Source organism: Pseudophryne corroboree, chromosome 10 (assembly GCF_028390025.1).
Source record: "Pseudophryne corroboree isolate aPseCor3 chromosome 10, aPseCor3.hap2, whole genome shotgun sequence".
NCBI classification, from domain to species: Eukaryota; Metazoa; Chordata; class Amphibia; order Anura; family Myobatrachidae; genus Pseudophryne; species Pseudophryne corroboree.
The window spans coordinates 205,529,672-205,601,760 of record NC_086453.1 but is presented as its reverse complement, the minus strand read 5'-3'; positions in this window follow the sequence as shown (position 1 = coordinate 205,601,760).

Below are 72,089 nucleotides of genomic sequence, written 5' to 3'. Positions count from 1 at the left end.
TTGTTGGGCAGACCAAAAATAAATAAATCTGCCAGTGTGTACCTAGCTTAAGTAGAATCTTGCAAAGCTACAGATTCTTTTAGTATATATACTGGTAGACTTATAGCACACCAAGTCTCAAACTGGGAACTCAACCTGTTGAGTAAGGCTCAGGCTCGCTAGCTTTAGAGTCTATTTCTAGAATCAGGTTGAACCCGATGGGCATTTTGCCTCTTTTCATCCTCACTAACTATGTAACTATGGCACTCATTCCAAGTTGATCACTCGCTAGCTACTTTTTGCAGCCGTGCAAACATATAGTTGCCTCCCTCGGGGGAGTGTATTTTCGCTTTGCAAGTGTGTGATCCCATGTGCCGCCGAGCGGGCCGATTTTTTTTTTTACAGTTTCTGAGTAGGTCTGAAATTACTCAGCCCTTGCGATCACTTCAGCCTGTCCGGTCCCGGAATTGACGTCAGACACCCGCCCTGCAAACACCTGGACACGCCTGCATTTTCCCTACCACTCCCAGAAAATGGTAAGTTGACACCCATAAACGCCCTCTTTCTGTCAATCTCCTTGCGAACAGCTGTGCAAATGGAATTGTCGCTAGAAGCATTGCACAGCAACAATGCTGTTTGTACCCGTACGAAGCACCTGCGCATTGCGGTGCATACGCATGTACAGTAGTAACCTGATTGATGCGCTGCGAAAATCGGCAGCGTGCAATCAACTTGGAATGAGGCCCTATGTAACTATGTAACCCATACAGTATATGTGCCCAGCCCAAAGAGGCTTTAAAAGAGGCAAGGATTCAGTACATAATGTATGCTACACGTAAACAGTCATTACTCACACCCATCTACACATAGTATATAATAAATTGCTTATGCTGGGCATACATTAAACAATTATTTGTCAGATAATCTGCCAGATCTGGCTGGTTGGAAAGAAAATCTGGTAATGGATGAGAGCAAATTTGCTCCCAAACACCATTTGCTTCAATTTGCTCCCAAACACTGGAAAATAGACAAAACCTGTTGTTCAGACAATCTGTTAAATCAAGTTTCTGTTTTCTAATGTTTGGGAGCAAATGGCCGATTGTCATTTGCTCTCATCCATTACCAGATTTTCATTCCAACCAGCGAGACATGGCAGTTGATCTGCCAGGTAACTGTATAGTGTATGCCCAGCATTAGATGCTTACAAAGCATATAGTTGTATTCTTGACCATGTTTAATAAGGAATTTTAAATTCATTTCGGTGCTAGGCTAACTGACAGTACAAGTTAGGCCCATTTGGCATCCCTTCCCAAGGGTATAACTATATTAATGATATTGTAAATGTTAAAGGATCTCCAGATTTAACTATCGTAACCTCCTTTTATCTGGCCTCCCTGACTCCTAACTCTCTCTACTCCAATCTCTCCTCAATGCTGCTGGCCGGCTCATCTTCCTCTCCAAACATATTACAACTGCCCCCCTCCTACAACCATGCACTGGCTCCACTTCCCCTTCAGAACCCAGTTCAAGCTTCTTACACTCCCCTTACAAAGCCATCACCCAATCCTCTCCCAATTACATCTCTGACCTTATCTCCTTTCATACTCGTGTCCGCCTCTTTGCTCCACAAATGAATGTCTTCTTTGCTATAACTGATTACTTCCTCCTGTTTCTCCGTCCATCCAGCTGAAAACTACTCTGAATTGTATAGTGATCAAACACATGCTCTCTGTATTTTACGGCATTCCATAAAATGATCTTCATATTACATGGCAGTCCCAAAAATGGTCTCTGTAGTATATGGTGGTCACAAAAATGCTCTATGTAGTGTATGGAGCTCATAAAATCACTTTCAAAATTGTATAGTGGTCACATAAATGTCCTACCCCTCCACACAATACTGTACCCTTATCCCCCTAACCCTGCACACAATACTGTACCCTTACCCCCCCAACCCTCGACACACTACTGTACCCTTATCCCCCTAACCCTGCACACATTACTGTACCCTTACCCCCCAACCCTCCACACACTACTGTACCCTTACCCCCCCAACCCTCCACACACTACTGTACCCTTATCCCCCTAACCCTCCACACACTACTGTACCCTTATCCCTCTAGCCCTGCACACAATACTGTGTACTTATCCCCCTAACTCAGCACACACTACTGTGCCCTTATCCCCCTAACTCAGCACACACTACTGTACCCTTATCCCTCTAACCCTGCACACAATACTATGCCCTTATCCCCCTAACTCAGCACACACTACTGTACCCATACCTCCCAACTATCTTGATTTTTAAGGGGGAAGTCATGTTTTTTTTAAACTGTCCTGCTGTCCCACCCGTGATGGAAAAATACTGAGACAATGCTCTTTTTCCCGGGCAGGCACTGCTACCCTGCTTCCTCCAGAAAATTGTGAGGTATGCTGTACCCTTACCTTCCACTATCCTCCACACACTACTGTACCCTTATCCCCCTAACCCTGCAAACACTACTATACCCTTACTCCCCACTAACCCACCACACACTTCTGTACCCTTACCCCCTAACCCTGCACACACTACTGTACCCTTATCCTTCTAACACTGCACACACTACTGTACACTAACCCCCCTAACCCTGCACACACTACTGTACCCTTATCCTTCTAACACTGCACACACTACTGTACACTAACCCTCCCAACCCTGCACACACTACTGTACCCTTATCCTTCTAACACTGCACACAGTTCTGTACCCTTACCCCCCCAACCCTGCACACACTACTGTACCCTTATCGTTCTAACACTGCACACAGTACCGTACCCTTAACCCCCCAACCCTGCACACACTACTGTACCCTTAGCCCCCTAACCCTGCATACCCTACTGTATTCTTACCCCCCCCCAACACTGCACACACTATTGTACCCCTTGTCTCTTATTTTACAATATTGCCTGTAACATTTCAAAGCATTACACATTGTAAAGAGACATGTCCAAATCATAGTTGCCTACCCTCCCTCATTCTGCAGGAGACTCACTGAAATAGCAGCAATCTCCCTGACTCCTTGAATAGACCAGCAATCTCCCTGATTGCATCTTACCCCTATTATAAATCAGAGATACATACATGTAAATGGTATCATCAGTGCCATTTCCCTGCACTGGTTATAAGGCACAATGGTCCGTATGGCTACAGGCATTTTAAATAAGGATTCTTGTGGCTACTTACACTATATGGGTCCTCTTGTAAAACACAATACACAAACAAATCCTGCAAAATATCAGTGTCTTTTCTTCAACAAATAGATCTTACTATCTTTGGTCTCATTTACATTTGGATGTAAGTCATTTTCATGACACGCCTCTCTGATGTAGCAGTCCGCGCTGATAGGTGTTACCTTCACAATCTCCCTGAAATTACTTTTTCAAAAGTAGGCAAGTATGGTCCAAATTATAGTAGTACATACCTGTAGCAGAGCACACATTTATAACATGAGGAGGAGGGGGGGTGGGGGGTGCACAGAATATCCCTAGCACCGGCACTGATGAGCACACATAGATTTGGACAGCATGTACATTTCCAGTTGTTGCCAGCATGTAAAGTTTCCCTTTACTGCAATATGTCAATGTTTCAGTAGCAGCTGCAACAGTAGTAATCATGATTGTATGCATGAATGACTATACAAGTTAGCTTCAAGCCGTCGCATTTACTGCTACAAATTAGAACATATATAGGATAGGATCATGGCCCTCAAATCACTGCAGTCTTTGGAATTGATGTCAATCCATACTGTACATGGGCCCTCATTCCGAGTTGTTCGCTCGTTCTTTTTCATCGCATCGCAGTGAAAATCCGCTTAGTACGCATGCGCAAAGTTCGCACTGCGACTGCGCCAAGTAACTTTACTATGAAGAAAGTATTTTTACTCACGGCTTTTTCTTCGCTCCGGCGATCGTAATGTGATTGACAGGAAATGGGTGTTACTGGGCGGAAACACGGCGTTTCAGGGGCGTGTGGCTGAAAACGCTACCGTTTCCGGAAAAAACGCAGGAGTGGCCGGAGAAACGGTGGGAGTGCCTGGGCGAACGCTGGGTGTGTTTGTGACGTCAAACAGGAACGACAAGCACTGAACTGATCGCACAGGCAGAGTAAGTCTGGAGCTACTCTGAAACTGCTAAGTAGTTAGTAATCGCAATATTGCGAATACATCGGTCGCAATTTTAAGAAGCTAAGATTCACTCCCAGTAGGCGGCGGCTTAGCGTGTGTAACTCTGCTAAATTCGCCTTGCGACCGATCAACTCGGAATGAGGGCCATTATTCTGTATCCCTACTGAAAAATTGCAAATGGGATTTAATAACTAAAAACATACATTTTTGAAAACGCTCCTATCTTTTGATGGGCTGGGTGTTTTTGATCTGATCATTTCCAAACTATTCACCATTTCAGCCTCAATCAACAATGATGGACAGAGCAGTAATTTTATTGCCACAGGACACTTGCAGGGCTGCCTTGGATAGGTGGTCCAGGACCAATTCAAATTATTTATGATTAATATAATAGGCAAAACCAGTGCTGGTGGCTGTCAATCATAAAATTTGTGACAAACAGAAGCAAATCTTGTCCGTCACCACACAATTGAACCTAAGGAGGACATATAAATACAATTTCCATAATTTAATATTTCTAAATTTCTCATTAAGAAACTTTTTTGGCCTAGGGGTGCCGTGAAACAAATTTGTATGCTCTAGAGAACCAGTCTAGAGTTATTAAACTGTGAAACATGTATTTGTAAGGACCTATGACTCAAACCTTGTGTTGTTGTTTTTTAAAAATAAAAATAAAGAATAAATTGAAATGGACAAAATATGAATGAAATAAACCAGCTGACCTGCCTCGGTACTATGACCTGTTATGTAACGGCCCCTACACACTAGATGATTTTTGTTGAACGATATGGGCGATTCTGATGCACGCACACCCCACCGACCGTCAGCAACGTCTTCTTGTCGGCCCTACATGCAGTTCAGTCTGAGGATATCGTCAATAACAGCATACTCCTGGATGTGGCCAATGACTATATCTTTTGATTGCACAGTGTGTATTAACCATGGGTCTAATTCAGCATGAGTTGCAGTTTTGTGAAAATTCTCAAAGCTACAACTCCTTCAACTAGCATGTGTGGTGGTGGGGGGCTTAGCACAGGGCAAGGATGCCCCACGTGCTGGGTCCCCCACCCCCCCTCCCCGCTAAAATGCGTGGTCAGTTGTCATTTGCTCCAATCCATTACCAGATTTTCATTCCAACCAGCCAGATCTGGCAGGTAATCTGCCAGATAATTGTATAGTGTATTCCCAGCTTTACTGATCAGCCGGTTGATGCGTCTAGAATATTATCCCCTCACAATATTATCAGCCGATCAATGCGTCTACATTGACATTAATGGGCGGGCAGTTGAGAAATCAGTCACAGGCGGTCCCTGCAGCAAGTGTATGGGTGGTTGGTGGGTCGCCCGTACACACAGCCAGCTGTGCCGATATACAGATGTAATCAGGGATCACGAATAGTCATGGGTCATTTGCCGTAACTAGTGTAACCGTGACTGTGCGCAGGACATGCATAGGCACCTGCTTCTACAGAGAATGCATTGGTGCATACACACTTGTGACTAGTCGCGAGCGGGTGCGTATAGTTGCTGCTGCCCATAATGCATTCGCATGTGTGAATGCATCGCAGGCAAGCTGACTGCGATCACATCTGCATCTGCAGATATAATTTGGGCATCGACCATGTTGCATGGCTGATGCGATGTGTCTATAAACAACGTCATTCCCAGACGTATCATGTGTACATACCCACTGATCCACAAACAATATATTGTCTATTCAGTATAACGGACGACACCCAGTGTGTACCCAGCTTTATATGTCTGGACATCATTTATATATCTTAAAAAAATAAAAAGTAACATTTCTGGCAGTACTTTATTAAGTATTTAATTCTAAGAACTTCATCTATCTGTATATATTATCTATAGTCAATGTAAATTACTAAATAACATTCTACTTTCACTCAGTGGTATTATACAACTAAACAACAGTTACATACACAAATAAATAAATAAATACATACATACATACATACATACATACATACATACGTACATACTGTACATAAATAAATAATTGTCTATAGTGCTGTATGCCAATTATTTGTGCATAACTTTCCATACTGTGTGGTATATAACGATGGCACTGTGCCATTAATTTTTCTTTTTTATGATTATTCTTTGAATTCATACAGGAACACTGTTATGCTCAGCTAAACACTGTGTGAGTGTGATATATGAGTTAAAACTATCAAGGTAGTCACTGACATCATAAGCCAAAAATGTAATTATGTTATTTTAATTAGAGTTCATTAAATAGGGAAAAACCAGCACGTTAATTACTTTAATAAAGTGCCTTATGAACAAAACAGGTTCTTGTCTCTGTCTGGATCCTGAGACAGGAATAAGGTAACATACGATGTTATGAGGTTTGGAGACTTTATACAGTCTGTCCCTTCCCAACCTGATTCTGTCCCCTGGGCTCAGTGCTGCCTTTCTCTCCTAGGGTAGAGGAGCAAAGTGCGTCATGTCTGCCCTCATGGCATCATTGTAACTAATGCAAACCAGTGTCCAGTGTCATGGGTTAACCCCTTCATTCTTGTACATATATATATATATATATATATATGAATTGCCGTTTTAAGAGTTATTAGGTGAGTGCTGAATTTGTATGGTTTTTATTTAAAATAGTGTTGTCACATACCACTGGCACAGCGGATGTATGAGTGCTGTGGATAAAAGCCTATTATTTATATAAAATGTTTGTGGTCACAGTTTTTCTTGCACCCCTATTTTCCATATGTAAGTCTAATTTTGAGATATTCCACAGGTGTTCATTAACTGATATGCTTGGGTGTAGTCTCTTCAAAAGAGTGGGACAGGACCTAAACCCATGATAGATGCAAACTGTGTATTTAAAATAGAGATGAGCGGGTTCGGTTCTCTGAGAACCGATATCGCCACTCCCCCCCCCCCCCTCCCCCTCCCCCTGAACATCAAGTCCCGAGCCCGGATCCGAGTCCGGCTCAGGACTTCCCGCCAGACTCGGAAACCAGAACGAGGCAAAACGTCAATATCCCGCCATCGTATTGTCGCTGGTTTTGGATTCCATATAAGGAGCCGTGCGTCACCGCCATTTTCAGATAGTGTAGCGAGAGGACTTGTCTCTCTCCTCAGTGTCTATCTGTGCAGGAAAGTGGTGTGGCGACTAAACCTGCTCTTTTGTGTCATTCCAGTGCTGTCTTGTGCTGCATCAGTCCAGTGGTGGGGTCTTGTGTTGCACCAGTCCAGTCACAGTGGTGTGTCCTGTGCTGCCTGCCATAAATCCAGTGCTGCTGTATAAGTCCAGTCCAGTGGTGCTGTGTTGTGCTGCATTTGTCCAGTGGTGGTGTCCTGTGCTGCCATAAGTCCAGTGGTAGTTTCCGTGCTGCCATAATTCCAGTGCTGCTGCTGTATAAGTCCAATGCAGTGGTGCTGTGTTGTGCTGCATCAGTCCAATGGTGGTGTCCGGTGCTGCCATAAGTCCAGTGGTGGTGTCCTGTGCTGCCATAAGTCCAGTGCTGCTGCTGTATAAGTCCAGTGCAGTGGTGGTGTCCTGTGCTGCCATAAGTCCAGTGGTGGTGCCCTGTGCTGCCATAAGTCCAGTGCTGCTGCCGTATAAGTCCAGTGGTACTGCCGTATAAGTCCAGTCCAGTGGTATTGCCGTATAAGTCCAGTGACACTGCCGTATAAGTTCAGTGGTAAGTCCAGTGGTACTGCCGTATAAGTCCAGTGGTACTGCAGTATAAGTCCAGTGATACTGCCGTTTAAGTCCAGTGATACTGCCGTACAAGTCCAGGTGATAATGCCGTACAAGTCCATTGATAGTGCCGTATAAGTCCAGTGATACTGCCATATAAGTCCAGTGGTACTGCCATATAAGTCCAGTCCAGTGGTACTGCCATATTAGTCCAGTGGTACTGCCGTATAAGTCCAGTCCAGTGGAACTGCCATATAAGTCCAGTGGTACTGCCATATAAGTCCAGTGGTATTGCTGTATAATTCGAGTGGTACTTCCGTATAAGTCCAGTGGTACTGCCATATAAGTCCAGTGGTACTGCCGTATAAATCCAGTGGTACTGCCGTATAAGTCCAGTGATACTGCCATATAAGTCCAGTGGTACTGCCATATAAGTCCAGTCCAGTGGTACTGCCATATTAGTCCAGTGGTACTGCCGTATAAGTCCAGTCCAGTGGAACTGCCATATAAGTCCAGTGGTACTGCCATATAAGTCCAGTGGTATTGCTGTATAATTCCAGTGGTACTTCCGTATAAGTCCAGTGGTACTGCCATATAAGTCCAGTGGTACTGCCGTATAAATCCAGTGGTACTGCCGTATAAGTCCAGTGATACTGCCGTATAAATCATAGTAACATAGTAACATAGTATCTGAGGTTGAAAAAAGACAATTGTCCATCGAGTTCAACCTATTTGTGGTGTCCTATGCATGATGATTTGACTAAAATTTCTGACTGATGCTGCTGTCAGCCATTGCATTTTATCCCTATTTATAGTAACTATAATGCATGACTATGCACCATACCCCTGGATATCCTTACCCAATAGGAATTTATCTAACCCATTCTTAAAGGTGTTGACAGATTCCGCCATTAGAACTCCCTCGGGCAGGGAATTCCAAACACGTATTGTCCTTACCGTGAAAAAGCCTTTACGCCGTATTGTGCGGAATCTCCTTTCCTCTAACCTGAGCGAGTGTCCACGAGTCCTCTGTGTTGATCTAACCAAAAACAGGTCCCGCGCAGGCTCTGTGTATTGTCCCCTTATATATTTGTAGATGTTGATCATATCCCCTCTTAGTCTCCGCTTTTCCAATGTAAACATGCCTAGTCTTTCAAGCCTTTCCTTGTATTCCATCGTCTCCATGCCCTTAATTAGTTTGGTCGCCCTCCTCTGTACCTTTTCAAGCTCCAGGATATCCTTTTTGTAGTACGGTGCCCAGAACTGTACACAGTATTCAAGGTGTGGCCTCACTAGTGATTTATATAACGGGAGTATAATACTCTCGTCACTAGCATCAATACCCCGTTTTATGCATGCTAATATCTTATTAGCCTTCTTTGCTGCAGTCCAGTGTTACTGCTGTATAATTCTAGTAATTCTGCCGTGTAAGTCCAGTCCAGTGGTACTGCCGTATAAATCCAGTGATACTGCCATATAAGTCCAATCCAGTGGTACTGCCGTATAAGTCCAGTGGTACTGCCGTATAAGTCCAGTCTAGTGGTACTACCATATAAGTCCAGTGGTACTGCCATATAAGTCCAGTCCAGTGGTATTGCCATATAAGTCCAGTGGTACTGCTGTATAAGTCCAGTGGTACTGATGTATAAGTCCAGTGGTACCGTCGTATAAGTTCAGTGGTACTGCTGTATAATTCCAGTGGTACTGCCATATAAGTCCAGTGGTACTGCCATATAAGTCCAGTGGTACTGCCATATAAGTCCAGTGGTACTGCCGTATAAGTCCAGTGGTACTGCCGTATAAGTCCAGTGGTACTGCCATATAAGTCCAGTGATACTGCCGTATAAGTCCAATCCGGGGGAACTGCTGTATAATTCTAGTGATTCTGCCATATAAGACCAGTCCATTGGTACTGCCGTATAAGTCCAGTGATACTGCCGTATAAGTCCAGTCCAGAGGTGCTGCCGTATAAGACCAGTGGTACTGCCGTATAAGTCAAGTCCAGTGGTACTGCCCTATAAGTACAGTGATACTGCCGTATAAGTCGCCCAGTGATACTGCCATATAAGTCGTCCAGTGGTACTGCCGTATAAGTCCAGTCCAGTGGTACTGCCGTATAAGTCCAGTGATACTGCTGTATAATTCTAGTGATACTTCCGTATAAGTCCAGTCCAGTAGTACTGCCGTATAAGTACAGTGATACTGCCGTATAAGTCCAGTCCAGTGGTACTGCTGTATAAGTCCAGTCTGTCCACTCTAGTGGTACTGCCATATAAGTCCAGTGATACTGCTGTATAAGTCGTCCAGTGGTACTGCCGTATAAGTCCAGTCCAGTGGCACTGCCGTATAAGTCCAGTGATACTCCCATATAAGTCCAGTGGTACTGCAGTATAAATCCAGTGGTACTGCCATATAAGTCCAGTGATACTGCCGTATAAGTCCAGTGGTACTGCCGTATAAGTCCAGTGATACTGCCGTATAAGTCCAGTCCAGTGGTACTGCTGTATAATTCTAGTGATTCTGCCATATAAGTCCAGTCCAGTGGTACTGCCGTATAAGTCCAGTGATACTGCTGTATAAGTCCAGTCCAGTGGTACTGCTGTATAAGACCAGTGGTACTGCCGTGTAAGTCCAGTCTAGTGGTACTGCTGTATAAGTCGAGTGATACTGCCGTACAAGTCATCCAGTGGTACTGCCGTATAAGTCCAGTCCAGTGGTACTGCCGTATAAGTCCAGTGATACTGCCGTATAAGTCCAGTGGTACTGCCGTATAAGTCCAGTACAGTAGTACTGCCGTATAAGTCCAGTGATACTGCCGTATAAGTCCAGTCCAGTGGTACTGACATATAAGTCCAGTGGTACTGCCGTATAAGTCCAGTCTGTCCAGTCCAGTGGTACTGCCGTATAAGTCCAGTCCAGTGGAACTGCCATATAAGTCCAGTGGTACTGCCATATAAGTCCAGTGGTATTGCTGTATAATTCCAGTGGTACTTCCATATAAGTCCAGAGGTACTGCCATATAAGTCCAGTGGTACTGCCGTATAAATCCAGTGGTACTGCCGTATAAGTCCAGTGATACTGCCGTATAAATCCAGTCCAGTGTTACTGCTGTATAATTCTAGTAATTCTACCGTGTAAGTCCAGTCCAGTGGTACTGCCGTATAAATCCAGTGATACTGCCATATAAGTCCAATCCAGTGGTACTGCCGTATAAGTCCAGTGGTACTGCCGTATAAGTCCAGTCCAGTGGTACTGCCATATAAGTCCAGTGGTACTGCTGTATAAGTCCAGTGGTACTGATGTACAAGTCCAGTGGTACCGTCGTATAAGTTCAGTGGTACTGCTGTATAATTCCAGTGGTACTGCCATATAAGTCCAGTGGTACTGCCATATAAGTCCAGTCGTACTGCAGTATAAATCCAGTGGTACTGCCGTATAAGTCCAGTGATACTGCCGTATAAGTCCAGTGGTACTGCTGTATAAGTCCAGTGATACCGCCGTATAAATCCAATCCGGTGGAACTGCTGTATAATTCTAGTGATTCTGCCATATAAGACCAGTCCATTGGTACTGCCGTATAAGTCCAGTGATACTGCCGTATAAGTCCAGTCCAGAGGTACTGCCGTATAAGTCCAGTGGTACTGCCGTATAAGTCAAGTCCAGTGGTACTGCCGTATAAGTCCAGTGATACTGCCGTATAAGTCGTCCAGTAATACTGCCATATAAGTCATCCAGTGGTACTGCCGTATAAGTCCAGTCCAGTGGCACTGCCGTATAAGTCCAGTGATACTGCCATATAAGTCCAGTGGTACTGCAGTATAAATCCAGTGGTACTGCCGTATAAGTCCAGTGATACTGCGGTATAAGTCCAGTGGTACTGCCGTATAAGTCCAGTGATACTGCCGTATAAGTCCAGTCCAGTGGTACTGCTGTATAATTCTAGTGATTCTGCCATATAAGTCCAGTCCAGTGGTACTGCCGTATAAGTCCAGTGATACTGCTGTATAAGTCCAGTCCAGTGGTACTGCTGTATAAGACCAGTGGTACTGCCGTGTAAGTCCAGTCCAGTGGTACTGCTGTATAAGTCGAGTGATACTGCCGTACAAGTCATCCAGTGGTACTGCCGTATGTCCAGTCCAGTGGTACTGCCGTATAAGTCCTGTGATACTGCTGTATAAGTCCAGTGGTACTGCCGTATAAGTCCTGTCCAGTAGTACTGCCGTATAAGTCCAGTGATACTACCGTATAAGTCCAGTCCAGTGGTACTGCCATTTAAGTCCAGTGGTACTGCCGTATAAGTCCAGTCTGTCCAGTCTAGTGGTACTGCCATATAAGTCCAGTGATACTGCCGTATAAGTCGTCTAGTGGTACTGCCGTATAAGTCCAGTCCAGTGGTACTGCCGTATAAGTCCAGTCCAGTGGTACTGCCATATAAATCCAGTGGTACTGCCGTATAAGTCCAGTCCAGTGGTACTGCCGTATAAGTCCAGTGATACTGCCGTATAAGCCCAGTGGTACTGCCGTATAAGTCCAGTCCAGTGGTACTGCCATATAAGTCCAGTGATACTGCCGTATAAGTCCAGTGGTACTGCCGTATAGGTCCAGTGGTGCTGCCATATAAGTCCAGTGGTACTGCCGTTTAAGTCCAGTCCAGTGGTGCTGCCATATAAGTTCAGTGGTGCTGTCCTGTATATTATTTACTCCAAATAAAGGGGTAATTAATATTTAATCCAAATAATATTTACAGGGTTTGCCCTGTGTAGTGTAGAGGTACGCTCTCCTGTGCCGCATATTGGGGGTCATTCTGACCCAATTGCACGCTACAGTTTATAGCAGTGGTGCAACCAGGTCAGTACTGCGCATGCGCCGGTGCCGCAGTGTGCTGGCGCATGCCAGGCGGCCGAAGGCCTAGCGATCGCTTCTGCCTGATTGACAGGCAGAGGCGGTCGCTGGGCGAGAGGGGGCTGGACGGCGGCGTGGTCCGGCCAACGCATGTGTGGCCGGACCATTGTGGGGGCGGGCCGTGGTGGCTGCGTGATGTCACGCGCAGCCATTGCGACCCCTGCAGCGAAGAGGATCTCCCCGCCGGGCGGTACTCCTGATACTTCGCTGTGCGATGCTTTTGTACTTCTGCGGGGAGGAGGGAGGGGTTTGGGTGCCGGCATTGACACGACCCCCTATGTTATATAACTCCAGAAAAATAATGGAGAACAAAAATTTGGAGGATAAAATAGGGAAAGATCGAGAACCACTTCCTCCTACTGCTGCTGCTGCCGCTGCTGTTGTTGCTGCTGGGAGTCGATCGTCATCCCAGAGGGGAAGTCGGAAGACCACCTGTACTACTTCAAGTAAGCAACTGACTGTCCAACAGTCCTTTGCGAGGAAGATGAAATACTGTATGACAGCAGTCACCCTGTTGCAAAGCGGATAACTGAGGCCTTGACAGCTAGCTATGTTTGTGTTAGACGTGCATTCAGTATCCGCCATTAGTGCAGTGGGATTTAGACAATTGATGGAGGTAGTGTGTCCCCGGTACCAAATCCCATCTAGATTCCACTTCACTTGGAAAGCGATTCCCGGACTGCACAGGGACATTAAGAAAGGTGTACTCAGTGTCCTAAAAAATGTGGTTGTACCCACTGTCCACTTAACCACGGACATGTGGACAAGTGGAGCATGGAAAACTAAGGACTACATGACTGTGACAGCCCACTGGGTAGATGTATTGCCTCCCACAGCAACAACAGCAGCGGCACCAGTAGCAGCATCTCACAAATGCCAGCTCGTTCCTAGGCAAGCTACGCTGTGTATCACCGGTTTCCGTAAGAGGCACACCGCTGACAACCTCTTATGGAAACTGAGGGACATCATCGCACAATGGCTTACCCCACTTAGACTCTCCTGGGGATTTGTGATATTGGACAACGCCACCAATATTGTGCATGCATTACATCTGGGCAAATTCCACAACGTCCCATGTTTTGCACATACAATTAATTTAATGGTGCAGAATTTTTTGAAAAATTGTGGGCCACTTTCGACATTCAGCCACTGCGTGCCACTCCTAGATGGGCCAGGTGTTTGTGCCACACACTTGTGTCGCTTAGCTTAGTCATCCAGCTATCTCATTGCACCTATTTCTCTTATAAAGGTTTTTAGAGGTGAATCTCATCCCAACTCCCGGCGCAAATCAAAAGGTATATATTTAATTGAACATCAGCTGCACACACTAGAGGATTAGCAAGATCCCCAAAAGACACTAAAACAAAAGGAAATTAGTATGATGCGCTTGATGTACTTTATAAAATATAAGTTTTTAGTATAAATTAGTGTCTGCTTTTACTCAAAATTAGCACACGTAGAACTTGCTTTCAAATTAAAAAGTTATTTTGCTTTAATTAATACCACAATAATACCACACATAAAATATCATAAGATTCAAGGAATATATTAATGTACTCCAAACACACTGATAAAAACACTGAATGTCCTTTTGCACTGTAAAGTGAGTAGCAACAGTGTATCTCTTGTAATACTAAACAGACCCATCTGATCTGTTACATAGAAGGCATCAAACTGCAACAAATGCTGATTGACTGTAGGAAAGTATATAGAAAGTTTCTCCGGTCCTCCTGCTACTGGCGTCCCAGTGCAGAGGAATACTGCTGTATTTATAATTACCCGAACCAGTGGGAATGTCCAGTAGTACAGCGCAGGCACTCGGAGAAATATCCTCGTAGCGTTTAGTAGTACACCGCCGGCATTATTTGTGGTGCAGATCTCTATCTCTGACCTGGCGGGACATGACGTCATCTCCCTGATTGTATTCACACACTGACGGAAGCACTCGTACAAGCGCTATTGCCAGCGGCTACATCTGAAGCGGTAATAGGAGCGCCTCACACCCGCCCGCCAGGACAGAAGGACAGAAATAGACATAAATAAATAGATAGGGAGACAAGCACTTTGTGTTTTGTTGTTTATATGCCTACAGTTTCCAGGTCATCTTAATACACATAAAGTACTGTAGTTTAGTGTTGCTAGAGTGTAATAGAATGGTCAGGTCATGTTGGGAGTGTAGTGTCCTATGTCTGTAGATAGTGAAATAGAAATGTATTATGGTCAGGTCATGTTGTGGGTGTAATGTCAGGGCCAGTTCTAGGTATTTTGGCGCCCCGGGCGGAGAATAGGGGTGTGGCTTCATGCAGGGGGCGTGGTCAGTTACGCCCCCTGTAGAGTTATGCCCCCATTTGTGCCGCCTGTAGCGTAGCGCCGCTTGCACACACACAAAAAAATAATAATAATACTTACAATCCCCGCTCCTGACCGCTGCAGACCTCTGCCGGCGCCGCTCCTCTCCTCGGATCTATGGGAGAGACGTCATAGTACAGCATACACAGACACTAGAGATCAAATATGACCCCTAGCATCTGTCAGTCCCACAATGCTGTGCGGTGCGCGATGACGTCATCGCGCACCGCACAGCAAAGGTCCTCTCCTTCACTGCGGGGGACCAGCAGGGGACACAGCGGGGGGCACAGTAGCGGATCTTGCCATGGTGTGGCACCCTCCAGATGGCATCGGCGCCCTCCGGAAGGCGGCGCCCCAGGCAAAAGTCCTGCTTGCCCGTGGCAAGATCCATGTCTTAGGTCTGTATAGGGTGTAGTAGAAACAAACTTGCATCTCAGGCTTCTTTAACTTCCGGGAAGGTGACCAGAAGAGAGCACATGGTACAAAGGAGAGCTGAGTGGAATATTGCAGTTTGGTTGGGGGAGGTATACTGAGCATGCTGGATGGAGAAATGTACAGCCGCTGGCACTCCAGTGTGCCAGTATAGAGTACAGCGGGAGCAGACCTCCAGACTAAGTTCAGCAAAAGAAGATGGAATTGGATCAGCCAACAGTACTGGAACCTGTGCAGTCAACGGTCTTGAGGTTATTGCATGTTTATGTTAATGTATACAGTTAGTTTTATAAATCTTACACTGTGTTTGTGTAATATATACACAAATATAAATATTAGTATAACTGACACCCCAGTGTGCACCCTGCCTGGTACCGCTCACCACTGTCAAGCCGCCCCCTCTCTTCTGTTCTGACCACCATCACTTAACCCCCTCCCCCCAAGGAGCACATTGGGGCCCTTTCAAAATTTTACTATGGGGCCCACAAAGGTCTAGTTACGCCCGTATTTTTGGGGTATCTGAAAATCCCGTCTAAATGGGTTTCAAAACATTTTCAACACATTTTTTCAACAAATTCAACACATTTTCAGTTCCAACACATTTTTTTCACGCACCTCAGGAGGCTGCAAGAAAAATGTGTTCTCCGCAACGCTGGGTGCCCAAACGGCAGTACAACTGAATTGCTGTCGCTGGGCGCCCTCTAGTGGAGGCCGTAGAAAAAAAAACCCATTTGAATCTGCCCTATAATGTTTGTCTACAGTAAGAGAGAAAGACCTTGGATGGCTCTTATGGTTCAATCCTGTCTCAGGGTTAGGTGAATGGGTGCAATAATTGGTTATTGGTATAGGTAAGTTCCTTATCCTTATAATTGATGTTATGATGGTATAGTAAATAGTTTATGTTTTAAATGTGTTCTGGGTATGTCAAAATGTGGTAAAAGAACAATGGGGGTAACCACTGGTAATAACAATGTCATGATATTAAGAGGGGCGGTAACCACAGAGAATGAAAACTTATATTATGAATAGTAGAATATACAGAAAATTAGAATATCGTGCAAAAGTTCATTTATTTCAGTAATATAACTTAAAAGGTGAAACTAATATATTATATATTACTAATTACATGCAAAGTGAGATATTTCAAGCCTTTATTTGTTATAATTTGATGATTGTGGCTTACAGTTTAAAATAACCCCAAATCCAAAATCTCAGAAAATTAGAAAATTACATAAAATCAATAAAAAAAGGATTTTAAATACAGAACTGTCGGCCCTCTGAAAAGTATAATCATGCTTATTTACTCAGTACTTGGTTTGGGCCCCTTTTGCATGAATTACTGCCTCAATGCGGCGTGACATGCCTGTGGCACTGCTGAGGTGTTATGGAAGACCAGGATGCTTCAATAGCAGCCTTCAGCTCTCCTGCATTGTTCGGACTCATGTCTCTCATCTTTCTCTTGGCAATGCCCCATAGATTCTCCATGGGGTTCAGGTCAGGTGAGTTTGCTGGCCAATCCAGCATAGTAATCCCACGGTCATTGAACCAGGTTTTAGTACTTTTGGCAGTGTGGGCAGGTACCAAGTCCTGCTTGAAAATGAAGTCAGCATCTCCATAAAGCTTGTCTGCTGAAGGAAGCATGAAGTGCTCTAAAATGTCCAGGTAGATGACTGCGTTGACTCTGGACTTAATAAAGCACAGTGGACCAATACCAGAAGATGACATGACTCCCCAAATCAACACAGACTGTGGAAACTTCACACTGGACTTCAAGCATCTTGGATTGTTCATTCTTCCTCCATACTCTGGGACCTTGGTTTCCAAATGAGATGCAAAATTTGCTCTCCTCAGAAAAGAGGACTTTGGACCACTGAGCAACAGACCACTTTTTTTCTTTAGCCCAGGTAAGATGCTTCTGATGTTGTTTGTTGTTCAGGAGCGGCTTGCCAAGAGGAATATGACTTTTGAAGCTCATGTCCAGGATCCATCTGTGTGTGGTAGCTCTTGATACACTAACTCCAGCCTCAGTCCACTCCTTGTGAAGCATCCCCACACTTTTGAATGGCCTTTTCCTGACTTTCCACTTAACTTTCTATTAATGTGCTTTGATACAGCACTTTGAGAACATCCAACTTCTTTTGCAATTTCCTTTTGAGGCTTTCCCTCCTTGTGGAAGGTGTAGATGGTTTTCTGCACAACTGTCAGGTCAGCAGTCTTCCTCATGATTGTGAATTGTAATGAATCAGACTGAGAAACCATTTAAAGGCTCAGGAACCCTTTGCAGGTGGTTTGGATTCATTACATACAATAAAAAAGCAGCGCTAATGATTGAATAAATCTAAAAGCGTATGGATCGGATGAAAAGTATAAATGTAATAAAAACAATTCATATAGCAATGGTTAAATGTGTCAGGTGTTATTCTCTTATACCCACCACCGACCACATGCTGCCTATTCCGTGCCCGGACCATACTGGACCCCAAATCAACCTTTGCAGTATCATTGTTTTGTGAACGGATTTGCTTCCAGGCATTCTTCCCATGCCTATTCCGTAAATAAGGCTCTGCATTCTGGTGAGGATTCAGGACCCTGGTACCAACTCCTCTTTTAAGGAATTCCTTCAAGGGACTCTGCCTCCATTGGTGCTTGTGCGGTAATGTTATTATTGGACTGTGCTATCAGCCTCTATACAGATTCCTACACCTAGCTGCAGTCCAGTAACTTTATAAAGGAATGGACACGCAAAATAAGGCAGCTTATGTTGGTATTATTTTAACCATTGCTATATAAATTGTTTTTATTAAATGTATACTCTTCATCCGATCCATCCGCTTTTAGATTTATTCAATCATTAGCAATGCTTTTTGTATTGTATGTATTTTGTGTTTTACAGGATTGACTAATACTGCTTGTATAGCAGCAGCATTAGAACAGCGACCCAATTTGTGCCCGATTTTTAACTTTGGTTATTTTTTTCTTGGTTTGGATTAATTAGCTGATTAGGGTGTGACACTTTGAGCCTACAATATTGAACCTTTTCACAATATTCTAATTTTCTGAGATTTTGGATTTGGAGTTTTCTTAAGATGCAAACCATAATCATCAAAAGTATAACAAATAAAGGCTTGAAATATCTCACTTTGCATGTAGTAGTTTCACCTTTTAAGTTGAATTACTGAAATAAATGAACTTTTGCACTATATTCTAATTTTCTGAGTTTCACCTGTATGATAGTGTTTTGTGCACTATCAAAGGGTGGACTGTCAAAGTCAGGTTAACTGGATGAAGGCATTTCTTAATACAGGTCACAAATTTCTCCATTTGATTGTGTGCTATTTGGGCGCATGCGATTGCGACGTATTTGCATTTTCATATAGGTCGCAAGTTATATTAAAAGTTTAAGGTTATGACTTGAAGGATGAGTCCAGCCACCAATAGGAGCTGACGGCAGCTTGAAGCTGAGGTTTGACCGAGACATAGAAGGAGCACACAGAGGGAGATGTATTCCACTCTGCGGTATGCTGGGAGAAACTACAAGCCCAGAACTGCAGACTATGGAATCGGTGAGGAGATAGGCCAAACACCACAAAACAACAGGGCAGGCCCCTTGCAGTCAGCAAACAGTCCCATGGGGTTCAGGCACAGGAATAAGAAGATGGGAGCCCACAGAAAAGCTCAGGTGAGGAGGAATAAGCCCTAAAACGCAGCCACAAATCTGGAACCGAGGAGACTAGCTGCTGCTAAATATGCCCACCAAGCCACACTCCCATAATTACTAATATCATTTATTATTTTTTACTGTAAAAATTATTCTTGCAGCTTTTATACCTTTTTTATATTGAAATATTTTTTATTGAAAATGTACTTATTTAAATGTTCTTTTTATGTTACTTATACTAGGGACTAAGGATGAGTGGTTTGGTTTTCACTTGGTTCCTTTCGACTGAGATGTCCGTTAAAGACAAAGGGGGTAATTCAGATCTGATCGCTGCTGTGCGTTTTTGCACAGCGTGCGATCAGATCTGAACTGTGTATGCGTGTAAGCCGCAATGTGCAGGTGCGTCACACATGGGCATCGGTGCCTAGTGATGGGTTGGTGTGAAAAATACAAGACAAGAAGATTGAGAGGAAGAGGTCATTTGTGGGTAGCAACTGACCGTTTTCCAGGAGTGTCTGGAAAAATGCAGACGGGATCAGGCATTTTGTGGGAGGGTGTCTGACATCAGCTTCGAAACAATCGCAGTGGCTGAGTAAATCCTGGTGTTTGTGCAGTCCTGATGTTTCTGCAGCTCTGCTAATGAAGCGATTGCACACATGCACAGCATTTCCCCCTCCCCCTGTAGGCAGTGACTATCTGAGCTCAGGGCAGCAAAAAAACGCACCCCAGCGATCAGATCTGAATTACCCCCAAAGTTTTGTTTGTGAAAGATGACGTTTTGTCACGTTTTCAGATCAAACTTAGCTGGACAACTAAGTCAAAACCGAACTGCTCATCGCTACTAGGAACACCACTGTGACCTGTACACAGTACAGTACAAAGATCAGGCTGACATTTCTAGAGTCACACATCTTTTATTGAAATCAATAACGGTACTGGACCAATATATTGGGCTGAAACATAAAAAAGTCAACAGGGTTGAGAGAAAAAGAGTGACATTGTGGTGGTATTGAGGTAGGGGGTGGGCTGAAAGAGAGATGAGAGAAGATAGGGAGAGATAGATGGGGAACATGAGTAAAGAGAGAGGGATTTGGAAAGGGGGGGCATGAGGAGAGACAGATAAGGCATAGGACATGAGGAGGCCGATTCAAATGTTTTTTTCCATGGCCGCCACTAGAGGGCACCCAGCAGCAGCAATTCAACTGTTCTGCCATTTGGGCGCCCAGTGGCCACAGAGGACACATTTGTTCTTGCAGCCTCCTGAGATGCGAGAAAAAATGTGTGTAAACTGGGCACTTTGGGAATCCAAACGGGAGTTTGTACTCTCAAAGCAGAGAGTTTAATGTGGTTAGCCGATTTTAGATGACTGAACCCTGTCTGTTTGGGCGCAACATAAGCATTGTGCATGATCGCCCAAACATAATTGAATTGTGACAGTTGTTTGAGTGTCCTGAATCAATTGTTTTGGGGGTCTAAAAATCCAGTTTAAACAGGATTTTTAGACGCCCAAAACAATTGAATCGGGACTTCTTAGAAGCCCAAAACAATTGAATGAGCCCCAAGGAGAGAGACATAGCGCAATATTTAATTGATATATCGTGCCCGATCTCCCATCTAAAGTGATGGGAGATCGCGGGTCTATATTCAGTTGTCCCCCATTATCACCCCTATCGCGCCCATAGCAGTCAGGTCGCATAAAGCGGCTTAACCCGACTAAAGTGTTGGGCGCGATCACAAAAAGTCCTGTTTGGATGACCAAGCGGGTAACTTTTCGTGAATTTCAGCTTGCCACCCCCAGGGGTAGCGAGCTGAAATACTGATATCGCGTCCGTCGGCAAAAGCATTCGAAGAAAGGAAACAAAAGTAAATGCAGGTCACAACAGCTAGCAACCAGGCACACATACTCACTACTCCCAGCAGCCGCAGCAAGAAAAGGAGACAGAAGGGAGAGAGGAGGACAAGGACAGAAAAGACAAAAACCATTGTAAAAAGGAGAGACAGGAAGAATAGAGACAAGAATTGGGAGAGATGGATAGAATAGAAGGAAGAATAGGGGAGATGGGGGAAAAGGTGGAAGAATAGGGAGAGACTGGAGAAGTAGGGTCAAGACGGGAGGAATTGGTGAAAGATTAGGGGGAGACAGGAGAACTAGTGGGAAATTTGGACAGGGTGCATGATGCACAGGAACTGATATTGTCCTCAGTGCTATCACCATGTTCATTTTAGCTAGCCATACCTCATTTTTCTCATACACATCATCTGTTCCCCCAGGCCTTCCATGTTTTATTTGTTATGATTAAACTAAAGGCTACAAAAAAAATAAACATCACGACAGGGGGTTGAGTATGAACTGTTGACAGTCATAATGTTGACGTTGAATATGTCGACATTCATCACGTAGACAATGATGATATTTCAACATGTTAGTATGTTGACATTTCGTTGTGGTGGGTCATTGGTGATTTTCCTTCTCAGTGCCTAACTCTAACCTCCCCTACCCCCGCAGTCTAACCCTAATCCTTCAGCCCGCAGCCTAACCCTAATGTTGATACTCTAACAATTTCAACATTTCACATGTCAGCATTCAACAGAAATGACAATTTTCAGATAAATAAGAGCCACAACTCAAGAGTCTCATGATGATGGACTGCCAAGAGGCTCATAATGATGGACTGCTAAGAAGCTCACGATGATGGACTGCTGAGAAGTTCACGATGATGGACTGCTGAGAAGTTCACAATGATTGACTGCTGAGAAGTTCACAATGATTGACTGCTGAGAAGTTCACGATGATGGACTGCTGAGAAGTTCGCGATGATGGACTGCTGAGAAGTTCGCGATGATGGACTGCTGAGAAGTTCGCGATGATGGACTGCGGAGAAGTTCGCGATGATGGACTGCTGAGAAGTTCACGATGATGGACTGCTGAGAAGTTCACGATGATGGACTGCTGAGAAGTTCACGATGATGGACTGCTCAGAGATTCATGATGATGGACATTTGACAGGCTCATGATGATGGACTGCTGAGAGGCTCATGATGGTGGACTGCTATGAACTCATACAATATTGCAATCAGTTTAATAAATTTGCAGATATTGATACTTGAATCAATAATTTGTTTCCTATTAAGCAACATGTGATTTCTCTCTTCACAATTTTGTTTCTCATGGCTGTTTCACAGCCCCAGGTGTATAAAATTGTATCTACCAAAAACTGCCAATTGAGTATAAACTTACCTACAGTTTTAGCTGTGGGTTTTAGTATTATAAACATACTCAACTATTCTTGGGGGAGAATAAGTATAGGAATAATAGATGGAAAATAACTATCAACCACACAATGAACGTTGCATTTTCTTTGGCCAATCAATTGTTTTCGTGTGGTTTCAATATGCTGGCTAGGTCTCATTGGGTTAATTCTGTGCTGCCAGGCGTGAGTTATAAATACATTACTCAGGCTGAGATAGATCAAGATTTTTCTGAACACTGGATTTGCCTTCCACCCTGTTCTAAACACACAGCAAGAGACCTGAAGTCTGAGGGTACATATTGTTTGATATATTTTGTACCTCCTCATTAATCTCTTTCTCGTGCCTGAGACATGAGAAGGGAGCTGGGATTAACATAAAACTGTGTAAACAAGACTGAAATGAGAGTCAGAGAGAACTGAACATCTCAGGACAGGGTAGGAGGTAGACAGAAAGTTTAGGTGGAGGGTTTGTTTGTTAAAGGGATAGACATTGGGTAATGCAAAGTGACTGGACAGGACTGAGCGATAAGGGATTCCTGAAGAACAGGTAGCAAGAGTCAGATGACACATGGCATTTTGTTGGCCGGTATTTATATGTGTACATTGTAGAAATGAGCATGTAGTAATCTACACACAAAACTGGATTAAGTGACTACATTTGTCAGTGCAGATATGCTCAGTTCTATGCATTGAATAAGTCCAATGCCTTTCATACAGTTGTATCCTCATAAACCTAACATTAATATGCCATACACTGCGAGATGCCCTTGCTGCTCCGAGAGGTGTAGTGTGCATCTTTTCATTCAAGTTGTATCTTATTTGCAGTGAAACACTACTCAAAGTGTACTAGAGACGCTAGGCTGCGACTTCAACAGGAATTAAGGGTCTGTGGGGTCAATGTACTAAGCCTTGGAGAGAGAAAAAATAAGAATTTACTTACCGATAATTCTATTTCTCGGAGTCCGTAGTGGATGCTGGGGTTCCTGAAAGGACCATGGGGAATAGCGGCTCCGCAGGAGACAGGGCACAAAAAGTAAAGCTTTAGGATCAGGTGGTGTGCACTGGCTCCTCCCCCTATGACCCTCCTCCAAGCCAGTTAGGTACTGTGCCCGGACGAGCGTACACAATAAGGGAGGAATTTTGAATCCCGGGTAAGACTCATACCAGCCACACCAATCACACCGTACAACTTGTGATCTAAACCCAGTTAACAGTATGATAACAGCGGAGCCTCTGAAAAGATGGCTCACAACAATAATAACCCGATTTTTGTAACTATGTACAAGTATTGCAGATAATCCGCACTTGGGATGGGCGCCCAGCATCCACTACGGACTCCGAGAAATAGAATTATCGGTAAGTAAATTCTTATTTTCTCTATCGTCCTAGTGGATGCTGGGGTTCCTGAAAGGACCATGGGGATTATACCAAAGCTCCCAAACGGGCGGGAGAGTGCGGATGACTCTGCAGCACCGAATGAGAGAACTCCAGGTCCTCTTTTGCCAGGATATCAAATTTGTAGAATTTTACAAACGTGTTCTCCCCTGACCACGTAGCTGCTCGGCAGAGTTGTAATGCCGAGACCTCTCGGGCAGCCGCCCAAGATGAGCCCACCTTCCTTGTGGAATGGGCCTTAACCGATTTAGACTGTGGCAGGCCTGCCTCAGAATGTGCAAGTTGAATTGTGTTACAAATCCAACGAGCAATCGACTGCTTAGAAGCAGGCGCACCCAACTTGTTGGGTGCATACAGTATAAACAGCGAGTCAGATTTTCTGACTCCAGCTGTCCTGGAACATATTTTCAGGGCCCTGACAACTTCTAGCAACTTGGAGTCCTCCAAGTCCCTAGTAGGTGCAAGGCACCACAATAAGCTGGTTCAGGTGAAACACTGACACCACCTTAGGGAGAGAACTGGGGACGAGTCCGCAGCTCTGCCCTGTCCGAATGGACAAACAGATATGGGCTTTTTTGAGAAAAAACCACCAATTTGACACTCGCCTGGTCCAGGCCAGGGCCAAGAGCATGGTCACTTTTTATGTGAGATGCTTCAAATCCACATATTTGACTGGTTTTAAACCAATGTGATTTGCGGAATCCCAGAACTACGTTGAGATCCCACAGTGCCACTGGAGGCACAAAAAAAAGGGGTTTGTATATGCAATACTCCCTTGACAAACTTCTGGACTTCAGGAACTGAAGCCAATTCTTTCTGGAAGAAAATTTACAGGGCCGAATTTGAACCTTAATGGACCCCAATTTGAGGCCCATAGACACTCCTGTTTGCAGGAAATGCAGGAAACGACCGAGTTGAAATTTCTTTGTGGGGCCTTCCTGGCCTCACACCACGCAACATATTTTCGCCACACGTGGTGATAATGTTGTGCGGTCACCTCCTTTCTGGCTTTGACCAGGGTAGGAATGACCTCTTCCGGAATGCCTTTTTTCCCTTAGGATCCGGCTTTCCATCGCCATGCCGACAAACGCAGCTGCGGTAAGTCTTGGAACAGACAAGGTACTTGCTGAAGCAAGTCCCTTCTTAGCGGCAGAGGCCATAAGACCTCTGTAAGCATCTCTTGAAGTTCCGGGTACCAAGTCCTTCTTGGCCAATCCGGAGCCATGAGTATAGTTCTTACTCCTCTACGTCTTATAATTCTCAGCACCTTAGGTATGAGAAGCAGAGGAGGGAACACATACACCGACTGGTACACCCACGGTGTTACCAGAACGTCCACATCTATTGCCTGAGGGTCTCTTGACCTGGCGCAATACCTGTCCCGTTTTTTGTTCAGACGGGACGCCATCATGTCCACCTTTGGTATTTCCCAACGGTTTACAATCATGTGGAAAAAAACTTCTCAATGAAGTTTCCACTCTCCCGGGTGGAGGTCGTGCTGAGGAAGTCTGCTTCCCAGTTTCCATTCCCGGGATGAAAAACTGCTGACAGTGTTATCACATGATTTTCCGCCCAGCGAAAAGTCCTTGCAGTTTCTGCCATTGCCCTCCTGCTTCTTGTGTCGCCCTGTCTGTTTACGTGGGCGACTGCCGTGATGTTTTTCCCACTGGATCAATACCGGCTGACCTTGAAGCAGAGGTCTTGCTAAGCTTAGAGCATTATAAATTTACCCTTAGCTCCAGTATATTTATGTGGAGAAAAAGTCTCCATACTTGATCACACTCCCTGGAAATTTTTCCCTTGTGTGACTGCTCCCCAGCCTCTCAGGCTGGGCTCCGTGGTTACCAGCATCCAATCCTGAATGCCGAATCTGCGGCCCTCTAGAAGATGAGCACTCTATAACCACCACAGGAGAGACACCCTTGTCCTTGGATATTGGGTTATCCGCTGATGCATCTGAAGATGCGATCCGGACCATTTGTCCAGCAGATCCCACTGAAAAGTTCTTACGTGAAATCTGCCGAATGGAATTGCTTCGTAGGAAGCCACCATTTTTACCAGGACCCTTGTGCAATGATGCACTGTTTTTAGGAGGTTCCTGACTTGCTCGGATAACTCCCTGGCTTTCTCTTCCGGGAGAAACACCTTTTTCTGGACTGTGTCCAGAATCATCCCTAGGCACAGCAGACGTGTCGTCGGGATCAGCTGCGATTTTGGAATATTTAGAATCCACCCGTGCTGATTGTAGCAGTATCCGAGATAGTGCTACTCCGACCTCCAACTGTTCCCTGGACTATGCCCCTATCAGGAGATCGTCCAAGTAAGGGATAATTAAGACGCCTTTTCTTCGAAGAAGAATCATCAATTCGGCCATTACCTTGGTAAAGACCCCGGGGTGCCGTGGACAATCCAAACGGCAGCGTCTGAAACTGATAGTGACAGTTCTGCACCACGAACCTGAGGTACCCTTAGTGAGAAGGGCAAATTTGGGACATAGAGGTAAGCATCCCTGATGTCCCGGGACACTATATAGTCCCCTTCTTCCTGGTTCGTTATCACTGCTCTGAGTGACTTCATCTTAATTTGAACCTTTGTAAGTGTTCAAAAAAAATTTTTTAGAATAAGTCTCACCTAGCCTTCTGGCTTCAGTACCACAATATAGTGTGGAATAATACCCCTTTTCTGTAGTAGGAGGGGTAATTTAATTATCACCTGCTGGGAATACAGCTTGTGAATTTTTTCCCATACTACCTCCTTGTCGGAGGGAGACTTGGTAAAGCAGACTTCAGGAGCCTGCGAAGGGGAAACGTCTCGACATTCCCATCTGTACCCCCGGGATACTACTTGTAGGATCCAGGGGTCCTGTACGGTCTCAGCGCCATGCTGAGAACTTGTCAGACGCGGTGGAACGCTTCTGTTCCTGGGAATGGGCTGCCTGCTGCAGTCTTCTTCCCTTTCCTCTATCCCTGGGCAGATATGATCTTATAGGGACGAGAGGACTGAGGCTGAAAAGACGGTGTCTTTTTCTGCAGAGATGTGACTTAGGGTAAAAAACGGTGGATTTTCCAGCAGTTGCCGTGACCACCAGGTCCGATGGACCGACCCCAAACAAGTCCTCTTCCTTTATACGGCCATACTGTGCCGTTTGGAATCTGCATCACCTGACCACTGTCGTGTCCATAACATCTTCTGGCAGTTATGGACATCGCGTTTATTCATGATGCCAGAGTGCAAATATCCCTCTGTGCATCTCGCATATATAGAAATGCTCTATAGTCAATAAAATACTGTCCCTGTCAAGGGTATCAATATTTTTAGTCAGGGAATCCGACCAAGCCACCCTAGCTCTGCACATCCAGGCTGAGGCGATCGCTGGCCGCAGTATAACACCAGTATGTGTGTATATACTTTTTATTATATTTTCCAGCCTTGTCAGCTGGTCCTTGAGGACGGCCCTATCTATAGACGGTACCGCCACTTGTTTTGATAAGCGTGTGAGCGCCTTATCCACCTTAAGGGGTGTTTCCCAACGCGCCCTAACTTCTGGCGGGAAAGGGTATACCGCCCATAATTTTCTATCGGGGGGAACCCACGCATCATCACACACTTTATTTAATTTATCTGATTCAGGAAAAACTATGGTAGTTTTTTCACATCCCACATAATACCCTCTTTTGTGGTACTTGTAGTATCAGAAATACGTAACACCTCCTTCATTGCCTTTAACGTGTGGCCCTAATAAGGAATACGTTTGTTTATTCACCGTCGACACTGGATTCAGTGTCCCTGTCTGTGTCTGTGTCGACCGACTAAAGTAAACGGGCGTTTTAAAACCCTTGACGGTGTTTTTGAGACGTCTGGACCGTACTAATTGTTTGTCGGCCGTCTCATGTCGTCAACCGACCTTGCAGCGTGTTGACATTATCACGTAATTTCCTAAATAAGCCATCCATTCCGGTGTCGACTCCCTAGAGAGTGACATCACCATTACAGGCAATTGCTCCGCCTCCTCACCAACATCGTCCTCCTACCTGTCGACACACACGTACCGACACACAGCACACACACAGGGAATGCTCTGATAGAGGACAGGACCCACTAGCCCTTTGGAGAGACAGAGGGAGAGTTTGCCAGCACACACCAAAAACGCTATAATTATATAGGGACAATCTTATATAAGTGTTTTCCCTTATAGCATCTTAATATATATATAAGCATATCGCCAAATTAGTGCCCCCCCTCTCTGTTTTAACCCTGTTTCTGTAGTGCAGTGCAGGGGAGAGCCTGGGAGCCTTCCCTCCAGCCTTTCTGTGAGGGAAAATGGCGCTGTGTGCTGAGGAGATAGGCCCCGCCCCTTTTTCGGCGGCCTCGTCTCCCGCTCTTAACGGATTCTGGCAGGGGTTAAATATCTCCATATAGCCTCCGGAGGCTATATGTGAGGTATTTTTAGCCAAAATAGGTATTCATTTGCCTCCCAGGGCGCCCCCCTCCCAGCGCCCTGCACCCTCAGTGACTGCCGTGTGAAGTGTGCTGAGAGGAAAATGGCGCACAGCTGCAGTGCTGTGCGCTACCTTTAGAAGACTGAGGAGTCTTCTGCCGCCGATTCTGGACCTCTTCTTACTTCAGCATCTGCAAGGGGGCCGGCGGCAAGGCTCCGGTGACCATCCAGGCTGTACCTGTGATCGTCCCTCTGAAGCTGATGTCCAGTAGCCAAGAAGCCAATCCATCCTGCACGCAGGTGAGTTCACTTCTTCTCCCCTAAGTCCCTCGTTGCAGTGATCCTGTTGCCAGCAGGACTCACTGTAAAATAAAAAACCTAAGCTAAACTTTCCTAAGCAGCTCTTTAGGAGAGCCACCTAGATTGCACCCTTCTCGGCCGGGCACAAAAATCTAACTGGCTTGGAGGAGGGTCATAGGGGGAGGAGCCAGTGCACACCACCTGATCCTAAAGCTTTACTTTTTGTGCCCTGTCTCCTGCGGAGCCGCTATTCCCCATGGTCCTTTCAGGAACCCCAGCATCCACTAGGACGATAGAGAAAGTACCAAGCGAACGTGCTCCAAATTGTCATTTTTCAAACACAGCCTGTAACGGGATACATATGATATCTCATCAGACGGGATGCCGGCTGTCACTACATCGACAGTAGTATCCCATCTCCCGGAATCCCGACATTGAGGCAGCAAGTCCCCTCGTGGGCTCGCTGCACTCTCCACGTATCGGGCCCTGGTGGCTTGCTTCGCTTGCCGCAGGTTCTATTCCCACTCAGTTGGTGGCGTGGACCCACCAACTGAGTGGAAATACCGAGTGTGTCTCGGGATTCTGGCTGTCAGTATTTCATTGGCTGTCGGGATTCCAGTGAATGACGGGATCCCAAAAGCCGGTAAATTGACTGCATCCCTCTGTAGCATTGCAGTTAGGAGCTGATTGGCTGGTACTTTATCTCTGTACACTTTACCTCTCTCCAAAGATTAGTGACCCCTATTTACTAAGCGTTGGAGCGAGATAAAGTGGACGACCAACCAGCTTCTAACTGCCATGTTACAGACTCTGTTTGAAAAATTACATTTAGGAGCTGATTGGTTGCTATTTTATCTCTCCAAGGCTGACTACATAGACCCTTAGTTTTAAACACATACAAAGTTGCAGATGAAGCACAATGGAACTTGAGGTGAGAAAAAGCCGTGGTGGCTGCAATGTTGCACTTTGTATGCAGATTCAGACTCTTACACACACACACACACACACACACACACACACACACACACACACACACACACACACACACACGTATTGCTTATCAAATTCAGCAGTATAATCCAGCAAAGTAGTTTTGTCACATTGTTTTACAGTGTTTTAGTTATACAAATAAGATGCACATTTTTCAGTGAAAAGGATATGGGACACGGTTGAGTGACCCAGGAACTGGCGCACGGTGATGGGTTAGTTGTAGCCACGGTGTATGAGGACACATCTGTACTCACAGACTTAGGAAAAAAATAAATTTTAAAGCGCTGACACTCTGTGTATATATATGAAATATATTTTTATTTTTACTTCAATTTTTAATACCAAAAATAAAATTCAAAAAGGTATAAGATCAGCAGAACAATTAAAAACACATTCTTTTATCCATAAATTTCACTATATAAACCATATACATGACCCTCTTCTCTGGTCCCAAGAGACTGCTACCAGATATTTATTATCTTGTTTTAAACACAATTGTATCAAATCAGTCTCTGTGGAGCAGAGAAGCTTATATCACTCCCTTTTCAACCTGCAACACAACAATTTTGCTAACTATGTAGCTATATATAACAATAAAATACACATTCAAGATTTCCAGTTGTTCTTGTTGTGATGCCAAATCACTCTTTCTTATATGCTTTTAAAATAACATTGCAATGTTCATATTATGAGGTTTTGCGTGGTATGAAGGTTAATTTACCAATCTAGCACCAGATTTAATTAGCAAAGTCAGCTGAAGTACGTTGGAGTCTTTTACTCAAAAGATGAGTTTTAACAGCATATACATTGCTAGGATCTTTCAGTTTATATCCCGGCGCAGAAAAAATTGGTTGCACATTTGGTGCTTACACATGGCCATGTATATATAATGTTTTATGCAGCAACTTTACCCCTCTCAGCGTCCGTGGAGAATTTACACTGGTCGATATGGCTCCCGGCTCTGGCAGCTAAATTCCGTTTTATCGAGCCAAGTCTGGAGGTCCAATTCCAGTTCCACATCAGTTTGCAGGGGCTTGCAAGGATAGCAGTTCTGTGTATCTGCTGGTACTGCTTAATACGTGTTTCTCCGCCTCACATCACCATCAGCGGCTTCCTCAGTTAGGACCGTGGAACAGAGGGTTAGGATGAGATTAGGCAGGGTTTGGTGAAGAAGTGGGTCTTTAGAGCTCATTTGGAGTTTTGTAGAGAGGTGGAGAGACTGAGGGGGAGAGGTAGGGAATTCCAAGGAAAGAAAGCAGCACGTGAGAAAGCTTGAAGGTAGGAGTGGGAGGAAGTAATCAGTCTGCAGGAAAGGCGGTGTGCATTAGCAAAGCAAAGACAATGGGTGGGAGCAGGGCCGGACTGGGACTAAAAATAGGCCCTGGCATTTTTGAAGCACACAGGCCCACCTTTGTGACTCCTCCCCTTACTATTCCTGACTCCTCCCACTTATTAGTCTATGCGATTACAAATATAATTAATATTCTAACAACATACAAGCGTACATCATTTTCTACTAAAATACACACAACCTGTGGTTGTAGTGGAAATTTTTAAGTGGGGGTTTGTAAATGTGAAGTTTGTAAATAAGCAAGCGCCGAAGGCGCGCGCTACGGAAAAGGGGGCGTGACTACTCAAAAGGGGGCGTGTCCTTCAGTGTAGTTTATCACACCATACACCCCTTATACGCATTATGCACCACAATAGTAGGACCCCTTATACTATCTAGTACTGGTGCCTCTTTCACATTATACCACACAGTATGAGCCAAAATTCACATTATAGCACCCAGTATGAGCCGAAATTTACATTATAGCACCCAGTATGAGCCGAAATTTACATTATATGCCCCCAATAGTGCAGTGCCAAATCCACAATTGCCCCCACAGTGCCAGGTATACAAATGCCCCCACAGTGCCAGGTATACAAATGCCCCCACAGTTTCAGATATACAAATGCCCCCACAGTGCCAGGTAAACAATTGCCCCCACAGTGCCAGGTATACAATTGCCCCCACAGTGCCAGGTATACAATTGCCCCCACAGTGCCAGGTATACAAATGCCCCCACAGTGCCAGGTAAACAATTACCCCCACAGTGCCAGGTATACAATTGCCCCCACAGTGCCAGGTATACAAATGCCCCCACAGTGCAGGTATACAATTGCCCCCACAGTGCCAGGTAAACAATTGCTCCCACAGTGCCAGGTATACAAATGCCCCCACAGTGCCAGGTATACAAATGCCCCCACAGTGCCAGGTAAACAATTGCCCCCACAGTGCCAGGTATACAATTGCCCCCACAGTGCCAGGTATACAAATGCCCCCACAGTGCCAGGTATACAAATGCCCCCACAGTGCCAGGTAAACAATTGCCCCCCCAGTGCCAGGTATACAAATGCCCCCACAGTGCCAGGTAAGCAATTGCCCCCACAGTGCCAGGTATACAATTGCCCCCACAGTGCCAGGTATACAATTGCCCCCACAGTGCCAGGTATACAAATGCCCCCACAGTGCCAGGTATACAAATGCCCCCACAGTGCCAGGTATACAAATGCCCCCACAGTGCCAGGTATACAAATGCCCCCACAGTGCCAGGTAAACAATTGCCCCCACAGTGCCAGGTATACAAATGCCCCCACAGTGCCAGGTATACAAATGCCCCCACAGTGCCAGCCAATTGCCCCCACAGTGCCAGATATACAATTGTCCCCACAGCAGCCAGTGCTGCAGCTACTTACCGCTGCTGCACTGCTGCTGCTGCTGCTCCTCTGGGCTGTGAGGGACGGGGGTGAATCAGGAGAGCAGAGCGCCCGCCAGCGTGGCTGTGTCTGGTGCTGCGGCGGCTTCGTTCAAACCAGCCGCCGGTTCGTGAGCCAATCAGAGCTCGCGGACCGGCGGCTTCTGATTGGCCGCCGGTCCGCGAGCTCTGATTGGCTCACGAACCGGCGGCTGGTTTGAACGAAGCCGCCGCAGCACCAGACACAGCCACGCTGGCGGGCGCTCTGCTCTCCTCTCCTGACAGCTGAGACATGCTGCCGCCGGACTGAGCGGCAGCGTGTCTCAGTGACCGCTGGACCGGCCCAAGTGGCCATCGGCCCTTCTGGCATTTGCCAGAAGTGCCAGATGGCCAGTCCGGCCCTGGGTGGGAGTGTAAAGGGAGATAAGATCAGAGATGTAAATGGGATAGGAGTGGGTGAGGGCTTTGTAAGTGAGTGTGAGAAGTTTGAATTGGATTCTGAAAGGGAAGGGAAGCCAGTGAAGGGTTGGTAAGAGAGGGGAAGTGGACATAGTATGTTTGATAAGGAAGGTGAGCTGGGCTGCAGTGTTGAGGATAGATTGGAGTGGAGAGAGGTATCAGGGATGCCAGATAGAAAAAGATTACAGTAGTCCAGTCTGGAGATGACCAGGGAGTGGATAATGGTCTTAGTGGCATCCTGAGAAAGGGTCTAATCCTGGAAATATTTTTGAGATGAAAGTGGCATGTTTGTGAGAGGTGCTGAATGTGTGGTTTGAAGGAGAGGGAAAAGGCAAGGATTACTCCAAGACAGCACATTTGGGGGCTAGAGGAGATAGTAGTGCCATCAATAGATAATGAGATTTTATGAGGAGAGGTAATGCAGGAGGGTGAGAAGATGATCAGCTCAGTCTTAGACATGTTGCATTTAAGAAAGCCTTGGGTCATCCAGGAAGAGATAGCAGAGAGACAGTTGGATACACGAGTGAGAAGAGCAGGGGAGAGGTCAGGGGAGTAAAGGTAGATTAGAGTGTCATCAGCATAGAGATGACATTGCAATTTAAAAGCGCTAATGAGTTCACCTAAAGAGGACATACAGATAGAGAAAAGGAGAGGACCACGAACAGAACCTTGGGGGACATCTTCAGGTAGTGGAAGTGGGGGGGGGGGTGGCATCAAGAGAGGGGATGGAGAAGAAATGATCAGGAGAGGGCGGTATCACGCAGACTAAGGGAGGGAAGGATTTGCAGAAGGAGAGGGTGGTCCACAATGTCAAAAGCAGCAGAAAGGTCAAGGAGAATAAGCAGAGTAGTGGCCCTTAGATTTTGCTGCATGGAGGTCACTGCAGACTTTTGTGAGAGCAGTTTCAGTGGAGTGGAGAGAATGGAAAACAGACTGAAATGGGTCAAGCAGTAAGTTGGAGGAAAGAAAGGTGGTTGTAGACAATACATTCAAGGAGATTGGAGGCAAAAGGGTGGAGAGAAATGGGTCGGTAGTTAGAGAGGGTTTTTGGTTCAAGGGTAGGTTTTTTAATAATAGGGGAGACAAGTGCTTCAAGGCAGAGAGGATAGTGCCTGATGAAAGGAAAATATTGAAAATGTGGGCAAGATGAGAATAGGCAGAAGGAGAGAGGTAGTGGAGGAGGCGGGAGGTGATAGGGCCAAGTGGGGAGATGTTGTTGGGGGTAACGGATGAGGGACATGACTTCCTCACCAGATACATGGGAGAAAGATGGCAGAGTTGGTGAGAGGGAAGGGGAAAGGTGGTAAGGGATGGGAGGTGGCTGGTTGCTGACGGTCTGGTGGGATGTGATGTCCTGACATATTTAGTCAGTCTTGGATGTGAAATAAGAGGCAAAGTCAAGAGCAGACAGAGAGAAGGGTAGAGGCGGTGGTGGTGGACAAAAGAGGGAGTTGGCAGCAAGGGAAAGGGCATTACTGAAGGACGAGAGCATAAGTTTGAAATGGAGGAAGTCTGCCTTAGAGCATGATTTCCTCCACTGTCGCTCGGCAGTACGTGAGCATTTTTGAAGATACTGTATCTGGTGCATTTGGTGTGCCAGCATTGAGGTGTTAATCTGCAAGGGTGAATAGTGGTTGGTGGAACGATAAAGTCAAGAGCAGAAGTAAGGATTGCATTGTATAGGGAAGTGGCTTGTTCAGGGCATGAGAGAGAGAATAGTAGAGATAAGTGAGTCGAACAGGGATGAGCTGGCAATAGACTCAATGTTACGCTTAGTGATGGTAAACTTAGGAGGGAAAGATGGGGAAGCAGAGATAGATAAGTTAAAAAAGAGTAGGTGGTTGTCAGAGAGGGGAAAAGGGGAGTTGGATAAATCAGAAATATCACAATTGGTGAGTGAAAACCAGATCCAGTGAGCTGCCATTCACATAGGATAGGAATGTTGAAATCACCTAGGATAATGGAGGGAATGTCAGCAGAGAGGACGCCAGGAAGCAAAGTTGTTGAGGAATTTGGAGGAAATGCCAGGGGGGCGGTAAATGACAGCAACTCAAAGATTAGCAGGTTGGTAGAGAAGTATAGTATGGACCTCAAATGTAGAGAATGTAAGGTACGGTTCTGGAGGTACTGTATAAGTTGGTATATGTAGCTAGAGAGTAAGAGGACCAAAACACCACCACCATGGTGAGTCCATGGCGAATGTGTAAGGGGCACTACAACTGTGCGCATAATATGTATGGGACACTACTAAGGTGGGCATAATTTGTAAGGGGCACTACTACGGTGGGCATAATGTGTAATGGGCACTACAACTGGGCTATTTCCATGAGGCCACCCTTAATTTTTTTCAGGTGAGTGTCTTCGGCACGCGCAAAAGTACTCTGGAGTACTTGCCAAAAAACTTGGTCTCGGGCCGGCCCTGGTGACATCTCAATTGAAGGCACATTTTTGAATGCTAGAATGTTATCTCTCAGTACTGTATGCGCTCATTCAGAATTTATTTTTAATGTTACTCTGAATTTTTTTTTATTTTATTTTGTTATGTTATATTATTTTTTATCTTATTATTTTTATTTTACTTTGTGTGCTGATATCATAAGTATATACTGAAAATTGGCATCTCAGTGGTGGCATGTTTGGATGCACGGATGTATAAGTGGTTGTACTGGTATAAGCATGAAGTCGCAGACGCAATTGCAACAAAAGACGCAAGGAGGACACAACTGCATCCAACTCAGAATCCAGCCCTATGAGGATGGATCCTGCCCCCTCAACAGACTCCGCCCATCAATAGACCCCGCCCCCATTAGGGTTGTTTCCATAATTTTCCCAGGCTGGTTTTCCATCCCAATCCGCTCCTGGTTACTATAGCGATGAGCACTAGGTGGTGATGTCACTTTCCTGCTGGAATTGGGGGAGATCGGCATTCACAATTTGGTGTGGGGTATTTTAGGTGAGATTGATTTATTGTTTGTATCCCTGGTGCTAGTATACCCTGAGGATGGGACATCATTTTGCCATTGAAACATTATCACCACTGGATTCACGCCACACACAACCTGCATCCCGTGTGGCATCTTCCTCTCTATACGTCTGGTGTTGGAGATGATATCTTCTGCAAGCGAAAATCATGCAGATTGGTGCCCCCGGGAGAAATGCCTCAATCCCCTTAGGCATTGGGGGCAAGTCCAGCACTCTGGCAGCTGCTGGCAGAGCTTTAACTATACAGGTTGAGTATCCCATATCCAAATATTCCGAAATAAGGAATATTCCGAAATACGGAATTTTTTGAGTGAGAATGAGATAGTGAAACTTTTATTTTCTGATGGCTCGATGTATACAAACTTTGTTTAATACACAAAGTTATTAAAAGTATTGTATTAATTTACCTCCAGGCTGTGTATAAGGTGTATATGAAACATAAATGAATTGTGTGAATGTACACACACTTTGTTTAATGCACAAAGGTATTAAAAATATTGAATAAAATGACCTTCAGGCTGTGTGTATAAGGTGTATATGAAACATAAATGCATTCTGTGCTTAGACCTGGGTCCCATCACCATGATCTCTCATTATGATATGCAATTATTCCAAAATACGGAAAAATCCAATATACAAAATATTTCTGGTCCCAAGCATTTTGGATAAGGGATACTCAACTTGTACTAGGTGTGACACTCCACACACACCTAGTTATGGTCCTGACTGCTGGGTTGCCCCCCAGCCTCCTGTATGCACTTTTACTCGGCACCGCTGCTGTCTGCATGCGCTGTGTCCCCCAAGCTCCCAACCACCCACTGGACACTGCAGTTTAGGCTCTCTGCATACTCTAAATGGGTCTGAGGACCCAGGTTACCCATTTACACTACCCCTTTACCCAGGTCCTACGTGTGTCCAACCCTGCAAGCTGCGCGGGTTGGATTCCTGGATATCTGGACCCGGGGGGGGGGGGTCGGACCTTTGTCCACTGAACAAAAACCAGGGTTGATGCGCGTTCATGTGCAGTGGCAAAGGGGTATAAGTAAAGCAAAAAAGCAAGGGACTTTGTATCTGGAACAAACCATGTTGATGGACAAATTGTCCTTTTTCAACCTTAGATACTATGTTACTATGTTACTATGTTGCCATGCAAGGGGATCAAATACATTTATATTTTTTCTCTGCAGGGTAAGTAATGGCTTCTTTTTCAGGTAGCCCACAAATGTTAGACAGCTTATTTTTATACTGGCCAAATCTAAATCTCATGTGCAGCATGGTTTTGCCCAGTTGCTTGCTTTTTTGCTTTACTTGCAAACATGAATCAGGCCCTCTTTCAGAACTACTGCTCTCTTCTGTGCATGTGCTATCATTCCAAGTATATCACTAGAAATATGGCGCAACTTGGGCCATTCATGTTGAGGCTGCATGGTGAGGAAGGGTTGCACCCCCTCTTCCATCCAGCTCTTAGAATGTCCCTGAGGAGCGAGTCATTAGTATTTCTAATAGGTCTAATAAAATGTGGTTGTCACAGCTTCAGGTAGTATTGTGCTCACACAGCCCGGTAAGCTCATTGGACTTGGCTGGGCCTGGGGGACGCAATGCATGGATCTGCAGTATGGCAGACGCAAGGAGCTGCGGCAACATCCCACATAGTGATGTTCTCGCAGACCTGGCAGCATCGACTGCACCATCTTGCTCAGTGTCAGCTGAGCAGTCTCTCACCAATTCCTTGCAGCCTCAGTGTCAGCTGACATTTCCATACAATCTTGTGATGTCCAGGGGTATAAAGCCTCATTCCAGGTATTTCTAGAGAGGAGGAGGCCCATGTACAGAGTGTGTTTGGCCCCCTCCTCTCTATCCGGCAGTGATTTAGTGCTTCCTGCGTCCCAGTGCCCAGGCTGCCAGTGCCATACTTCACACAGTCCGATATTGGGGGTCATTCCGAGTTGTTCGCTCATTGCCGATTTTCGCAACGGAGCGATTAAGGCAAAAATGCGCAAGCGCATGCTGTTAGTATTTTATCACAAAACTTAGTAGATTTACTCACGTCCGAATGAAGATTTTTCATCGTTGAAGTGATCGTAGTGTGATTGACAGGAAGTGGGTGTTTCTTGGCGGAAACTGGCCGTTTCCTGGGAGTGTGCGGAAAAACGCAGGCGTTTCAGGGAAAAACGCGGGAGTGTCTGGAGAAACGGGGGAGTGGCTGGGCGAACGCTGGGCGTGTGTGTGACGTCAAACCAGGAACTAAACTGACTGAACTGATTGCTATTTGTGAGTAGGTCTCGAGCTACTCAGAAACTGCTAAGAAATTTCTTTTCGCTATTCTGCGAATCTTTCGTTCGCAATTCTGCTAAGCTAAGATACACTCCCAGAGGGTGGCGGCTTAGCGTGCGCAATGCTGCTAAAAGCAGCTAGCGAGCGAACAACTCGGAATCACCCCCATTGTTCTCAATCTCCACCGCTTCCAGTCCAATATTATCACAGTCTCCATTGCTTCCAGTCCAATATTATCACAGTCTCCATCACTTCTAGTCCAATATTATCACAGTCTCCATCGCTTCCAGTCTAATATCAATCAAAATCTCCATCGGTTCCAGTCCGATATCATCACAGTCTCCATCGGTTCCAGTCTAATATCAGTCTTCATCAGTTGGAGCCCGATATTCTTGTTACCATCGATTCCACTCTAATACTACATTTACTATCAGATTCCAGTCTGATACTTCACAGCTACTACCAGTACCAGTCTGTAACCGCAATTATCATTAGTCCGAGACCGACATTACAGTCTTCATCTTCCAGACTCTGCCTGATCCTTCCCAAACCTGACAGTTGGACGCAACCGGCCCACCGGGTGCAGAGAAACCCGAATCCCCTTGCGGGTTTTCCTGGATATTACCACCAGCGGGCTAAGACTCCGCTCCCCTGCTATAATCAAGTCAACCACCTGGTGCTAGTTTCAGAACCTCTGCTGGCCCCCTACAGGATTAGAGCAGTCTACAACTCCTATGAAAAGGAACTACATCAGGCACAACACTACTCCAGCTACCAGTGACTCTGGCACAGGTCCGGAGACATCCAAACACCAAATTCAGACACTGGTTCATTTACGTAACTAAACTTTAATCAAGCCATTAATGTAGGTAATGAGCGAGATCTCTTTCAGAATGCCTTCTCCACGGGTTAGACCTACGATGTGCCGGGTTCAGACTTCAGCACATGTGGCACTAGCGCAGGCTGCAGCTGCTTATGATGATAGTAATGAAATGTTAAAAGTACAGGGCAGACTGTGACCACAACACCCAACAGCCATCTCCTATTTTAAAAAAAGAACTATCAGTTTGTGCCACTGGGCCCCAGTGGCCCACTACACACTATAATTTTCACCATGTGGAAAGTCACTCTCCCAGCACCCTTGATCTAAGTCACTGCAGAGGGGGAGGTGTTGTGAGTACTGTTTATTTTGTCTTGTTTGAAGGGCGAGTGCCTGGGCCAGCCATGGAGAGGAGGAATGTCCACCCATAGTTCGTGCAGCATCATGCACAATATACGTAGTGAATCTTATAAGCGTAGGAGTGACCATGGTCCAGTTCTTAGCCATGCCGTCAGGGCCATCTTAACAGCAGTGTAGGCCCCTGGACAAAGCAAACCACTGGGGCCCCTACAAATCTAACAGCGGTAGGGATGGGAGGTGCTATATTTGATGTCCCGCAGGTGGTAGGGGGTGTTCTATCTACCATTCAGCATGTAGGACCTGGAGCAGTAATTTCTGCTCATTACTCTTTTGCTGCACAGATGATGGGAGATGGGGCGGGAGGTAGAACACGCAACTGTAGAATGGGCATTGGGTTGAATGAAGGGGCCCTGGTATATGACTTCCAGGGTGGTAGGGCAGGGTTTAATACAGAGGGGAGGGGTGAATAGTGGAGTGGGCTTAATAGTCATCATTTTCCGGTGGGAGGTCAGCTTGCTTGACTGCAGATATCTCCAGTTCCTGGAAATAGATTTCTTAGCTTTCAATGGGTTAAACCCCTAGAGTTCCACCTTTCAGGAGGTACTGGGGACTTGGGGATCAGAGTTCAGGTGCCAGAGCAATCCACCAATGAATATTTAAAACTGCATACCAGGCATGTGGAGTTGGAGAAGAGACCAACTGCTGGAAGGCTGATCTGGTTCTAGGCACAGTAGAGACAAGCTGCCAGTGTTCACCAAAAGGGGAGAGTCTCATCTTTTGGATTATACCCTCCGAAAAACTCTACGTCAGACAGAACTCGAGATATCTGACTGGGAAGATTAATTAACAAGCTTGGATGGGGACCACTGCTTAGAAGTCAGATATCTCAGGTTCCCCAGGGCCAATTTTCAAAAATCTGGTACCCCTGGGAAAAGGGGACCCTCAGCAATCAGCCTAGGGCCCTTAGACTCCTGGGGCCCATGGGCAAGTGCCCATTGAGCCCATATAAAAAGACAGCCCTGCATGCCGCTCTATAGCAATGGGCCTGGCCAGATGTATTGAAGGCCTAGGACAGAATATCAGAAGTACACCATCGATGGTGAATAAACATTGAACTCTTACCATCACTGATAAAAGCATCAGCCACAAGAAGGAAGGCATTGAATTTGCAGATATTGGCCCTCATTACGAGTTGATCTCTCGCTAGCTACTTTTAGCAGCCTTGCAAACGCATAATCGCCACCCATGGGGGAGTGTATTTTCGCTTTGCAGGAGTGCGAACGCCTGTGAAGCAGAGCGGATGCAAACATTTTGTGCAGAACAAGACCAGCCCTGTAGTTACTTATTCTGGTGGTCATTCCGAGATGTTCGCTCGGTAATTTTTTTCGCATCGCAGCTATTTTCCGCTTATTGCGCATGCGCAATGTTCGCACTGCGACTAGTAAATTTGCTCTGAAGATTGGTATTTTACTCACGGCATTACGAGGTTTTTTCTTCGTTCTGGTGATCGTAATGTGATTGACAGGAATTTTGGTTTTCTGGGCGGAAACTGGCCGTTTTATGGGAGTGTGTGAAAAAACGCTACCGTTTCTGGGAAAAACGCGGGAGTGGCTGGAGAAACGGAGGAGTGTCTGGGCGAACGCTGGGTGTGTTTGTGACGTCAAACCAGGAACGACAAGCACTGAACTGATCGCACTGGAAGAGTAAGTCTCGAGCTACTCAGAAACTGCAAAGAAATTTCTATTCGCAATTTTGAGAACCTTTCGTTCGCAATTTTGATAAGCTAAGATTCACTCCCAGTAGGCGGCGGCTTAGCGTGTGCACTGCTGCTAAAAGCAGCTTGCGAGCAAACAACTCGGAATGAGGGCCACTGTGCGATGATTACTGCAACGAATGACATTGTAATGATGTCAGATACCCGCCCAGCAAACGCCCGGCCACTACTGCGTTTTTCCAAACACTCCCAGAAAACGGTCAGTTGACACACAGAAACTCCCACTTCCTGTCAATCTCCTTGCGATTGGCTGTGCGACTGAAAGCGTCGCTAGAACTTGTGCAAAACCACGATGCTCATTGTTCCTGTACGCCACGCGTGCGCATTGCAGTGCATACGCATGCGCAGATTTGTAATTTTTTTTAAATGATCGCTATGCAGTGAACAACGGCAGCTAGCGATCAACTCGGAATGAGGGCCATAGTGAATACTGATTCCCATCCCTAGTGTAGCTAAGTATACTGAGAAATTGTCAGACAGTATATGTGATGGTAAGCATCACTTTCAGGTTACAAGTTCTTTTTTTACTGTAGATGCGCATTTCAGTCTTTTACCTATTATTATTAAATATTGTAAAAATATAGAGGGGATCCTGACCGCCAGCATCCTAACCGCAACCTTTACAGAGAATAGAGAAGCAAAAGAATATGCTCTCCTGTTGTAAATGACCTCTACATTGTTTAATGTCATGTTAACATGCTTTATGTACAGGGTCTGCTAAACTTCAGACATAGCAATTTAATAAACCAGTCTGCAAATCAAATGGCAGCAGATTCCCTCCTCTTTATTTATCCTAACAACCAATTAATTTGTGCCAATCAGGACTACCTCATGTTCCTTCATATATAAACCTTTCCCTTATATTACTCATTTTATTTCTTAAACTGTTCTTTCTCCTGTCTGTAGAGATCTGGAAAACATTTATATATTCCCATTGGTAGAGGGCCTGAGCTGGACACCCCACAAACACTCTTCTTTTCCCCTTACACTTTCTTACCGCAGGCCAGTTATATAGTTACAAGGTTTTTGTGAGAGTATTACATCCTTACTAATTATTGTATTCTCTTGCCTGTTCCTTTATTGTCACAACAGCTTTTTACTTGTTGAAAAGTTGATTAATTCATTCTGCCTTGTCATTTAGGTTTTTTTTGCAAAAGAAACATAGCACCTTTTAGGCAATGTACAGCATTCCAGCACAAGCTGTTTATATCTCGCATTATTTAAAGCAGAGCAGTTTTTTCCATTATCATAGAAATGTATTTGTTCTCAGATATATGCAGTACAATGCCACCAACGTAGAGAAGGATAACATAGCCACCCTGAGCAAGCAAAGGCTAAGACTGTGGAATTGACTATAAAATAACCAATTTATCACTTTCACAAACTAAAATAGAAGGCTCTTAGTAATTTTAAAAGAAACATTTTTCCTTTTTGGGTTTAGCTCCACCATATGGGAAATCCGTTCCAACAAATATCTTTCTACAAGATCGTCTTTATTGTCTGCACTACTTCATGTATGCATTTATTGAACTTGTAGTGGACTAATAGCTGAATATAGGATCATTTTCTACTGTGCAATACAGCGGTATAGCAGTCTCTGGCCAATTGCATTTTCAGCTTAAAACGATTAAAATCTAGATGGACTTCAATTGTTGTCAGCCAGCCTCAGTGGTTAGTGGAATCACATACAAAAATGTTTGTTGAATTGGCATAATTGGCTGATAAATGCACTCTTTTAGGTAAATTTGCTAAGCTCCCGTGTTTCAGCCGATGTTAATAGAGGTCAATCTCCGTTGGCATTGGCCGTTTTCATGGATATTTTTCCACAAACATACCCAGTAATTAACTAAGCTCCCGTGTTTCTATCATTTGTGTTTTCCGATGTCGATGTCATTCGTTATGCAGAGCAGTGTTGTACGGGGAGTTTTGTGAAACAATGCTGAATATGAAAGCATGAAGCTCGGCTAGATCAGTGAGATCCATGCATGGCTTCATTATGTTAAGTAATGAAACAGTTACATTTTAAAAGTAAACTGCATGGGGTCCCCCCTCCTAAGCATAACCTGCCCCGGGCTCTTTAAGCCAGTTCTTATTCTTAAAATACTGGGGAAAAAATGCGTATGGGGTCCCCCAGTATTTTTGAAAACAAGCACAGGCTCTAGGACCAGTCCTGGTTCCAAAAAATATGGGGGGGGGGAAAGAGCGTAGGGGTCCCCTGTATTTTTCAACAAGCCCTGGGCTCCACTAGTCAAGGATATAATGCCACAGGTGGGGGACACATTTATACAGGTCCCTGCAGCTGTGGCATTACCAACAACTAGTCAGTCCGGGGTTCTCTGGGGGAGGAGGTAGCCCCCAATAATGGGGTTCCCTCCCTCCAGGGCCCCCAAGGGCCAGGGATGAAGCCTGGGGATAGCCTCATCATCCCGAAGGTTGCCACCGGGCTTGGGGCTTGACTTGAACCTTGAGCTTGTTTACTTCTACCATTTGAGGTCAGTGCAGTTATCGCTATATGTTAATGTAACCATTCATGTAAATTGGATTCTACTAAAAAGGGCTCCTCTGCAAATTGAGCAGATTTGTGGGGAATGTGAATTGGGTAGTGTCAGGATATGTGGACAGGAGCTAGAGTTACCATCTCATCCCTTTAATTCTGGAGCCATATTAATTACACAGGTTCTGTGGCTGGCTGACTTCAAGACTTAATTTCACATGGTTTTAATCAGTCACAGAACCTGTGTAATTAATATGTGTCCAGAATTAAAGGGATGAGGTGGTAACCGTAACAGGAGCTATATTAATGACATGAGCCGATGTTAGCTATTAGTATGGTGTGTGTATATTTAAATCTCACATGTTCATATTTGATTAAATTTGATAATGTAACTCTGCATAGCCTGCTAGTGCCCAGAGGGACTGGCAGTCCTTCAAGCCATGGGACCCCAGGGATTACCTCCACAGGGTGTTTTCCTCTCCTGAGTGCTGAAGGATGACTCTTTGTGAGTCCTGAGGCTTCCACCATATTTGTCCTCTTATAAGAGAAGCGTGTAAGAGCCAATCTTGCTCAATAATTTCCTATTCTATAATGCAAAGTTAAAAAAAAGTTTTAAATTTACTTGTGGCATTAACTGTTAGTAAATAAACTCTACAATATATTTTATATGATTTGTTTTTGTTTTATACTAAATGGAGTCCCTCAAAAGGTGATGAGGATGTGAGGTCTAGCAGGGCCAGTGAGACCAGAGTGGGTAATGGGAAATAGTACAGTATTTGGGTGTCTGAAGAGGATTTTGCTATATACAGTGTATATATCGGCACAGGTGTACATCTGATGAGGACATTTACAGAGAAATGATGAAATGGATGATTGCTTCTAATACGTGTTCAAGAATTGGTAGGAAAAATATTTAATTAGTATGTAATGGAGATACATTAAAGCAGAGCCGGATTAAGAGGTGCCCCGGGGGTCAGTACCCCGGGCCCCCCTGTTTTAAGGGGCCCCCCGGCCGAAGCTCTGCACCGATCTACAGGTTGCCGGGGCAGGAGGGATCCACGCTGTGCATGCGGCTTCCTCCCCCCTCCTCTCGGCCAGCACGGTCGGGGACTGAGTCAAGCAATCTCCAGCCTTCGCTGCTGCCAGGAGAGATGCTGCTGGCGGCAGAGGCTGGAGATTGCTTGACTCAGTCCCCGACCGTGCTGCCCGAGAGGAGGGGGGAGGAAGCCGCATGCACAGCCGCACTCCTCCCCCGCGGGAGGTGAGCAGCGGGGGAGGGCGGGGGTAACTGTGGGGGCTGGTGGTCCACTGGGGGGCCCTGCTGTCTTTGGTGCCCCGGGCCCCCCGAGGGCTTAATCCGGCCCTGCATTAAAGGCAATAATAATAATTATATATGGGTGATAAACTCTTAAGTATATCTGCTGCTACAGAATCAGTAATATGGTCTTACTCCATACCTGCTGTTCCCACTTTTCTAGTCATTTACAACAATGTTAAAATGAGTTCAATGGAAAATTTCAAAAGAGGATCCAGTGATATTTTGTATTGTTTACAAAGAAACCAAAAGTGACTGAAAAATAATAATAAAATAAAAAACAAAACTGTTAATTCTGTCACACTCAGAAAGCATTAAATGCATTGTATCAGGGGCATTGTAATGCGACTGCATGCAATCTACGTGCCCTCTCCTCTCTTGCAGAGCACAAGACTTTGGCATTATGACAGAATCTACTACGCATATTCCCGGTGACTTCTCTACAGTGCATGCGCAATTCTCTGGGAAAATGTCCATTGCTCTACTTTCCCTGTGATTTCTGCAGTGCTGAGACGGGACTCCAGAGTGCTGAGCATATATACTCTGCAGGGTGTGCCCCACTGGACCCAGGGGCCTGTGTGCACCCATTACAGCCAGGCTGCGGCCTGTACTATTAAATGTGTCTACTGGGGAGACCTTGGGGTCTGGTGAGGTATAACAGAAGACAGATAGCAGCAAAGCACAACAACATCAATGCAAAGGGTTTAGATTTCAGATGAAGTACCACATACTTTATGTGACTACAACTGTGAGGGGCAGTAAATTATTTTGTAATTCATCTGATAGTAGTAAAACTAAAAGAAACTGAAAACCAATATTGTCATGCAAAAAAACAAACAAATTAAACTGCATAAATATAGGTAGAAAGCAAAGAAGAAGAAAAGGAATATAAAGTTTGACTTAAAGAGATTTGAAACCCAATAATTGCAGTGTCAGACTGAGGCATGTAGGGTTCACTGGGAAATTAAAGGTTGGGCACCCTCAATAACATAAAAAAAAGAAAGATTCAGGGGATAGGGGTGTTCTGTTGGGGACAGACTATGCATTAAACATTTCAGTCTTCTGCTGACTCGATATGTCTTTTGCCAAAGGATATCAAGGAAACCTTGGGCCTACCTTTCAGATCAAACCATAACTTTAAGGAGTTAAGCACTCTGGTCATGAAAACTGTTCAGTTTTAGCAAACAGTGGTAAGTTTAGCTCTAACTGTTGTTGCCTTGACTTTAGAACCCCTAGAGGTGCTAGATGATGTGTCAATGATACTGTAAGTGGGACAAGTGGTTCAAAACTCAAACTGGTATATTAACAGTTGAGTCTATATATTTCCCATATACCGTATGTGGCCAAAGCGTTCTTGGAGGTGCATATATAAAACCTGCTCATTCTCGATGGGCTTACAAAGATATAGACTGACTTTTTTTTTCTTATCCTCATTTTACCTATAGATATATATCTACTGTACCTTGCTGCACTGAGCCAGCACTGCAAATTTCCCAACTCTAAATGGGGCCTCTGACAAAGTGATAATTCCTACACAGCTAAAATCCACATGTTGCACTTCTGGGCTACAACATCATGGATGATTTGTGAAAGAGTAGGGGCAGGGAGAAAAAGCCAAGACTGGGGTAATGTGCAGAGTACTATCCCTAGCGTTGTGTGGTCACAGGACTCTCAATGGTAAAATTTGTGGATGGCTGTGCCAAGTGCACCCCTTCCCACTGCACCCAGGACCAGCACACCTTGCATGTGCCATTCTGTTCAACTAGAAGTTACCGGCCTGATTGGACCTATGCAAAGCAATCTCTGTGAGGTAGCCTTGGGAGAGTTTTATAATAATGCATTGTTTAATACACATTTGAAGCACTGGCATAGTTATAATGGGTGCAGTGTGTTGGGTTCAGCGGGGACCACACTGCACATCCTGCACCCATTACACTCAATTATTACCCCCCGGAGTCTCGTAGCGCAGCAGCATCGCTGTAACAATCACTGGGAAAATGGTGTGGTGGCCTTTTCCTCAGTTTCGCATTAGAAAAATCACTGGGAAAGTGAACACTGCGCCATTTTCCTAGAGACCTACGCGTGCACTGTAGCTCAGTGCTAGGGTCCCCAAGAGACCCTAGTGCCCAAAACTACAGTGCTGCCAGCTAGAGAGGGGGCACAGACGGAGCCTGCACACAGGCCTCCTCCTCTCTAGATGCACCTCTGGTTTGAAAATAGCAAATACTTTTTCTCACAGATTCCCATTATTTATACACATTCTCTAATTATGTTTCTCATCAACAGGCTGGTACTATTATTTCTCCAGGTTGGTGTTATCCCATTATTCTTTGTAATTTAGCCTAGGACTCTTAAGAACTAAGAAGGGGTTTATAAAGCCTGCTGTTCCTGAGTGTAGACTGCAGTGATTCAGTGCCAGCTGCCACAAGTACAGCTATTTTAATTTTAAGACAACCAATTTGTCAGTAGCCAGCAGTGGATTTATATCACAACAAAATCCAAAGTAAGTTAAATAAGTGAAATCTTTGTAAAGTGAAGGATTTTTGTTGACAGCACCTCTTACAGCCAGCCACACACAGGGCACGGCTGGAGGTGGGAGTGGGAATAGGCTACTGCTTGTAAGTGTGTTTTTGCAAGGAAACTTCAGCTTGGTCATTAAGATAATCATGTCATGCTGGGGACATCACTTCTCCGACCGACATGGCATCATCACCAAGTACATAAACAAATAAGTTACACATGGTGTTTTCCAACACGTATGAGAACTTTCCAACTCCCTAGAGTCCTTCTTATTAGAGTCCGTATTCTTATGTCCAGTTTGCACTGTCTACTACTACTGTGAGGTTAGTACCTAAAATTAAATGAAAACATTGGGTGGGGTATACACTCATTTGAGCATACTAAAATATAGTCTCATTTTAATCCAGTTTATTGTTGCCTTGTCTTTACCTTTAAAAGTTAAGACCATTTTAGTGGCAGATCCTATAGGTGTTGATTTACTGTAGGTGCCAGAGCTGGGGTGTAGTACGAGTGACCGACAGTGGGGTTACTGGTGTCCAGCATACCATAGGAATGCCGGCAGTGGCGCAAGTGCAAAAGAGCCCCTTGCGGGTTCGCTACGCTGCATGCACGGTGGCGTGCCACGCTATTTATTCTCCCTCTAGGGGTGTCATGGACACCCCAAGAGGGAGAATAGGTGTTGGTATACCGGCTGTCAGGATCCCAGTGCCGGTATGCTGAGCACCGGGATCCCCGACAGCCGGTATATCGAGTGCTACCCCCAGAGATGTGGGGATCCGGATTGAAAGTCGACAGTAACTAGATCGACAATGTGTAGGTCGACCACTATTGGTCAACAGTAACTAGGTCGACCGGGTGTCTTGGTCGACAGGGTCTTTAGGTCGACATGTTCTAGGTCGACAGGTCAAAAGGTCGACATGAGTTTTTCACAATTTTTTTCTTTTTTTGAACCTTTTCATACTTAACGATCCACGTGGACTACGATTGGAACGGTAATCTGTGCCGAGCGAAGCGAAGCATGCCCGAAGCATGGCGAGCGAAGCGAGCTATGCGAGGGGACGCAGTGCACTAATTGTGGTTCCCGGTCACTCTACGAAGAAAACGACACCAAAATAACATTAAAAACTTATGTCGACCTTTTCACCTGTCGACCTAGAACATGTCGACCTAAATACCCTGTAGACCTAGACACCCTGTCGACCTAGTTACTGTCGACCAATAGTGGTTGACCTAGACATTGTCGACCTAGTTACTGTCGACTTTCAATACCACACCTGAGATGTGATGGAGGTCAGTTCATATATGATAAATAACTTAACCAGGTAGAATGAATTGCAGAAAAATACAGGGTTTCCACAGTATGTTCTGTAAGTCCAGCCAGGAATGTGCGAGGTATATTGCAGGTGGTGTGCATATAAGGGAGTGTACACCTGTATATATACAAATAGTGGTCACAGTGGAGTATACGCCCACAAATACAAATGGGTTGAGGCTGAAACACCGGCAGTTGGGATGCCGGCAGGAGCGCTTCTAGGTGTGGGCAAGCCAGGTGGGTGCCTGGAGTTCTGCAGCCTGAGGGCGCGACCGCAGTCATCCTGCAGGCTCCCGATGCCCACCCGCACCCTAGCTGCAGCAGGCGCCATGGGCTGTGTGGGCACCTGCTGCAGCCGGCATTATTGAGGGAGAATAGTCAGACGCTAGAGGTCCTAATTGACCTCTAGTGTCTGGAGGAGAGCAGGGAGACAGACGGTAGAGGTTAAGTGAGACCTCTAGTGTCTGACTCTGACTGTCTCCCTCGATGTCGGGTGCAGCAGAGAATAGGAGGTGGCGGCGGCAGCTCGGTGTGTCTGGAGCCAGGGTACCTGCTGCATCCGGAGAGCTGGTGAATAAGACACACACACCTCCACTACAGACACCTTCACCACACACAACACACACACACACACACACACACACCTCCACACACACACACACACACACACACACACACACACACACACACACACACACACACACACACACACACCACTTCCCTCCCCCAACCAGTCTTTCTTCCATTCTCTCCTAAGAGGCTCTACCTGTCACAACTGTGTATAAGGGGCTACCTGGTGCAATGTGTGTAAGAGTCTACCTGGTGCAATGTGTATAAGGGTCTACCTGGTGCAATGTACAGTATGTAAGGGGCTTATTACCGCTTTTAGCAGTCAACATAAGAGATTGGAAGGGTCAATAAAGAGACACTGGAAAATTTTACAGAAAGACCCGTTAATAGGGGATCTGCTTCCCCCTAAACCAAAATGCATATACAGAAGAGCGCCTGACATTAAAACTAAACTGGTAAAGAGCGCACATCCCCAAAAAAGCCGATGACTACCATAAAATCAAAGGGCTTTTTTCGTTGTGGGTTGTGCTTAGGATGTAAGGGGATACGTGGGAGAGGGAGTAAAACCACGGAAGTTACCATTAATGGTACCAGGGCTGCAATCACAGATTTCATGACATGCAACAGCAAAAATGTAGTGTACGGCATGGAATGTGCATGCGGCCTCTAGTATATTGGACGGACCTCACGTCCCCTAAAAGTTAGGATAGGAGAACATCTCCGTAATATCAAAAAGGGCCTAACTACCCATGCACTTTCGGAGCACTTTAGAACCTGTCACCAAGGCAATGTCAATGCAATTAGGCAATTCTGTGATATCAAACATGTTAAAGGCAGCTGGAGAAGAAATGACATTGCAACCCAGCTGGCCCAATCTGAAATGCAAACCATTTATGAATTGCGGACATTAAAACCTGACGGTCTAAATAGTGACTTTGAAATAAAATGGTTTTTATAAAGAGGAAAAAATGGAGGGTCTGTTTTATAATTTTTTTCGTGTTGTAATTTGTTTATATACACTTTTTAAAGTTTTTAAAGTTATCATTATTGTTTACCATCTATGACAGATGACATCACCGGAAGTGACGTCGCGGCACTTGTTGCCGGGGAATGAGATTAAATGGACGTTTTTAAATAAGTATGAGAGTACAAAACATGCAGCCAGCAGAACTTTGGAACGATATGTCTATCTGCTAAGCAGAGGTTGAGAAAATCCGTGCGGTAAAGATCCACAGCGCTACCGCGACCCGGAAGTAATAAAGGAAGTGACCGTCGCTATGGAGATAAGCAAGCGCTGGACGGCGCGGAAGTGTCAGTCGCTATGGAAACAAAACAAGTGCTAGACGGCGCTGACGGATGATGCAGCCGGAAATCACAACAGAGCGTCACCTACCACAAAGGACCATGGGACTTGATAGAATCAGTTGTGTATAGGGTCCAGCTGAGTGGGTGACGTTCTGACTGGCTAATTGAAAGTTTAAATATCAGTACTGAGGCAGCAGTATTGTGAACACTACACCTTGAAAAAGACTCCTGTTCGGAGTAGAAACGCGTCGGTGGAACGCTCAGAAGCCGTGGGACAGCATACTGGAGGACTTGCCATTTGGTTCCAGTCATACGAGGACTGAGGGGATTCCCGGGATCCTCCAAAACAAAAACCCGCATGCTGGTTTTGAACTGTTTTTACAGTTCTATACACATTGGTAATTATCCACCAGTCTTGTTTGCTCATGGGGATTTCTGTGCAATACATTTCAATTCAACTTTTTGCTGCTATGATTATGTGTTTGGATTTTATAAGTGTGTCATATGAATTTTATATGTATTAAATTGTGCTTCACTATATCCACTCTTTTTAATTCTTTTATGCTGCAACAAAATCTGCATTGAGTATCTGATTACGGTCAATGGAAACAAAGACAAGCGCAGGATAAGTTACACTTTCCACTTTTTCTTTTTAGTATGTAAGGGGCTACCTGTCGCAATGCGTATAAGGGTCTACCTGGTGCAATGTGTATAAGGGCTACCTGTCACAGTGTGTATAAAGGGCTACCTGTAGCAGTGTGTAAAAGGGTCTACGTGGTGCAATGTGTATAAGGGTCTACCTGGTGCAATGTGTGTTAGGGGCTACCTGTCACTATGTGTATAAGGGTCTACCTGGTGCAATGTGTGTAAGGGGCTACCTGTCGCAATGTGTATAAGGGTCTACCTGGTGCAATGTGTGTAAGGGGCTCTACCTGGCGTAATGTTTATAAGGGGCTACCTGGCGTAATGTGTATAAGGGGCTCTGCTCTACTCTGGTGTAATGTGTATAAGGGGCTCTAACATGGAGTAAGGGGTACTACTGTGTTGTGTAATGTGACTAATGGGCATTACTGTGTGGTGTAATGTGACTGACAGACACTACTCTGCAGTGTAATGTGAATTGGTACTATTCTGTGGCCACGCCCCTTCCCCATGAAGCCACACCCCTACTTTTTACGTGCGACTTTGGTGCAAACTAAACCTATTTTACCTGGCAAGGGGGGGCACCAAAGGAAACTTTCGCCCTGGGCACCACAAAGTCTAGAACTGGCCCTGGACGCCAGCAGTCAAAATACCAACCACGGCATCCCGAATTTTAGTATCCCGACACTTCTAACTAACCCTCCCCTAACTCTCCCTTCCCCGCAGTCTAAACCTACCCCCCCCCCCCCCCGCGCAACCTAACTCTAACCTCCCCCATCCGCAGCCTACACCTAACCACCTCCTCCCCCCCACAAACTTTTGTCAGCACGGAGGAAGCTCTGAGGCACTGGTGCAGCCTGACAGCGGTGGCTGCACCTGATTAGACCTGCAGCAGAAACCAGCACAGTGTAAAATGAGGCCGCATACAGAGACATACAGATGTGTCCACATACATCTTTGCTTTATACCGCCATGTATGGCATGGTTTTGCATGCCATTGACTCAGAGATTTAGCCATGCCTTGTGATTTTTCTTATTTTGCTTCTTTAATATGTTACTTTATACATATTCTATTTAGGGATGAGCGGGTTCGGTTCTCTGAACCCTACCGGACTTTACGCTCTGAGCCCAGTACCGAGTCAGGCTCGGGTTTTCTCACCTGACTCGGAAACCCGAACTAAGCAAAACGTCCTCATCCCGCTGTCGGATTCTCGCAGGATTTGGATTCCATATAAGGAGCCGCTCGTCGCGACCATTTTCACTCCAGTCTCGGAGAGTGTAGTGAGAGGACGTGGCTCCATCCTCAGTGTCTGTGTGGGGGCGGGAAAGTGGGGTGACGAGTCTAGTGCTGTCTTGTGCTGCTCACTCCAGTGTAGTCAGTGTCTTATGCTGCATCAGTCGAGCCAGTCATAGTGTTGGTGTCCTCTGCTGCTATATGTCCCCAGTGCTGCTGGCTGCTGTATAAGTCCCTTGCATTTTTGCTGTGTTGTCTTGAATCAGACCAGGGGTAGTGTCTTGTGCTGCATCAGTCAGGTGACCAGTCACAGTGGGGGTGTCCTCTGCTGCCATATATCCAGTGTAGCTGTATAAGTCCCTTTCAGTGATGCTGTGTTGTCCTGCATTAGACCAGGGGAAGTGTCTTGTGCAGCATCAGTCCAGTGACCAGTCACAGTGGTGGTGTCCTCTGCTGCCATATATCCAGTGTTACTGCCATATAATTCCTGTGATACTGGCGTATAATTCCCGCCATATTGCCGTATAATTCCCGCGATACTGGCGTATAATTCTTGTGATATTGGCGTATAATTCCAATGATATTGCCATATAAATCCGTGATACTGGCGTATAATTCCCGTGATATTGCCGTATAATTCCCGTGATACTGGCGCATAATTCCTGTGATATTGCCATATAATGCCGGTGATATTGCCATATAATTCCCGTGATGCTGCCGTATAATTCCTGTGATATTGCCGTACAATTCTCGGAATACTGCCGTATAATTCCCTGTGACATTGCCGTATACTTCTCGGAATACTGGCGTATAATTCCTGTGACATAGCCGTATAATTCTCGGAATACTGGCGTATAATTCCTATGATATTGCTGTATAATCCCTGTAACATTGCCGTATAATTCACGTAATACTGGTGTATAATTCCTGTGATACTGCCATATAATTCCCATGATACTGGTGTATAATTCCTGTGACATTGCCATATAATTCCTGTGATATTGCCATATAATTCTCGGAATACTGGCGTATAGTTCCCGTGATACTGGTGTATAATTCCTGTGATATTGCCGTATAATTCCTGTGATATTGCCGTATAATTCCTGTGATAGTGCCATATAATTCTCGGAATACTGTCGTATAATTCCTGTGATACTGCCATATAATTCCCGTGATACTGGCGTATAATTCCTGTGATATTGCCATATAATTCTCAGAATACTGGCGTATAATTCCCGTGATAATGGCGTATAATTCCGGTGATATTGACGTATAATTCCCATGATACTGCCATATAATTCCAGTTATCCTGCCGTATAATTCCATATAAATCCATATAATTCCGTATAAATCCAGTCCAGTGGTGCTGCCATATAAGTTCAGTGGTGCTGTCCTGTGCTGTATATTATTTACTCCAAATAAAGGGGTTATTAATATTTAATCCAAATAATTTTTACAGGGTTTGCCCTGTGAGGTGTAGGGGTACGCTCTCTTGTGCCGCATATTGTGTTATATAACTCCAGAAAAATAATGGAGAACAAACATTTGGAGGATAAAATAGGGAAAGATCAAGAACCACTTCCTCTTAGTGCTGAAGCTGCTGCCACTAGCCATGACATAGACGATGAAATGCCATCAACGTTGTCTGCCAAGGCCGATGCCCATTGTGATAGTAGAGGGCATGTAAAATCCAAAAAGCCAAAGTTCAGTAAAAAGACCCAAAAAAAGAAATTTAAATGGTCTGAGGAGAAACGTAATTTGCCAATATTCCATTTACGACACGGAGTGGCAAGGAATGGCTGAGGCCCTGGCCTATGTTCATGACTAGTGGTTCAGCTTCACATGACGATGGAAGCCCTCATAACTGAGGCCTTTACACTTATGTTGGTGTTAGACGTGCGTCCGGTATCCGCCATTAGTGCAGTGGGATTTAGACAATTGATGGAGGCATTGTCTCCCCAGTAACAAATCCCATCTAGATTCCACTTCACTACGCAGGCGATACCGAGATTTTGCCATTTAATTCCAGTGATTTGGACATATAATTCCAGTGATTTGGACGTATAATAATTAATTACAGTGATTTGGCTAATTAATTACAGTGATTTGGACGTATAATTAGAGTGATTTTGCAGTATAACTCCAGTGTTTTGGATGTATAATTATTAATTACAGTGATTTTGCCAATGAATTCCAGTGATTTGAATGTATAATTACAGTGAAAACAAAAGAGATAGGGGGCTCCTATCACACTGGTGCCTAGACAAGCTGCCCTGAGTTACGACCCTTCCTAAAGTGTTACCACACTTTCAAACAGATAATAGGTAAAAAGTTATTGGAAGGAATATAGCTCTGGCGCTGTAAGATTATACAGAGGAACTTATATATGAATATATATATATATATATATATATATTGTAAATGGATACAATACGTCCCTCTTAATGGATTTCCCAGGATGTTCCTTTCTTCTTCCAGTGATACTTCCAGATATTGTGAATAATATGAAAAATAAAAAATGATGCACATGTGTAGAACAGTCTCACTTTCTCAAATTATTCCTGTTCACTGTTAATTATTTCTTTTTTAGATAAGTGTAGAAACGTGATGTGGGCATACCCCAACTCACACTTTTCAACGTGAAGACATGTGTATAAAGGTATCTTTAATTTCCACCACCAGAAAATAGTACTTATGCTGTGTTTAAATTAGCGTACCCCACTCACTAGATTTATGGAGTGGAGAAAGCTCATAAAGGTATCTTTATCCTCTACAGTGCACACAGATGCGTACCCTACTCACAGGGTTGAAAGTGATAACAGGTGCATCAAGGTTTCTTTTCCATAGGCTCTCCTATGGAAGGTGCTTGTTTCACTATTCTCAATCTCCACCAGAAATTAAGTGCCAAATATGTAAAAAATATTAAATAAACTAATGTGTAGTATGAACCAGTGAGCTTGTGATTATATAATTATTTATTTAGTGTACCCCCCAAACATGAACCTCTCTTTAATCACTGAGAGGGATGTATACGTGAAAAAGGGTGATAAAGGAGTCAGAAGGACTTATTGGTTAAAATGTGCCCCTGTAAATGTATGTATTTTTCAAATACAGAGGGTATAAATTAGCGTACCCCACTCAAATCAGGTTTTATTCATATGGCAAAAAAAGATGAACCAATTTGGCCCTATGTATAAAGGGTGTTGAATTAAAGTAAGCGTACCCCACTCACACAAAGTAGGTGGAGTGACATGCACGTAACAGTATCTTTATAAGAGAAGAATGGATAATTCCAACAGGCGTACCCCACTCACAATCAGGATGATTTCATCCATGCCCATCAAGGTTTCTTAATCCTTTATCATGCAACTCCTCTGTATAGCTTCCTGCCAGGTATGTATAACTCCATAGATTACCAAAAAGTTGTATTTTATTCCAGACAACTCCCCACATGGGAGTATACCAAACAGCAAAGTTAAAAAACAAAACATCCAGATATATACAATAACACACGGTCAAAAAAATTGTTCCTCAGATAAAAAAATACAAAAATAGATAAAAAATTTAAAACAAGGTTTTACCTCATACAAAGTCTGGAAAAGGTAAAAGGTGAATAATGGCTGTCCACACTCCTCTTGTCGACGCATTTCGGTCTATATTGGGACCATTATCAAGACATCTTCGAGGTCTCGCTTGCTGGAGTCGGGTGGACGCTGCTGTGAGCGGCGGCTGTGACACATCCTCCAGCTACACTTTCTGGAGCCGCTGCTGTAGCACTGCTCTCCCCCGTCTCCTCCTCGTCTCCCCCCGTCTCCTCCTCTCCCCCGTCTCTGCTCCCACATCTCAATTCAACTTTTTTTAAAGTCGAATTGAGATGGTCGAAAAGGTGGCCAAAGCCTGTCGGTTTTGGCCCTGTTTTTGACAGAAGCATGTGGATCGGCAGCTATTCTGCCGATCCATGTGCTTTTCGACAAGTCGAATTCATCGACTTGTCGAATAATTTGGGGTTAGATTGAATAGGTCGGAACCCCTTCCGACCTAAAAAAGTCAAAAACTGCCATCTTTTCGACAGACGGCAGCTTTAGACTTTAATTGAATATACCCCTATATTTGAATTTTTGATATCTTTGATATGTGTGTTTTTGTAATTTTTATTTTGTTTGTGTTTTTATGGTTGGGGCATATACTAGTCCTGGTGGTCTGTTATGCCATTCTGCACATCTGTGGGTGGTGGTGTTGGCTGGGGTTAGTGTGTGCTCTGTAGGGGTGCTGCTGCAGTCACTGTGGTGTTCCTGTCCTGTGTTAAGGGTGATGTCCTGGCTGTCACTGGTATTTCATGTGCTGGTACGGGTATTGCAGCTGTAGATGGCTTTAGCTGTCCTCCTGTATGCTGTAATATATAGGGGTGCTGATGGCCCTGTATGTTGTAAAAATTCAGGGGTGCAGTTGTTAAAAATTAAAAGCACACTGCTCCTGTATGCTGCAAAATATAGGGGTGCTGCTGTTCAAATAACATTACACTGGCCCTGTATGTTGTAAAAATTCAGGGGTGGTGTTGTTAAAAATTAAAAGCAAACTGCTCCTGTATGCTGTAAAATATAGGGGTGCTGCTGTTCAAATAACATTACACTGGCCCTGTATGTTGTAAATATTCAGGGGTGCAGTTGTTAAAAATTACAAGCACACTGCCCCTGTATGCTGTAAGAATACAGGGGTGCTGTGAAAATAAAAGGGCACTGCTCTGTGTGCTGTAATAATAATGGGGTGCTGTCCTGTGAAATGGAGAACAATAATTTGGAGGAAAAAAGGTGGATGATCAGGAACCACTTCCAGTTTCTAGTACTAGTGCTGAAGCTGCTGCTGCCACCAGTCATGACATTGATGATGCAATTCCATCAACGTCGTCTGCTATGGCCGATGCCCAATGTCATAGGGCATGTAAAATCCAAGAAGCAAAAATTAATAATCAGAAAAAAAAAAGAAATTATCTGACGAGAAACGTAAAATTGGCAATATGCCATTCACGACACAAAGTAGTAAGGAAAGGCTAAGGCCTTGGCCTATGTTCATGACTGGTGGTTCAGCTTCTGATGAGGATGGAAACCCTCCTCCCTCTCGAAAAATGAAAAAAATGAAGCTTGTTATCACAAATCCCCAAGGAGAGTCCAAGTGTGTCCGCAGTTGCGATGTCTAGGCCTGACCTTCCCAAGACTGTATGGGAAGAGGAGGCTCCTACCACCATTTGCACGCCCCCTGCAAGTGCTGGGAAGAGCACCGCCAGTCCAGTTGCTGATATCGCTGTAGATGTACACCAGGATGAGGAGGATATGGGTGTAGCCAGTGCCAGATTAAGGTACACATGGGCCTGGAGCTGATATTTATGAAGGGCCTATTTTGTGCATCGGCAAAAGGTGTGACAAGCGCTGTGGTGGTGTAACAAGTGATGTGGTGGTGTGACCAGTGTGGTGTGGGTGTGGTCTGCATAGGGTGCGTGGCCTGTGCTATAGGTGTGACTATCTCCATGAAGGTTATAAATAGAGCCAACCTTCAACTACTTAATAGGTGGAGCTATAACAAGAAAAAGTTTGTGACCAACATATAATGCAGAGCCATCAATGACTGCCATATGATATAGAGTATCACTGTGACCGCCATCTAAATTAGAGAGTATTGCAGGGACCGCCATATAATACAGAGAGCATTGCATGCTTGGTGCCATATAATACACCAAGCATCCAAGTGATCTCCATACACTACGAAGAACATTGCAATAAATGCTATATTATATAGAGAACTCCAACGACCACCATAAATTACACAGGACATCACAGCCAGGGTGTGTGACACAGGACAGTGTGGGGTAAGACTGAGAGGAGATGACTATGAGGGGACAGGAGAGTGAGGATAGAAGTCTGAGGCATAAGCCTGAGGCATAAGCAGGCTAGGAGATTGCTAGACTGGGTGCTGCTACGGGTGTGAACACATCTCTGGATGAAGGGACACTGTGTAGGTAGTGAGGGACTCTGGATGAAAGGACAGATTGTAAGGATGATGGTACCTAGATGCATGGACAGGGTGAAAGAGTAATGGTCCCTGGATGCATGGACAGGGTGAAAGGGTAATGGTCCCTTGATGAAGAGACCGGGTGTAGGGGTGAGGGTACCTGACTGCAGAGACAGGGTGTAGGGGTGAGGGTACCTGGATGTAGTGACATGGTGTAGGGGTGAGGGTACCTGGATGCAGGGACATGGTGTAAGGGTGAGGGTACCTGGATACAGGGACATGGTGTAGTGGTGAGGGAATCGAGATGCCGGTACAGGGTATAGGGGTGAGGGTATCCGGATACAGGAACAGTGTGTAGTGGTGATGGTGCCTGGATGCAGGGACAGGGTGTATGGGTGAAATAAATGGAGGGACAATACAAAGCTTCCATAGATCATCCTGATTAGTGTCATAGGCTACCTGTGCCCAGAGCCGGATTAAGGAGGGGGGGGGGGGGCAGGGGGTACGTTGCCCTGGGCCCCCCAAATCTCAGGGACCCCCCTTGCAAGACCAAATTAGTTTTTCAGAGATGGAGACAGCCTTGTCTCAATCTCTGCATCGCAGGTATGACTGAAGCAGATGCCTGGCTGGCGGCTGCTCTCCTCACACAGAGCTCTGATCACCAGAGCTCTCTGCTTTGGAAACATTGTTGCAAAGTCACACACAACGGAGGGAGCTGCTTACAAGGTGCAGCAGCAACTTGGCTCACATGGATCTCCTCCAACTCCTCTCCTCTCTTGGTTAGTGCTTCATTTTGTGTGTGTGTGTGTGTGTGTGTGTGTGTATACTATATGTGTTTGTGTATGGTGTGAGTGAGTGAGTGAGTATGTAGGTATGTTGAGTGTATGTATGCATGCATGCTATGTGTGTGTTTGTAGGAAAGCTGTGTGCTACTATATGTATGTTGTGTGTATGTATGCTGTGTGTGTTTGTAGGTAAGCTGGGTGTGATGGTATGTTTGGTGTGTGTGTATGTATGCATGCTATGTGTGTTAAGGCATGCTGTGTGTGACTATGTATGACGTGTGTTGTGTATATGTATGTATGCTGTGTGTGTAGGTAATGCTGTGTGTGACTGTGTTGTGTGTGCCCAGTTACAGTATGTGTAGTAGTTTAAATTAGACAATCATTTGAGAGGGTCCCTGAACAAATGGCTAGGGGGGCTGAAACACCTGATGATTACGCTCTTACCCACTCTCAGTTGCGGTGTTCCACGCAGATGGCCAGCTGAGTAAGCTCCAGCTTACTGAGCTGACCAATGGATGCAGGGACTGCGAGGCCAGGAAGTCACGCAGACCCCTGGCTCTCCCCTCCCAGAACGCAGGGGAACACTGGCCTCCCCCTTCCCCTTGTCCAACCCCTCAATGCCGCTGCCTGGCAATCAGGCAGCAACAGAGGGGAAGTGCGGTAGAGATCGGAAGGCCTGTTCTACACATGCGCAAAATGGACCTTGTGCAGCCACAGATTCCTGGTAATCAGGAATCTGCGCGTGGCGCAAGAGCTGCATCAAACTCGGAATCAAGCCCATAGTACAGTATGCATACATACACATAGTATACATAGAATATATATACTATACATAGCATGCATGCATTACTGTATAGGATTCATATATTTATACATATAGCACACATATACATAGGGTGAGATTCAATTTCAGCTCGCAGAAAAGTAGTCCCATTGGCCAAACATAGCTAGGTTAAGTGACCGTCCATTACACCACAACTTTCAAAACAAATAGATGGTCTATGGGTCCTTTTTATAATATTTGTGGGTACAAGAAAATACTAAGGATCTCCTAAATGTATGTACTGAGGATATCTGCAGCAGTACCCATTTTTTTGATACAAAAGCAACCCCCATAGGTTTCTATGGAGCTACTAAAATACCAACTTTACCCCAGTAGCTAACACCATCTTCATTGTAGCTTATCACTCCCTGTCCATGACCGACCGCACATGCATAATCCTATTACTGTGCATATGCAATAGTTTGGCCCAGTCTTGAAGCCGAGTGTACTTCTTACACGTAGCAGTGATGGGCTCTTATCTGAGCCCCTGTCCTTGCTTGTGTACTTTTGGTACATTCGGGCGATCCTTAATTCCTTACTTTTCGCAATAAGCAGCAGTAATAGAAATGTAATTATTGGGACCAAGTCCCAATTGAATGCATTTGCCAATATATCTCTGGATCTACACTATGGGCCTAAATCAGACCTGATCGCAAGCATTTTTCTTTGTTACAGGCACATAATAAATATATATATATATATTCAAAAAGATGACGGCGTCACTCCAGGTCTTTCAAATAGTAAAAATGTATTTCAAATAAACATCACAAATTCCTGGGAATTCCATGGGAATTTGTGATGTTTATTTGAAATAAATTTTTACTATTTGAAAGACCTGGAGTGACGCCGTCATCTTTTTGAATGCATGTTGAGACCAGCACGGAGGGCACCCAGCCAATTTACACCAGCAGGACCGGGAGTGCCGGGCACCAACGATACATATATATACATATATATATATATATATATATATATACACACACATATACACACACACACACACACACACATATATACACAGCAATTTCAGACCGGCACTCCACAAAAACTCCAATAGCTGCGCCGGTGCCTCCACATATACCAATGTATAAATATAGTCTCGCAATGGTGTGGCACTCGGCTGGATAAATGGACAATAAACCAGTCAGGTCTTACAACGTTTCAGTGCTTTATTGCACTATCGTCAGGATATGACGATAGTGCAATAAAGCACTGAAACGTTGTAAGACCTGACTGGTTTATTGTCCATTTATCCAGCCGAGTGCCACACCATTGCGATATATATATATATATATATATATATATATACATACATATACATATATCATAGTTGCCTACCCTTCCTCATTCTGCAGGAGACTCCCTGAATAGTCCCTCAATCTCCCTGAAAAAAAGATAAATCAGAGATACATACATTCAAATGGGAACATCAGTGCCATTTCCATGTATTGGTTATAATAAGGCACAATTACCCCTATGGCTACATGCATTTTAAAAGTTTCTTATAGCCACACAGTATTTGGAGCCTCTTGTAAAACACAATACACAAAAAAATCTTGCAAAATATCAGTGTCTTTTCTTCAACAAGTAGATCTTACTAACTTTGGGGCTCATTTACATTTGGATGTAAGTTATTTTCATGACACCCCTCTCAGATGTAGCCGTACACATCCGCGCTGATAGGTGTTACTTTCACAATCTCCCTGAAATGCTTTTTCAAAAGTAGGCAAGTATGACATATATATTTATATATATATAGATCTATATCTATCTATCTATCTATCTATCTATCTATCTATCTATCTATCTATCTATCTATCTATCTTTCTCTTATGTGCTAGAGGATGCTGGGGTCCACATTAGTACCATGGGGTATAGACAGGTCCCTTGTGAGCCATGGGCACTTTAAGAGTTTAATAGTGTGGGCTGGCTCCTCCCTTTATGCCCCTCCTACTAGACTCAGTTTAGAAAATGTGCCTGGAGGAGCCGGTCACAGCTAGGGGAGCTCCATAGGAGTTTTTCTAGTTTTATTATTTTAAATTGAGTTAGACACAGGGATGCTGCTGGCAACAGCCTCCCTGCTTCGTGGGACTTAGGGGGGGAGTAGTGTCCAACCCTCTGAGGTTAATGGCCACTATCTCCGCTGACAGGACACTGAGCTCCTGAGGGTGATGATCGCTAGCCCCAGAGACGACCGCTCACTCCCGCAGCATGCCGCCGCCCCCAAACAGAGCCAAAAGACGTCGGTGGTGAGTAGATAACCGGCGCCCCGACAAGCGTGGAGCCGGTGTGAATGGCGGCATCAGGGTAGGAGCGCAGTGTTAAGGCTGCGCTCCAGAGGGCTCAGCGGTCCTACAGTGCGGCGCCGTGAGGGTCACCCGGGCCAGCGCAACACCCTTAAAACTGGTCACTGGTCTATCAGGGAATGTGTTCTACTGCCAGCTGTGTAATTTACCTCAGGCCAGTATAATCATAAAGTGCGGGATTCGGGAAGACGTGCCATGACAGGGGGCGTAGCGTCTCAGAGCGGATCCAGCAGCTCACCAGCGCCATTTTATCCCTGTAGATCAGTACACAGAGACGCTGACAGGGAGCGCTGACCCTCCACATATCTCCAGCTATCCTGTGCGATACCAGGAGGTTATAGCAGGGGGGGAGAGTTGTTATTCACAATTTTAATTGTGTAGTCTATGAAGGTTGCACAGTCAGCACCAGGCTTTAATGATATAACTGCCTACTGGGGCGCTGTGTGGGTGCTGGCTCCATTAACTCTGTGTCTCTCTGAAGGTACTTGGGGGAAATTGTGTCTGACCTTTTCCTGTGTGTGTGTGTGTGTGTGTGTGTGTGTGTGTGTGTGTGTGTGTGTACATTTTCTCACATTACCATTTACAGGGACTCTGTCTTGTGCTGCAGAGTATGTATCTTCCCCAGGGGAATCCATTCCATGTACTCAGGAATGTAATACCATGTCTCAGCCTTCTGAATCCGAACCGTTGTGGGTGGCTTCACTTAAGGGAATGATATCCCAGATTTCATTTAAGATAACTCATAATGAGACTGAAACACAGGTTTTGAGAAAATCTGTAGAGGTTTTGTCTGGTTCTGTTCCCACAGCCTCCTCAAACTCCCCTGGTATATGCCCAAGGAAGCGTGCTCTTGCCCAAATTATGCAAGTCGACACGGATACCGACTCTGATACGGGAGACGGTGAGGGGGATATGCGGGTGGGTGAGGCATGCCTTGCAAAGGGGGTGCAGCTCATGATTGGGGCCATTAGGGATGTGTTACACATTACTGACAAAGCACCTGAGCAGGTTGAGGAGGCTTACTTTATAGACAATAAAAAAGCCTCCCTGACTTTTCCTGCGTCTGAGGACTTGAACGCATTATTTGAAAAATCCTGATAAAACCCAGAGAAAAAATTCCAGATCCCAAAGAGGGTTCTGGTGGCTTTTCCCTTTCCTGAGGAGGATAGGAAAAAGTGGGAAAACCCCCCTATAGTAGATGCTTCTGTATCTAGACTGTCTAAAAAGGTGGTTTTACCGGTTCCTGGGTCTACCACTTTGAAAGAACCGTCAGACTGCAAAATTGAGACTACTCTCAAATCCATATACACTGCTTCAGGTGTGGCGTTATGGCCCACTATTGCCTGTGCATGGATTTCTAAAGCCATAGTAAAGTGGTCAGGCACATTACTAGAGAAATTAGATTCTATGGCTAGAAGTGACATTGAAATGTTTTTAAGTCACATACAGGATTCTGCAGGCTTCATGGTGGAGGCCATGAAGGCCCTGGGTCATCTGACCGCAAGGACATCTTCCATGGCTCTCTCGGCACGCAGGGAACTCTGGCTGTGCCAATGGTCTGCAGACGCGGAATCCAAGAGAAGTGTGGAGAACCTCCCCTTCACAGGTCAGGCTCTCTTTGGGGAAGCTTTGGATGCGTGGATATCCACGGCAACCACGGGTAAGTCAACCTTTCTTCCCTCAGCCACTCAGACACCGAAGAAATCCTTTTCTGCATCTACAATGCAGTCCTTTCGTACCGCAAAGGTTAAGAAGTCCAGAGTCCCTACCACTTTCTTCAGAGGTGGTCGGAGAAAATCCAGAAAACCTGCACCTGCAGGTTCCCAGGAACAGAAGCCTGGCTCTGTTTCTTCAAAATTCTCAGCATGACGGTGGACCTCTCAGCCTGGAGAGCGGGCAGGTGGGAGCGAGACTCAGACTTTTCAGCCACGTCTGGGTATCATCCGGCCTGAATCCCTGGTTACAGGATATTGTGTCCCAGGGGTACAGACTGGAATTTCAGGAGCTCCCACCTCACAGATTCTCTAAATCAGGCTTACCAGCTTTGCTGACAGAAATGTCTATCCTACAGGAAGTCATTCAAAAATTGGAAAGGGCAAATGTCATTGTTCCGGTTCCAAATGTCATTGTTCCGGTTACTATTCAAACCTATTTGTGGTACCGAAACCAGATGGTTCGGTCAGACCAGTTCTGAACCTGAAGTCATTAAACCCTTATTTGAGGGAATTAAAGTTCAAAATGGAGTCTCTGAGAGCGGTGATCTCAGGCCTGGAGGAGGGGGAATTCCTGGTATCCCTGGATATTAAGGATGCATACCTTCACATTCCAGTCTGGCCGCCTCACCAGGCTTATCTAAAATTTGCACTGCTGGACTGTCATTATCAGTTCCAGGCACTGCCATTCACCCTCTCCACAGCACCAAGGGTGTTCACCAAGGGGATGGCAGAGATGATGGTGCTACTCCGCAGACGGGAAGTGAACATAATTCCATATCTGGACGATCTGCTGATAAAGGCGTCGTCCAAGGAGAGGTTGTTTCAGTCCATTGCTCTCATGACTCGATTGCTCAGGGATCATGGATGGATCCTGAATCTTCCAACGTCACATTTGGAGCGGACAAGGAGATTGTCTTTCCTGGGGATGATCCTCGACATGGAAGTGCAGAGGGTGTTTCTACCGGTGGAGAAGGTGTTGGTGATACAAACTATGGTCTGGGATGTCTTGAAGCCTGCCCGGGTGTCGGTTCATCAGTGCAATCGCCTTCTGGGGAAGATAGTTGCCTCCTACGAGGCTCTGCAGTATGGAAGATTTCATGCGCGGTCCTTCCAACTGGATCTCCTGGACAAGTGGTCGGGATCTCACCTACACATGCACCATAGAATACGGCTGTCGCCGAAAGCCAGGAGTTTGCTCCTATGGTGGCTACAAATGCCTCACCTTCACAAAGGCCGTAGGTTCGGGATTCAGAACTGGATCCTTCTAACCACGGATGCAAGTTTAAGAGGCTGGGGGGCTGTCACCCAAGGGGAAACCTTCCAAGTAAGGTGGTCAAGTCTGGAATCCATTCTTCCAATAAACATTCTGGAACTAAGGGCCATCTACAACGGTCTTCTACAAGCGGCACATCTTCTACAAGATCAAGCCATTCAGGTGCATGCGGACAATGTAACGACGGTGGCATACATAAACCGACAGGGCGGAACAAAAAGCAGGGCTGCAATGTCGGTGGTAACAAGGATCCTCCTTTGGCGCTGACAGCAATCTTCATTCCGGGAGTGGACAACTGGGAAGCGGACTTTCTCAGCAAACACGATCTCCATCCGGGAGAGTGGGGCCTCCATCCGGAGGTGTTCATGGAGGTAACAAATGTTTGGGTGTACCTCAGATTGACATGATGGCCTCTCGCCTCAACAAGAAGCTTCGGAGGTTCTGTTCCAGGTCGCGGGTTCCACAGGCAGTGGCGCTGGACTCCCGGTAACTCTGTGGGTGTTCAGGTCCGTGTATGTGTTCCCTCCGCTTCCACTCATCCCAAGAATTCTAAAACTCATAAAGAAAGCAAGAGCTCAGGCGATCATCATTGCTCTGGACTGGCCAAGAAGAGAGTGGTACGCGGATCTTCTGGAGTTACTGCTGAAAGACCCGAGGCCTCTTCCTCTTCGAAAAGACCTTCTGTAACAGGGGCCATTTGCTTATGAAGACTTACCACAGCTACGGTTGACGGCATGGAGGTTGAATGCCAGATCTTAGCTCGGAAGGGCATTCCGAACAAAGTTATTCCTACCCCGATACAGACTAGAAAAGGTGTAACGTCAAAACATTACCATCGGATTTGGAAAAAGTACGTGTCTTGGTGTGAATCCAAGAACTTTCCTACAGTGGAGTTTCGACCTGGATGGTTTCTCCGCTTCCTGCAAACAGGGGTGGATGTGGGCTAGCGCCTGGGCTCCATAAAAGTCCAGATTTCAGCCTTGTCCATCTTCCATCCAATTCGCTGCCCTCCCTGAGGTTCAAACTTTCTTGAAAGGGGTTTTGCACATCCAACCTCCCTTTGTGCCTCCTACGGCACCGTGGGATCTTAACGTGGTGCTGCAGTTGCTGCAATCGGATTGGTTCAAGCCTTTACAGGAGGTTGAGGTCAAGTTTCTCACTTGGAAGGCTGTCACACTGTTGGCATTGGCATCTGCTAGATATGTGTCAGAATTGGGGGCTTTGTCCTGTAAAAGCCCCTACTTAATTTTCCATGAGGATAGAGCTGAGCTCCGGACACGTCAGCAGTTTCTTCCAAAGGTTGTGTCAGCTTTTCATATCAACCAACCTATTGTGGTGCCAGTGGCTACTGACTCCTCAATTCCCTCAAAGTCCTTGGACGTTGTGAGGGCTTTGAAGATATATGTGAAGAGGGCTGCGCGTCACAGGAAGTCAGACGCTATTTGTCCTGTATGATCCCAACAACATTGGGTGTCCTGCTTCTAAGCAGACGATTTCTCGCTGGATCAAGTTAACTATTCAGCATGCTTATTCTACGGCAGGCTTGCCGTGTCCGAATTCTGTTAAGGCCCACTCTACTCGTAAAGTGGGTTCTTCCTGGGCGGCTGCCCGGGGTGTCTCGGCTTTACAGCTTTGCCGAGCGGTTACTTGGTCAGGGTCGAACACGTTTGCTAAGTTCTACAAGTTCAATGCTTTGGCCTCTGAGGACCTAAAGTTTGGTTAATCAGTTCTGCAGGAGCCTCCTTGCTCTCCTCCCGTACTGGGAGCTTTGGTACCTCCCCATGGTACTAATGTGGACCCCAGCATCCTCTAGGACGTAAGAGAAAATAGGATTTTAATTACCTACTGGTAAATCCTTTTCCCATAGTCTGTAGAGGATGCTGGGCGCCCGCTCCGTTTTCCTGCAGTTGTTACTTAGTTCAGTACTGCCTTGTTACTTGGTTATAGCCACACAGTATTTGGAGCCTCTTGTAAAACACAATACACAAAAAAAATCTTGCAAAATATCAGTGTCTTTTCTTCAACAAGTAGATCTTACTAACTTTGGGGCTCATTTACATTTGGATGTAAGTTATTTTCATGACACCCCTCTCAGATGTAGCCGTACACACCCGCGCTGATAGGTGTTACTTTCACAATCTCCCTGAAATGCTTTTTCAAAAGTAGGCAAGTATGACATATATATTTATATATATATATAGATCTATATCTATCTATCTATCTATCTATCTATCTATCTTTCTCTTATGTGCTAGAGGATGCTGGGGTCCACATTAGTACCATGGGGTATAGACAGGTCCCTTGTGAGCCATGGGCACTTTAAGAGTTTAATAGTGTGGGCTGGCTCCTCCCTTTATGCCCCTCCTACTAGACTCAGTTTAGAAAATGTGCCTGGAGGAGCCGGTCACAGCTAGGGGAGCTCCATAGGAGTTTTTCTAGTTTTATTATTTTAAATTGAGTTAGACACAGGGATGCTGCTGGCAACAGCCTCCCTGCTTCGTGGGACTTAGGGGGGGAGTAGTGTCCAACCCTCTGAGGTTAATGGCCACTATCTCCGCTGACAGGACACTGAGCTCCTGAGGGTGATGATCGCTAGCCCCAGAGACGACCGCTCACTCCCGCAGCATGCCGCCGCCCCCAAACAGAGCCAAAAGACGTCGGTGGTGAGTAGATCACCGGCGCCCCGAAAAGCGTGGAGCCGGTGTGAATGGCGGCATCAGGGTAGGAGCGCAGTGTTAAGGCTGCGCTCCAGAGGGCTCAGCGGTCCTACGGTGCGGCGCCGTGAGGGTCACCCCGGGCCAGCGCAACACCCTTAAAACTGGTCACTGGTCTATCAGGGAATGTGTTCTACTGCCAGCTGTGTAATTTACCTCAGGCCAGTATAATCATAAAGTGCGGGATTCGGGAAGACGTGCCATGACAGGGGGCGGAGCGTCTCAGAGCGGATCCAGCAGCTCGCCAGCGCCATTTTATCCCTGCAGATCAGTACACAGAGACGCTGACAGGGAGCGCTGACCCTCCACATATCTCCAGCTATCCTGTGCGATACCAGGGGGTTATAGCAGGGGGGGAGAGTTGTTATTCACAATTTTAATTGTGTAGTCTATGAAGGTTGCACAGTCAGCACCAGGCTTTAATGATATAACTGCCTACTGGGGCGCTGTGTGGGTGCTGGCTCCATTAACTCTGTGTCTCTCTGAAGGTACTTGGGGGAAATTGTGTCTGACATTTTCCTGTGTGTGTGTGTGTGTGTGTGTGTACACATTTTCTCACATTACCATTTACAGGGACTCTGTGTCTTGTGCTGCAGAGTATGTATCTTCCCCAGAGGAATCCATTCCATGTACTCAGGAATGTAATACCATGTCTCAGCCTTCTGAATCCGAACCGTTGTGGGTGGCTTCACTTAAGGGAATGATATCCCAGATTTCATCTAGGATAACTCATAATGAGACTGAAACACAGGTTTTGAGAAAATCTGTAGAGGTTTTGTCTGGTTCTGTTCCCACAGCCTCCTCAAACTCCCCTGGTATATGCCCTGGTAACCTGGTATATGCCCTGGTAACCTGCACCTGCAGGTTCCCAGGAACAGAAGCCTGGCTCTGTTTCTTCAAAATTCTCAGCATGACGGTGGACCTCTCAGCCTGGAGAGCGGGCAGGTGGGAGCGAGACTCAGACTTTTCAGCCACGTCTGGGTATCATCCGGCCTGGATCCCTGGGTACAGGATATTGTGTCCCAGGGGTACAGACTGGAATTTCAGGAGCTCCCACCTCACAGATTCTCTAAATCAGGCTTACCAGCTTTGCTGACAGAAATGTCTATCCTACAGGAAGTCATTCAAAAATTGGAAAGGGCAAATGTCATTGTTCCGGTTCCAAATGTCATTGTTCCGGTTACTATTCAAACCTATTTGTGGTACCGAAACCAGATGGTTTGGTCAGACCAATTCTGAACCTGAAGTCATTAAACCCTTATTTGAGGGAATTAAAGTTCAAAATGGAGTCCCTGAGAGCGGTGATCTCAGGCCTGGAGGAGGGGGAATTCCTGGTATCCCTGGATATCAAGGATGCATACCTTCACATTCCAGTCTGGCCGCCTCACCAGGCTTATCTAAAATTTGCACTGCTGGACTGTCATTATCAGTTCCAGGCACTGCCATTCACCCTCTCCACAGCACCAAGGGTGTTCACCAAGGGGATGGCAGAGATGATGGTGCTACTCCGCAGACGGGAAGTGAACATAATTCCATATCTGGACGATCTGCTGATAAAGGCGTCGTCCAAGGAGAGGTTGTTTCAGTCCATTGCTCTCATGACTCGATTGCTCAGGGATCATGGATGGATCCTGAATCTTCCAACGTCTCATTTGGAGCGGACAAGGAGATTGTCTTTCCTGGGGATGATCCTCGACATGGAAGTACAGAGGGTGTTTCTACCGGTGGAGAAGGTGTTGGTGATACAAACTATGGTCTGGGATGTCTTGAAGCCTGACCGGGTGTCGGTTCATCAGTGCAATCGCCTTCTGGGGAAGATAGTTGCCTCCTACGAGGCTCTGCAGTATGGAAGATTTCATGCGCGGTCCTTCCAACTGGATCTCCTGGACAAGTGGTCGGGATCTCACCTACACATGCACCATAGAATACGGCTGTCGCCGAAAGCCAGGAGTTTGCTCCTATGGTGGCTACAAATGCCTCACCTTCACAAAGGCCGTAGGTTCGGGATTCAGAACTGGATCCTTCTAACCACGGATGCAAGTTTAAGAGGCTGGGGGGCTGTCACCCAAGGGGAAACCTTCCAAGGAAGGTGGTCAAGTCTGGAATCCATTCTTCCAATAAACATTCTGGAACTAAGGGCCATCTACAACGGTCTTCTACAAGCGGCACATCTTCTACAAGATCAAGCCATTCAGGTGCATGCGGACAATGTAACGACGGTGGCATACATAAACCGACAGGGCGGAACAAAAAGCAGGGCTGCAATGTCGGAGGTAACAAGGATCCTCCTTTGGCGCTGTCAGCAATCTTCATTCCGGGAGTGGACAACTGGGAAGCGGACTTTCTCAGCAAACACGATCTCCATTCGGGAGAGTGGGGCCTCCATCCGGAGGTGTTCATGGAGGTAACAAATGTTTGGGTGTACCTCAGATTGACATGATGGCCTCTCGCCTCAACAAGATGCTTCGGAGGTTCTGTTCCAGGTCGCGGGTTCCACAGGCAGTGGCGCTGGACTCCCGGTAACTCTGTGGGTGTTCAGGTCCGTGTATGTGTTCCCTCCGCTTCCACTCATCCCAAGAATTCTAAAACTCATAAAGAAAGCAAGAGTTCAGGCGATCATCATTGCTCTGGACTGGCCAAGAAGAGCGTGGTACGCCGATCTTCTGGAGTTACTGCTGAAAGACCCGAGGCCTCTTCCTCTTCGAGAAGACCTTCTGTAACAGGGGCCATTTGCTTATGAAGACTTACCACAGCTACGGTTGACGGCATGGAGGTTGAACGCCAGATCTTAGCTCGGAAGGGCATTCCGAACAAAGTTATTCCTACCCTGATACAGACTAGGAAAGGTGTAACGTCAAAACATTACCATCGGATTTGGAAAAAGTACGTGTCTTGGTGTGAATCCAAGAACTTTCCTACAGTGGAGTTTCGACCTGGATGGTTTCTCCGCTTCCTGCAAACAGGGGTGGATGTGGGCTAGCGCCTGGGCTCCATAAAAGTCCAGATTTCAGCCTTGTCCATCTTCCATCCAATTCGCTGCCCTCCCTGAGGTTCAAACTTTCTTGAAAGGGGTTTTGCACATCCAACCTCCCTTTGTGCCTCCTACGGCACCGTGGGATCTTAACGTGGTGCTGCAGTTGCTGCAATCGGATTGGTTCAAGCCTTTACAGGAGGTTGAGGTCAAGTTTCTCACTTGGAAGGCTGTCACACTGTTGGCATTGGCATCTGCTAGATATGTGTCAGAATTGGGGGCTTTGTCCTGTAAAAGCCCCTACTTAATTTTCCATGAGGATAGAGCTGAGCTCCGGACACGTCAGCAGTTTCTTCCAAAGGTTGTGTCAGCTTTTCATATCAACCAACCTATTGTGGTGCCAGTGGCTACTGACTCCTCAATTCCCTCAAAGTCCTTGTACGTTGTGAGGGCTTTGAAGATATATGTGAAGAGGGCTGCGCGTCACAGGAAGTCAGACGCTATTTGTCCTGTATGATCCCAACAACATTGGGTGTCCTGCTTCTAAGCAGACGATTTCTCGCTGGATCAAGTTAACTATTCAGCATGCTTATTCTACGGCAGGCTTGCCGTGTCCGAATTCTGTTAAGGCCCACTCTACTCGTAAAGTGGGTTCTTCCTGGGCGGCTGCCCGGGGTGTCTCGGCTTTACAGCTTTGCCGAGCGGTTACTTGGTCAGGGTCGAACACGTTTGCTAAGTTCTACAAGTTCAATGCTTTGGCCTCTGAGGACCTAAAGCATTGGTTAATCAGTTCTGCAGGAGCCTCCTTGCTCTCCTCCCGTACTGGGAGCTTTGGTACCTCCCCATGGTACTAATGTGGACCCCAGCATCCTCTAGGACGTAAGAGAAAATAGGATTTTAATTACCTACTGGTAAATCCTTTTCCCATAGTCTGTAGAGGATGCTGGGCGCCCGCCCAGCGCTCCGTTTTCCTGCAGTTGTTACTTAGTTCAGTACTGCCTTGTTACTTGGTTAAGTACTGCATTATTACTTGGTTGAGTACTGTTGTTCAGCTGTTGCTGAAGTTGTTAAGGCAGGTTTTCCTGGTTTGCCTTGTTATGTGTGAGCTGGTGTGAATCTCCCACTATCTGTGTATTTCCATCTCTCGAAGTTTGTCTGTCTCCTC